General features: G+C 41.1%; 2 protein-coding genes across 5 annotated transcripts in view; one reads left to right on the forward strand and one right to left on the reverse strand.

Moving 5' to 3' along the window:
• Nucleotides 1-28,925: 28,925 nt before the first annotated feature.
• On the reverse strand, nucleotides 28,926-60,091 carry copz2 (COPI coat complex subunit zeta 2). 4 transcript variants are annotated; one of them, XM_079565369.1, is made up of 10 exons: nucleotides 59,957-60,091; nucleotides 51,578-51,646; nucleotides 50,227-50,311; nucleotides 44,803-44,894; nucleotides 44,635-44,690; nucleotides 40,876-40,953; nucleotides 38,747-38,798; nucleotides 32,440-32,478; nucleotides 31,087-31,119; nucleotides 28,926-29,608 (listed from the first exon to the last, which is right to left on the reverse strand). In XM_079565369.1, exons 1-10 carry the CDS (start codon nucleotides 59,972-59,974, stop codon nucleotides 29,561-29,563), a joined length of 570 nt encoding a protein of 189 aa, XP_079421495.1. In that variant the 5' UTR covers nucleotides 59,975-60,091; the 3' UTR covers nucleotides 28,926-29,560. The 4 variants fall into 4 exon arrangements, 2 of the variants coding, with proteins under 2 accessions (XP_079421495.1, XP_079421496.1); XR_013793338.1 differs by lacking the exon at nucleotides 31,087-31,119 and adding an exon at nucleotides 37,982-38,145 and having other exon boundaries at nucleotides 29,558-29,608; XM_079565370.1 differs by lacking the exon at nucleotides 31,087-31,119.
• A 4,833-nt stretch (nucleotides 60,092-64,924) lies between these two features.
• The window catches only part of praf2 (PRA1 domain family, member 2), a 10,207-nt gene continuing 7,128 nt past the window's right edge, over nucleotides 64,925-68,003 (forward strand). The window contains exon 1 of the mRNA XM_079565371.1: nucleotides 64,925-65,132. Coding sequence (XP_079421497.1) covers nucleotides 64,954-65,132 — 179 coding nt within the window. The 5' untranslated portion in view covers nucleotides 64,925-64,953. The remainder of the gene's footprint in view (nucleotides 65,133-68,003) is intronic.

Here is a 68,003-nt window from a genome sequence, read left to right on the forward strand (position 1 = left end):
TCAGTCATTGTGCCGTCACTGCGCCGCCTTTATCCTGGGGTGTGAGGGGGGGGGGCGATCAAAGGGAGGACAGACCGCTGCCATGGCGACAGCGCAGACGTGTAATCGGATTTTTTTTGACCAACCGCACTGACAGGGGAGACACATTTTTGATCCGCGCTGGGACGTCCTGTCGAGACATGAGAAGAATAAGTCCTGTCTTTTCACTTTGATTTCATCAGCGGAGCAAGTTTCTCTTTTGACTCAATTGTCAAAACAACCCATTTCTTTATCGGTTTATCGAGAGTGACTTGCCCGCCTTATGGGTCTCTGGCACTGCTCTAACCTGGTTCAAGTCCTACCTCGAGGACAGGACCTACTTTGTCGAGATTTGCAACTACCTCAGACAAAATTGCCATGACCCTAGGAGTCCCCCAGGGGTCAATCTTGGGACCCCTCTTATTCAACTTGTACATGCTTCCATTGGGTCAGCTAACAAACAGCAACAATGTGTCGTCCCACAACTATGCAGATGACACTCAGATCTACGTGTCACTGATACTCTCTGTCACTGCATCCAACAGATCAGCTTGTGGAGGCAAAACAACTTTCTTCAACTAAACTCAGACAAAACTGAGATCATTGTTTTTGGAGAACAGACACAAAGACTATGGGCCAGATCTTGTGACTGGTGCAGTCCGTGCGCAACTCTAAACGCAACGTGGTACTCGCGCGATCTTGCATGTGGCGCAGGTTTTGCGCTAAAGGATGCGCTGCTAGGGAGAGGGCGTTATTTAAGAAAAAGAGGCCGACTGAGGCGTGGTTCATTACAAGCAGCACTACTCTTCTATAGCAACCTTCACATCATGTTCCTCTTTACATCCCACTGCCTTGTCTTCTTCCTTAGAATCGATGTCAAATTGAAAACAAAAGCGCAATTGCCTTGAAAAGTCTGTTCGGGCGTAGGATACACACGGCTTACTTTCTACAGTAAATCAACACCACAACACAACACCAAAACAACAGTTTTCCATAAATAAACCACACATGCCTTCAAGTGCCATAACACCAGGTCTGATCTGAGTTTTAAGGAGACATTTCCATCGTGTGTCAGTGTTTACCTCCTGATGATGCTCCGTGTGTAGCCACAGCTCAGGGCGCATAGCAACTTTTTTTTTCTTTTCCAATTCAGCCGCTCCAAGAATCCTGCTGCTGTAGCGCAAATGTACCAATACGCTACAGTTTTCTTGCAACTACTGCATAACTCTGCAACTCCTCCGCAGCCGATATGACAGTTTCTGATCAGTTAAATCCTGTACATTTCGTAACTTTGCACATTCGAACGGTGTCCAGGCGAGGCCTCTCTGTCCCGCCCGCTCATCTTGGATCTGCAGCGAGTGGCTGCAGCAGCGGAGGGACAGTTTTATTTCTTTTATCTTTACTAAACATTGCGCGTTGCATCACGCATGTTACGCATGTACAAGAGAACCCCCCCCCGCTACCCACCGCCTTCCGCAGGTCTGGGGAAAGCATGGGGAGGGGGCGGCACCGCAACATCGCAATGCGAGTCTGTCCCCCCCTCCTGTCCTGCCCACTTTTTGCGCCAGGTATGACACTGAAGATTGCAAGGAGCGCCACCCGTCTGCGTATTCGTCTGCTCTACAGCCTGCGCTGTGAACCACAAGATCTGGCCCTAAGTGTTGTCAGTCACTTTGAGTGTCTCTCTCTGAAAGCAAAAAATCAGGTTAGAAATCTAGGAGTGATCATGGACTCAGACCTGAACTTAAACAGCCACATCAAAGCAATAACATCAGCAGCTTTTTACCATCTGAAAAACATTGCTAAGATCAGAGGAATAGTGTCAAAACCAGACTTAGAGAGACTTATCCATGCATTTGTCTCCAGCAGGTTAGATACTGTAACGGCTGTTCACTGTCAGAGCTGCAGAACATCCAGAACCAGGAAATACGACCATATTAGTCCAGTGCACTGACTTCCTGTCACTCAGACTTTAAAACAGCTCTGCTTGTTACAAGTCTTTTCATGGTTTAGCGCTGAAGTCCATCTCTGACATGTTACATGAACCATCTCGGGCCCTGAGAACTACAGGGAGGGGTCTCCTGGTGGTTCCCAGAGTCAAAAATAAACAGTTTCATGCAGCTAAAAATCTGGAACAGTCTTCATGAGGACGTGAGACAGGCCTCAACTCTGACAATGTTCAAATCCAGGCTGAAAACAGTTTGACTGAAAATATTTTATCTGCACTCTTGCCTTTATAGTAATTCATTCATTTTTATGTTGATGTTTTTATTGATTTGATCTGTTTTCTTGTAATTTTATGCAGCTGTGAAGCACTGTGAGTTGCCTTGTGTATGAATTGTGCTCTACCTTGCCTCATGTAGAAATGATTATACAGACATTTTCCAATGATTTACAGCGAGTTTTTGTTTCAGTGGTTTATTTCAACATTTCTAGATTATTTTCTAAATCTGTGGTTCCCAAAGTAGGGTGATTATCTGACTTTTTTTTTCATTTTTTACTTATCTGACATTGTATCTGATGTGTTTTTGATTGTAAACCGCATATTTTACTGAAATGAGGACAAATATAAAAACACTTGACGGTATCAAGTTCGTGTCAAGTCAGCGGTTTGTGGGCGACTTCCTCACGTGAATTTGTTTGTTTACGGTGGATTCTTTTTGTGTTTTTTATTGTTCCACTTTGCTACGGCACAAAAGCACTTGAACACGATGCACTCGCAATTTACAGTTCACAACTGGACAGGATCATCTCAACTTCAAGAGCACTTGAAGGCACTGGTAACACAGTGTCTATGTTGATTTGGTCAGGGAAATGAGATAACTGGAGTATAATAATCATAAAATCCAATAATCAGATCTGAGGTGTGAAAATACTCTGGGTTTAACATGTGCCAGTCCATTTGTGGATGTTTGTGGTGACGGTTCTCAAGTGGTTTGACTTCAGGACCCACCGTTACCCTGGGATGACAAGTAAATACTGACAAATAAAACTGTCATTTTCATACACCTTTTATAATATTTTCCACAGAGGTTTTTATTGAACAAGCGGTAGATGTGGTTTTAAGACTGACATTATGACCAAAACAATCAATCAATCAAACTTTATTTATAAAGCGATTTTCATACCGAAAGGTATCACAAAGTGCTTTACAGATTACAACATTTAAAACAATGCGCCTGCACAACCTCCCATATACAGTATATACATTTTATACAATAGGATTAAATAAATAGATTAGTCAGTTAAAGGCTAAGCTAAAAAGGTGGGTCTTGAGCTGCTCTTAAAAACATTTTCGTTCTCTGCAGCCCTGAGCTCCTCCTCAGCCCTGAGCTCCTCCTCAGCCCTGAGCTCCTCCTCAGCCCTGAGCTCCTCCTCAGCCCTGAGCTCCTCCTCAGCCCTGAGCTCCTCCTCAGCCCTGAGCTCCTCCTCAGGTCTGAGCTCCTCCTCAGGTCTGAGCTCCTCCTCAGGTGGTTCCAGAGGCGAGGGCGTAATATTGGAAAGACGCCTCACCGTGAGTCTTTTTGTTGACTTTAGGAATAACTAGGAGACCCCTGAGGAGGAGCGAAGGGGCCGTGAAGGTTCATAAGGTAAAAGCAGTTCTGAAAGATAAGAAGGACCAAGACCATTAAGACATTTAAAACCATTAAAAGAACTTTAAAATCGATCCTGAAACACACGGGGAGCCAATGCAGCGATTCTAAAACCGCTGTAATGTGGTCCCGCCTCCTGGTCTTCGTCAGGACACGAGCTGCTGTAAACCTGAGATCCTCTTTTTGTGAAGACCAGAAAGCAGGGCATTACAGCAGTGGATACGACTGGTGATAAAAGCATGCATGAGCGTCTCCGTGTTGGCCCGAGAGAGAATGGGGCGGACTCTGGCTCTGTTCTTTAGATGGTCAAAACAAACCCAAAACATTTTGCATGTTCTCCCCGTGCCTGTGTAGGTTTCCTCCGTGTGCTCCCGATTCCCCTACCGCTAAAAACATGTACAATAGGCGAGAATGAATAAGAGTGTGAGTGAGTAGTTGGCGGTGTAGGAAGGAAACACAGGCTGGTAAAGTGCAAATACAAGTGTGAGTCATTATCATGAGGCGGTGCACGCTCGTGGTGACCGGACTGACCGCCCACTTCCACACGAGTGGACGCGGAACAATCACGTGACGAGAAGCCGGACTTTAACACAAGGAGAGCGTGAAGTGACGAGGAAACATCAGCGGCAGTTTGGAGGGAAGAAATGTGTCAAAGCGATCAAGTGGACTGTAAAAACTAAATTCACTGTGTGGGACAGACTCTTTTGGCTCAGTGTTTGCTGGGCTTGTGCGCCCTCTTGTGGACAAACCTGGTCTGTCGGCTACAGTGGGACCACGGCACAGTTTATTTACTCTACATGCTGGGACTGACTTACCTGTGAGGGATTCTTTTGTAAACAGTGAATAAGAAACACTGCAGAACAATGATGCAGTTATTAGTCCTGCAGCTACTGCAATACAATCAGTACTTTTACTAGTCTGGTTACTCCACTTCAGTTATATAGCACATTTAAACAGCAAAACTGTTTCCAAAGTACTGCACATAAGATCACTAATGCAAACATTCATACTGTTACTGTTGCTGCTGCTACTACTACTACTACTATACTACTACTACTACTACTACTACTACTACTACTGCTGCTGAAAGAAGTAAAACCACTCTTACCAGGCTTTAATAGTTTAGCACGCTGACCGACTTTAGGACTGTGACAGTGTCCCTCTCTCTTCCCTTTTCTCCTGTCTTGTTTTCTTCCTCTCTCTCTTTTTCACTCTAGTCTCCCTCTCTCTCTCTCTCTCTCTCTCTCTCTCTCTCTCTCTCTCTCACTCTCTCTCGTGTCTCTCTAACTTGTTTCTCCCCCTTTCTCCTGTTTCTCATTTTCATTATTTCTCTCTCTTCTCTTTCCTCTCTCATCCCACCCTGTCTCTCGTCCCCTTTCTCCTGTCTCTCTCTTCTTTCTTTCTTTCTTTCTTTCTTTCTTTCTTTCTTTCTTTCTTTCTTTCTTTCTTTCTTTCTTTCTTTCTTTCTTTCTTTCTTTCTTTCTTTCTTTCTTTCTTTCTTTCTTTCTTTCTTTCTCCCTCTCTCTGGTCCCTCTCTCACCCCCCCCCCCTTTATCTTGTTTTCATTCTCTGTCTCCTTCTCTCTCTTCTCTCTTTCTCTCTCTGGTCTCTCTCTTCTCTCTCTCTCTCCCTCTCTCTCTCTCTCTGGTCTCTCTCTCTCTCTCTTCTTTCTTTCTCTCTCTCGCTCTCTCTGGTCTCTCTCTCTTCTTTCTTTCTCTCTCTCGCTCTCTCTGGTCTCTCTCTTCTGAGACAGAAGTCAGGTCAGTGCTGAGGTGCTGTTTGTAAAGATGGTGCAGGCTCGGCTCCTGCTGGAGTTTGGGGTCGCCCAAATGTCCATGAGGCTGGAGGAGTTCGGGGACAGTTGGGGGCTGGGGGGGGGGGGGGGGGGGGTTCTAGCCTCAGTCAGGGCAGGACAGCTTTGTTTTGAACCTTTTTTTTAAATAACTTTGTGTGCACTCTGTATTTGTTGTAAATTTTTGTAATTAGCACGAGGTGGGAATGTGAACATGGAAGCTGTTAATAAAGGTTTGGTTAAAAATCAAAATCTCTCGCTCTCTCTGGTCTCTCTCTCTCTCTTCTTTCTCCCTCATCTCTCTTCTCTCTCTCTCTCTCTCTCTCTCTGGTCTCTCTCTTCTTTCTCCCTCTCTCTAGTCTCTCTCTCTTCTTTCTCCCTCTCTCTCTCTCTGGTCTCTCTCTTCTTTCTCCCTCTCCCTCCCTCTCTCTCTGGTCTCTCTTCTTTCTCCCTCTCTCTCTCTCTGTTCTCTCTCTCTCTCTCTCTTCTTTCTCCCTCTCTCTCTCTCTCTGGTCTCTCTCTTCTTTCTCCCTCTCTCTAGTCTCTCTCTCTTCTTTCTCCCTCCCTCTCTCTCTGGTCTCTCTCTTCTTTCTCCCTCTCTCTCTCTCTCTGGTCTCTCTCTTCTTTCTCCCTCTCTCTCTCTCTCTGGTCTCTCTCTTCTTTCTCCCTCTCTCTAGTCTCTCTCTCTTCTTTCTCCCTCTCTCTCTCTCTGGTCTCTCTTCTTTCTCCCTCTCTCTCTCTCTGTTCTCTCTCTCTCTCTCTCTTCTTTCTCCCTCTCTCTCTCTCTGGTCTCTCTTCTTTCTCCCTCTCTCTCTCTCTGTTCTCTCTCTCTCTCTCTCTTCTTTCTCCCTCTCTCTCTCTCTCTGGTCTCTCTCTTCTTTCTCCCTCCCTCTCTCTCTAGTCTCTCTCTCTTCTTTCTCCCTCCCTCTCTCTCTGTTCTCTCTCTCTCTCTCTCTTCTTTCTCCCTCTCTCTCTCTCTCTGGTCCCTCCCTCTCTAGTCTCCCTCGTCTGAGTCAGATGAATGTTTGGCCGCCCGCTAATTGCCGCTCTGTGCTCTGTTTCGTGCTGTAATCAGACTGTGCCGCGGTGTGGTTTGTTTTCTCAGACCGCGCACTCATTTATAACCTTCCCCTCTCTCTCTCTCTCTCTCTCTCCCTCTCTCTCTCTCTCCCTGTCTCTCTCTCTCTCTCCCTCTCTCTCTTGGGCCTCGCTCTCCCCTGCCCACGGCCCGTTGTGAAGACTTATTGCCCGGCTTCAGAATGGGCCCACAGTCTTACACTGGCAGGAATTCAACAGAGAAGTGTAAGTTACTTTGGCTTATTATGTTGTGGAAACACTAAAAAAAAAAAAAAAATTCTGACAAAGTTTTTCCTTTCGAACACATGTCTGAGTAGTCTGTCTCCAAATATCATGTTTCACTTAATGATGTCACGATGTGCTGCTCCACTAAATAAAGTTACACAACCTCATGACTGGAGTATTTGAATCAGAAAGAACTTTTGCATCACATTTCTTTTATAGAGAGATTCCATTTGAGCGGTTTCTCACAGCAGAGTCCTGTCTGAGTGAGTAAAAAGCGAGAGGGGCTGAAAAAAGAAATGCATTTGTGACCAATGTAGGACCGAGCACCCGAGCTGGAGTCAGGGGTACCTGCAGAGTGAAGCGGTGCAGAACTGCTCTCAGCGAAAGGGACACACTTATGGAACTCTTTGCCACTGGAGCTAAAGTCTCAAATGGACTAAAACTGTGGCTAAAGAACAAACAAAAGTGTGAGACTGAGCTGTATGGGATGTGAAGAGGTCACGTATGCCTTTCCTTTTTTTGTTGTATTGCATGATGCTTTTTTTTCCCACTAATTTGTTGTTTTATATTCCTAGAAAAGCCAAACCAGGGACGGGGGCTACAAATTAGCTTATGGCTAGATGCCTTATATACAGAACATCGGCCACTAAGTTGGCACTGTTTTCTTGAACTGTCCATCCATCCATTTTCTTCCGCTTTATCCGGGGCCGGGTCGCGGGGGCAGCAGTCTCAGCAGAGATGCCCAGACTTCCCGGTCCACACACACCTCCTCCAGCTGTTCTGGGGGGACCCCGAGGCGACACCAGGCCAGCTCGGAGACATAGTCCCACAGTCTCTTGAACTGTCCCTGTCAAATATACTCATAAATAAATAAATGCTTGCCTGCTGAATAAATGACTGTGTGGACCTTGGTCTATCAAAGGCCCACTATATTGTTTTTTTTTTTAAATGTATTTATTATTGCTGTATGTTGTTGAATGTCTTTTTTATCGGGCCTGTACTGGCACTTCTCCTGCAAATGAAGTTCCTAACGGATAAATAAAGTGAATTTGAAAATAAATAAATTAATATTGCGACTACTCAGATGAGCATTTTAAGATTGTTACAGTTATGAAAGGGACAGACCTGCTGCTGTGCTCTGCATCATAAAGGTGGAATCACTAAATTTAGTACAATGTAACGTGCTCTGTAACAAAGTGTAATAAGTTGTACCTGTGGGTTAGATACACAATAGAATAATATGTATTTATAGTTTGTAGGTACATCATGTAATAAGACATAATTCTAACCTTAAGGCGAGACACTGCAGGTGAATTGGGAAACATGTATATTTACAGATATCAATTTGAAACTGTTGCTGTCGATCACTGGCATGAATGTAAGAAAAAAACACTTTGCAAGTTTTCTGTCATTTTATCTTTTCATATAAGAACAAGGTGTTTTATGCCTAAAAATGCCCCAAATTTCCCATCTTTTCGGCGACGAAATCTGAATAATGGATAGAGCTACATTCAAATTTATGGTTTCATTTTATTGATAAATGAGTTACCAAGACTTTCTCAGAGGGGATTTTGGATTTCTTGTTTAGTTTTAAAATAAGCTGTTTTTTAGTGGAAAAATTTGTAAAAATTTAATTTTCGCCTTTTTTTTGACATTCAAAACTCAATAAATGGGGCTTAAGGGGTTAAATAATAAAAAATCCCTCCGAAAAAATCTTCCAAATATTGTTCAGTCCAAGGCTGGAAAATGTGAAGTTTTTAGATCCGACTGACGTGGACATAGTGTCGCCACAATGACAGAAAAATGTGTTTTGAGAAAAAGGCCCTTGAAATTGTGTTCTCCCATATAAGTCTATGGGGGAACATTGAATCAACGCAATATTTAAACATGTTATTGTGAAGATTAGGCATATTTTCTGTTTCAGGGTGAAAGCTTGTATGTTCAGAGACCAATTTGGCCCAAAACCTGAAAACTGAAAAAAATGAGTTTTGCTTGTAGTGTCTCCCCTTAAGCCCCAACCCTAAGAGTCTTGTGTCATTATGTACATTACCTACAAAGTACGAAGACAAGTTACTGTATCTAATGTGTATCTAACCTACAGGTAAGTTATTACAGATTGTTACAAAGCTCATTACATTGTACTAAATTTAGTTAGGTACAATGTATCACGAGAAGTGTAAAATGAAGTGATACCCAAAAGTTTTTTTTTTTTTTTCTGCACATGTATCCATTAACTAAAAAATAATAGCAGATGGACTCAACTTAAATAGCGCTTTTACCCAAAGCACTTTACATCAAGAAACCACTCACCCACTCACTCTCTCATTCATACACTGATGTACAGATACTGGAGGAAAGGCGGGTAACGTGTCTCTCCCAGGCACAGGCAGCTCACACTTGTCTCTAAAGTAAATGTCTGCATAAATTTGTCTAGTCAGCTCTTGGAGGATCCTTAACCAGGAGGTGTACTCACTTGTTCCACTCTGTCCTGTGAATGTTTACATGTTATGGCCAGTAAAAATATGATAACATGTAATTGTTTGGGTGGTATTAGTTTACGCAGACACTGTTTTCTCATTTTTGTGATTTTTAATAAAGATCAGGCCACATTTTCAATTTCAATTTATGCAGAAATGTGAGATATTCCAAAGGGTTCACTTACTTTTTCTTCCCACTGTTTTGTATTGTATTGTAGTGTATTGTATTGGCTGTTAGTATTTATTTCAAAAGTGGTACAGCTAAAGGCAAGGCCACTTAATTTATGCCAAATTCTTAAACTGCGGGGTCCTGGAAAAACTGGAAACAATTTGACCCCGTTTTGTGGGAAAAAGCCAAACAAAACAAAAATGTAAGTCTGGAAGTAGCACCAACGCGAAAACCATTGTAAAAGGGTAAAATTGCTCTTTCTACTTCGAATACTTCTTGTTTTCTACCCTAAATACTTTAGTAATTTCACTTTTGGACCAGTAGTATCTACATCATTTCTCAAGTTACGAAGTACTTTGATGAGAACACATCATGTAAACAATAGGAGTCCCGCAGGTCTGCACTTCGCCCTCCCTATTATTCTACAACACACACCGTTTTCTGAAAGGTTGGCTCTTACTTCGGCCCCTGCTGCCGGCCCCTGCTGTCAACGTGTGGTCGCGTGACTCTTGGCTGCTGGAGGCCCCGGCGTGAGAGGTGCAGATGGATCAGAACATGCAGGTGTCCAGCTGGAGCGCCGAGACATAATCAAATATAATGAGCGCTAATCTCATTGGCGTGACAGCTCACAGGCGCCACAGGCCGCTCCAGCCGCCGATCCAAGACTGGGCACCGCGGGACACAGCGGAACGCAGGGTGGTTCACAAACACCGCACGGAGGTTTAGCATTCATGAAGCATTTATTGTATTTACACGGCACTTGTTCATGTGAGGTAAGTGAAAAGACTGCATGAATGTAGGATGACAGGTTTTACATGATTTAATATTGTAAGGCAAATACATGGAAAGAACCAGGTTTAAGTTGGAAAAAAACTCATAATTAATACCATTTTGTGGCGTTAAAATCTCAATAAACAATCCTACAAGTTGAAAAAAAATGAAATAACTATTCCACGACTGGAAAATTTGGTGTGTGCTATTTTAGGTGGACTTGGAGACGATACTTGGATTGTAGTTCATAAAGGCTGACAGTGAAGATGATGAACTTTATGACTCTGTTTGTGTAGCACCACGGGTTTCTCAGCAGCTCACCGCCTTAATTTTCAACTATTGTCTGTTTACAAAGTGGTGATGTCACGTGAACACAACCTATTGCTGTAATTTTACTACTGCTACTATTACTATTAACAACAGCCTAGTTTTAGCAGTATTTCAAATACTTCAGTCACTCTCAGTAGTAGCTGTATACTATTACTGTTTAAGTTTAAGTTGAATGGTTTTGTATAGCCCAATATCACAACAGAAGTCGCCTCACAGCTGCACCAAACATTAAGGCAATAAAACAGAGCAATAAATATGACAATTAAAAGTTCAGGTGAATCCAGGCAAATATAATGTCCAATAGGAGGTGGCGACGAGCGGCGTGGGCGTCCCCCGTCCTTAGACTCTCCAGCACGGCAAGGAAACACTCAAAAACCCGGCAGGAGAAAAGAGAAACCTTGGGGAGAACCACAGAAGGAGAGATCCACTCCCATGGACGGACAGGCTATAGAGACCCAGGGCCGAAGGATCCCTCAGCAGACGGGCCAAGATCACAGACTGTCCAGTCCTCAGATTCCAGAATGCAGGGTTCCTCCGTTCACCCAGGTTCCTCCGTTCGATCTAGACAGAGGGGGAGTGGGACAGGAGACACCATGTAAATATGAACAGACTACAAATGAATTAAATATTGTATCACAATAAGACAAAGTCTGCAGTAAGAAGAAGAGGACAGCGCTCAGTGGACCGTACTTCCCACAGCAGTGTAGCACTGTAGCCACTGCCGACTTGGGGCAGAGTGACGGAAGCCAAACTCCATAAACTAGTATTGAATATTTGCTTCACAGATACAGACAGCAGCGTCTCTGGTATTGCCTCTACATGGTCATGTTTGAAGCAACCAGAGGGAAAACAAAGAGGGGGGAAATCTAAACTCTCTCTCTGATTTCTCCTCCAGTAGTTTAAAGGGACTATATGGAGTTTAAAAATGTTAAAATTAGGTATTTTCCTCCCCCTTCATGTTCCAGCCATGTCCTAATGTGTAGAACCACAGCTGCCTCTAAAATCCTGCACTGTCACGAGCTTAGTATAGAGACTGCAGTTAAAAGTAAGACCTGAGGTGGCAGTAGTGAGTACAAAATGGCCAACATCTAGTCTCTTTAACAAATGCTGAATTATGAATAGATTTTCTACTGAACAAAGATACAAAGACATGGAGAGAAGTGGTTCAACAATCAATAAATACATAAATAACGGAGAATGCTAACCACAACCCTAATGTTAGCTTCATGCTACATGCTAACACTAGCTCCAAGTGCCGTTTTTTTCAGATTCTAAGAAAAAATTTGCTGCGAAAAACATCCACTTGGACCCAATTTAGACTTGACTTTATTTGTGTTGTTCATAGTCCGCCAGAAAACGTCTGAGTGAGTGAAAAATGCTGATTCCCAAAATATCCCTCCTTCCTCCTTGTGTGACGTGTTGTATCTATATGTCAGAGTAAATGTCAAAGTAAAAAGGAATTATTTAACTCTTTCAGAATGCTAGCTTAATGCTTCTAGCTATACGGCTAGTGCTTCTACTATCACCTTAGCATATTCAGCGTATTTATTAGGCTAGCACGTTTTATGGATTTATCATAACAGACTTAGAGCGGTGCGAGACACACTGTTGTTTTTTATGTCCGCATAGAAATGACAAATACATTCAATCTTAAATCTACTACTGCTACTTCGAATGCTACTAGACGTTGTCTCTATATGTCAGAGTAAATGTCAAAAATGTCAAAGTAAAAAGGAATTATTTAACTCTTTCCAAATGCTAGCTTACTGCTTCTAGCTATACGGCTAATCCTGCTGCTATCACCTTAGCATGTTCAGCGTATTTATTAGGCTAGCACATTTTATGGATTTATCATAACAGGCTTAGAGCGGCGCGGGAAACACTATTTTGTTTTTTATGTCCGCATAGAAATGACAAAAATCTTAAATCTACTACTGCTGCTGCGAATGCTACAAGGCGTTGTATCTATTTGTCAGAGTAAATGTCAAAAATGTCAAAGTAAAAAGGAATTATTTAACTCTTTCCAAATGCTAGCTTACTGCTTCTAGCTATACGGCTAATGCTGCTGCTATCACCTTAGCATATTCAGCGTATTTATTAGGCTAGCGCGGTTTATGGATTTATCCTAACAGATTTAGAGCGGCGCGGGAAACACTATGTTGTTTTTTATGTGCGCATAGAAATGACAAATACATTCAGTCTTAAATCTACTACCACTGCTGCGAATGCTACTAGACGTTGTATCTACAGTGGGGGAAAAAAGGATTTGGTCAGTTTCACATAGTCATTCTATTGGATTTTGGCCAAATACTTTTTTCCCCCATTGTATTTGTCAGAGTAAATGTCAAAAATGTCAAAGTAAAAAGGAATTATTCAACTCTTTCCAAATGCTAGCTTACTGCTTCTAGCTATACGGCTAATGCTGCTGCTATCACCTTAGCATATTCAGCGTATTTATTAGGCTAGCGCGGTTTATGGATTTATCATAACAGATTTAGAGCGTCGCGGGAAACACTATTTTGTTTTTTATGTCCGCATAGAAATGACAAATACATTCAGTCTTAAATCTACTACTACTTCTGCGAAAGCTACTAGAACCGAAAGACGCTCAAGCTCCAGCCCGTGTTCCTGCGTAATCCGAGGAACGCAGTGAGTGCGTGTGTGTGTTTTTATTCATGTTCCTGACGCTCTGCAGACTCCCTTTGGTTTCCTTCTTTCAACAAAGTCCGTCATTTTTCACCCAAAAGTCAAGCAAACACTGGCCGCACTGTAACACTAGCACTTTATTTACCCTGCTCTCCGGTCTCTCCCACTTCCCTCCCGTTTTCACCCCCCCCCTCCCCAGTCTCTCTCCGGCAAGGTCGATTCAAAAACCTGACATAATGAGGAAGTGTATTTATTGCATGTGTGAAAATGAGCTGTTTTAAATGTGAGGAATGACCAAAAGTGCCTATACGGTATAAACTCATTTGCATATTTATATCAGTAATCTTCCGAAACTTAATAATAATAATAATAATAATAATAATAATATTTTTTTTTACCTATTCATCTGCAGGGTCTCGCCTTACATAATGAAACACCCCTTATTTGGACGTTCTAGCACTTTATTCTTGTCCCGCAGTCTCTCCCCATCTCTAGATTTCCCACTTAAGCCCCTCCCCCCTCTCTCTCTCTCCGCCTTTAAGCCCCTCCTCCCTCCCTCTCTCTCTCTCTCCCCCGGTTTCCTCGCTCGCCCCGCTGACGTCGCACATAAATCCGCCAATCGACGCCGAGGCCCATCCGTCACTGTCAGGGCCTGGCCCAATCGGGGAGCGCATGCTAATTCCTCTGGGCCAATGAGAGCGCAGCCCGTCACAGGATGGGGGTATATATACGGGAGCGAGGCAGGGGCAGAGGAGCCTCCAGAAGGTCCTCTGACCAAAGCAAAGATGGAGAGGAGCTCTGACAGACAGAAACACAACGATATATGTGTGAATTGTAATGTTGTGTCTTGGAAACAGAACCCTTTAAAGCTACACTGTGTAACATTTCACACATTAAATACAACAGTGAATAAAAAAGCTCCTGTTCTCTCATTTGATGTCCCACAGAAATGAACCAATAGCTTAAGATTTTGGTAAAGGACAACGAGAAAAAGTGATGTGACTGGAGCAGGTTAGAAAATATTACATGGGACGTGTGGATGTTTTTGTCTTGAAGCTAACGCGGCTAACACAAAATGAAAAATAAAACTAGCGCAAAGTTTTGAACGAGCCCGCGCAAAAAAGAGTCGTCCTGTTAGTAGTTAAAATAATGTTTACTTGTTTCCATGTTATATTATCATTTTTCAACACTAGCCTTTAGCTCTAAGATAAAAGCTCCGCCCCTCACGACAGCTGGCGTTTCCTTTGGGGCAGGATTCACAGTGAACATGATGTTTGTAATACGTTTCTGTGACTCCATCAGTAACTCGTTGTCCTTAACCAGATCCTGAGCTTCTCTATATTTGTGTGGGAACCTGCTAGTTGTGAATGTAAACGACCGCTGACAGGAAGTCCAGCGTCTGGCTGACTGTCCAGGAAGACGTCACGTGGGGAAACTGTGCATACAGCCTATTATATATTTACTATTACTATTACTACTTGCGGTATGTTCCCCCGTTTTGTTTGCTTACCCCTCTGAAGTTAAACCTTATTTAATCTCTTTAAAATGTTGCCTTTCTTTGGAGTTCTTTTAGTAGTAGTAGTAGTAGTAGTAGTAGTAGTAGTAGTAGTAGTAGTAGTAGCAGTAGTAGTCACATAGGTGGTAGTAGTAGCCTTACTAATGAAGTCGTTTCTTTTGCCTAGTAGAAGTATACCCAAATGACTACATACAGTGGGAACCGGATGTTTACATACACCTTATAAAAAGACACATTTGCATTTTTTTCTCACTGTCTGATATGAAACTAGAATTTACTTTTTACTTGTTTAGGTCAATTAGAATTTTAAAAATTATTTCTATTTGTCAAATGCCAGAAGAAATAGAGATAGAATTTTCTACACATGTTTTATTACTTTTTACAAACCCAAAAGTTTACATACATTTCATTTAGCACTTTGAGGTTTCGCTGAAATGTAAAGTGCAATATAAAATTTTTTTATTATTATTATTATTAATATTTGGTAGAATTGCCTTTTAAACTGTATATTTCGGGTCAAAGGTTTTGGATTTCCTTCCACAAGCTTCTCACTATTGCTGGGAGGAGTTTTGGTCCATTCATCCAAACAGAACTGTTAACGGAGACACATTTGTAGACCACCTTGCGTGCCCATGCCTTTTCAGCTCAGCCCATACATTTTGGGCCACATTGTAACCAGTATTGACCATATGCTTTGGGTCATTGTCCATTTGGACCCATCTGTGCCCAAGCTTTAACTTCCTGGCTGATGTCTTGAGATGTTGCTCCAATATTCCCACATAGTTTTCTTTCTTCATGATGTCATCTATTTTGTGAAGTGCACCACTCCCTCCCACAGCAAAACAGCCCCACAGCATGATGCTGCCACCCCCGTATTTCACAGTTGGGAAGGTGTTCTCAGGCTTTTTCCTCCAAACGTGACCATGGTCATTATGGACAAAATGTTTTTATTTTTCCATCAGACCACAGGATATGTCTTTATCCTTTTTTTTATTTGCAAACTCCAATCTGTCTTTTTTTATGTTTTTTTGGAGTCAGAGCTTCTTCCTGACAGAGTTCCCTCTCAGCCCATGTCGGTGCAGGACTTGTTTCACTCTGGGTAATGACAAACTCTTACCAGGTTCAGCATCTCCACCAGGTCTTTTGTGTTTGTTCTTGGGTTGATCTTCACATTTCAGACACATTCTCATCTCTGGGACACAGAACCCGCCTTCTCTCTGATCCGTATGATGACTGAACCAATGAACCTGAACCTTCAGATGTCGTGAAATTGCACTCAAGGATGAACCAGACTTGTGCTTCCAAGGACATGGGACGTCCACATCGTCATCTGGGCTTTCCCAAACTGTTTAACGGTAAAGTAATCTTAGTGTATGTAAACTTCTGAAAAATCTATCTCTCATTCTTCTGGCATTTAGCAAATAGAAACAATTTTGAAAATTGTAATTGACCCGAAAGAGGAAGTTCATTCTGGTTTCATGTCAGACAGTGAGAAAAAAAATGCATGTACATCTGGTTCCCACTGTATGACTGTGCCTCGTAATGTAATCAGCAGTGGGTGAACTCAGTTTCTCTGTGTCCTGTCCCGAGTGTATGAGGACATGATAACCCCCTGCATGTATCCAGACTCCAGACCGGGACGTCACCGTGCACAGTCATTGTTTTGAACAGATTAGGTGTCAAAGCAGAGACGGCCCAACTGTGATAAAGTCCAACCAATGAATCCGCAGAGTGTAATCTGTGCTAATGAAGAATGTAATAATCTTATGGGTTTGGAATAATATAAGAAGTCATATCGTTTACAACATGCAACGTTTGCTTTAGCACCGAAGTCGCCGTCCCTTCATCTGGTGAGTGTCCGTCTATTTACAACAACAGCAGTGTTTATTGTGTGTGCAGCCGGAGACACTGGGATGTCCGGTAAAGTGTTGGCAGAGCTGGCACAGCGCTCGGTCTGACTTTATCTGAGATCTCAACGCTAATGATTTAGTGTTTAAAGCCACACCGCGGAACATTTTCACCCAATAAATAGGATAGAATCAAAGCTATGAGCTCCCCTCGGGCTGGCTTTTACTCGGAGCGGGACGTCTGCAGCTCGTCGCCATGGAGATGTCGACTAAAGGCAGCCACATGTGAGATTAAAGCAGCAAATGAATGAAGAAATGTTGGGCAAAAAAGTTCTTTTTATTTGAATTTTTAAACTGCTGACAGGAAGTGACATAGGTCGAGGTAAAGTTCCAGAGCAGTTTTAGCAAAGCAAAAATGGTGTCTAATGTGTCAAATTCTACATTAAACTGTAATTTTTATTGAACATTTTGAAGTATTTTATCGCACAGTACTTTTGGCCTGAGAAATGTTACCATAGAGTAGAACAGTTACTCTTTCCACTGGGGGTCTTGTTAGTGAGTGACAGAAGCGTCATGTGACAGATGAAAATGAATGTTTATTTAATGAAAATGCATTTTCACATTACTTTTTGTTTTGTGTACTCCTTCACTTTTACTTGAAGAGGCTACTTTTCACTTCAATTTGAATAAAATCATTTTAAAGATTACTCTCATGACTAGAAAAAAATGCTTTCTTACCAAAAATGACTTAAAAGTGTTAGAATCTTATTTCCAATGGAACAAGAATGATTTTTCTTGCCTTTGACTTTTTTTTGTCTTATTTTAAATGTCTCTTATTTTAAGCAAGTGCTTGTCCCGTTGGCAGTCTTTGTTTCAAAACAGTCCAGACCTACTCAGCATTAACTGTCTTAATTCAATCACATTTCAAGCCATTTGTCTGAGACAAGATGACATTTTTTCTACCCTCCTCTGGAGATAACACACTTAAAGGGATGTTTCAGGATTTTTGACGTCGGGCCTCATTTCCTAGTTATGCAGAGTGTTTCTGATTTCTGGAGATAGTTTTTTGTAATTTATGCAGTTCTTATATTTGAAAAGTTTCGTGGTGCTAGGCTAGTGCAAGGCTAATGCTAGGCTAGCGCATTTCTACCCGCTCCACAGAGCACCTGAGGCAAATCACTTATAACACCAGACTAACCATATAAATGTCTGTGTCCATAGAATAATTTTAACCATTTTGCATTTAAAATAACTTATATTTGAGCAGCATCAGCTTCGTGGTTGTAAGCTACATGGCGGCGGAGTGATCTGCTAGAAAATAGCCCCTCAAAATGCGATCATTCATGTGATGCAGGTCAGTTATATTCCAAAAATTAATCTATCGACACAGACATTTATATGGTTAGTCTGGCGTTATAAGTGATTTGCCTCAGGTGCTCTGTGGAGCGGGTCACACTGTTTTTTATGCAGGCTAGCTGATGCCATAGAAATGCACTAGCCTTGCACTAGCCTAGCGCCACGAAACCCTATGTCAAAAATCCTGAACTATCCCTTTAATATATTGACGTAAAGCGCCATGGAAGAAAGCCTGGGGGAGACCGGGGCTGGTTGTCACACTGGTCTGTTGTCACATTGCTTTGTCCAGCGGCACTAGGGGGCGCTGTGACTTGACATTATTATTGAACATCAAGTTTAACATCCTGATAAGTCATTCATGAATTCATCCTGATGATTTTGAAACGGTATTATTAGTTTGTGAAAAGTGTAAACCTCTTGACCCCCACCTTAACTGAGCGTTCTTGCCCTCACTTTTTTTGTCACTTCTTTTTTGTCAGGTCAGATGGTCAGTTGGGACTGGTTGTCACGCGGGCTAATACTGGCCTTTATATTTGATCATGTTTTATTTAACCACTTGCATTTGTTGAGTACTTTCCTGCACTTTGGCGCTCAGTACATGACATTATCTTTGTCCTGCCCCACAGACCGTGCACAGATATGGACACTTCGCTGCCTGCTCTGACCCTGCTCCTGAGCCTCCGCCTGGGCCTCGCGCTCCTCACACAGGCCTACGACCAGCTGGACTACTGCACACCGCCCAGAATCTGCCCAAACTTCACCCGCATTTCCACAAGCCAGGTTTGATTCTTCATGTTTTATCACTTCGACTTTTTCTCTGTCAAAGTCTCCAGAAAAGAACTGGACTCTTACATCTGGTTGAACAGTGACGTCTTGTGGACAAACTATGTTACTGCGCCTTTTCACACACACGAATAAAGGCACAGGAGGAAATCGAGCGCGTAGAGATTATTTTTAATAGGCTCTATGTGCGCAAATGACTTGGCTTGTGCAAAATCTTGATTCTATATAGTTCCCCTTTTTATCCGCTAAGAAAATCGACATGTTTTATTTTGTGTAACTAAACTTGGATCGTGTAACTACTCACGTAACCGTATTTAAATAGGGGAAACGTGGAAGAGCTTGGTTCCTATAAAGTTAGGGCAGGGTCAGGGTTCCTACGAAAAAATAAAAAATAAATACTTGCGGGATACCTCAACCTCACTAACGTCAAAACATGATAAAATAAGCATTGTTTGCCGTACGTTTTGTCATTTTTATACCCTGACATGAAAATTAAGATGTTAAGGGAGGAAACTCACAAAAAAATCTCCATTTCGACCACTGCGTGAAAAATCCATACTCAATACTCACAAAGGGCATAACACAAGGCCACCAGGGGGAGCTATTTCCCTGATAATGATCATTGACAGGGAGTAGCAGTCGATAAACTAGCTCTTATATTTTTCCATACAAAATCAAATAGCTCCCTATCATGGGCGCCGATTCATGTTCTTCCCAGTGGGTGCCCAGTCAGGATCCATCTGACAAACTGGTGGTTGCGAACCCGGCGCTCTACCTAAAGAGCTAAACAAGCAGAGCAATGGACCGCCACCGCGTGTATAATGTATATTAACCTCTTAACTCTCGCCTGAACCGAGAGGATCTTTTTCCTCACGTCATCAGATTTTTTTTTTCCATCATTTTTTTGTTGGGAATTCAACACATTTTTGTAACTTTATTTGTCATTTTTTTTGTCATTTTTTGTTACATTTTGACATTTTTTCGTCCATTTTTTATCACATTTTTGTCACATTTTGTCACATTTTTGTCATTTTTTTGTTGTCATTTTTTTGTTGTCATTTTTTTGTTGTCATTTTTTGTCAGATTTTTGTCATTTTTTTGTCCATTTTTTATGAAATTTTTGTAATTTTGTTGTTACATTTTGGTATTTTTTTTGTAATTTTTTTTATCACATTTTTGTCATATTTTTGTCACAATTTGTACAATTTTTGTCACATTTTGTCACATTTTTTGTCATTTTTTGGTCATTTTTTTGGTCATTTTTTCATCAATTTTTTATCACATTTTTGTCAAATTTTTTGTCATTTTTTGGTCATTTTTTGTCCAATTTTTATCACATTTTTGTAATTTTTTTGTCTATTTTTTTAATTTTTATTAATTTTTTTGTCACATTTTTGTCATTTTTTCGTCAATTTTTTATCACATTTTTGTCATTTTTTTTGTTACATTTTGGTCATTTTTTGTCACATTTTTTGTATTTTTTTGTCAAATTTTTATCACATTTTTGTCATATTTTTGTCACATTTTGTAACATTTTGGTAATTTTTTGTCAATTTCTTGTGACATTTTTGTGACATTTTTGCCTCTTTTTCATCAATTTTTCGTCACTTTTTTGTCACATTTCCATCATTGTTTTCGTCTCAGTTTTGTTGCTTTTTCACAGCTTTTTTCCAGAAGCTTTTGGACTGGGGTAAAGCCAAACTGGAGAAAAAGGTGCTCGGTTCAGGTGGGAGTTAAGAGGTTAATGTTATGGACCGCCCCGTGCTCGTAAGTTCGTGAGTCCTTTTGTAATGAGGGCATATTCGCCTGGGTGCCCAAAAGACAGAGTTTTTATTTGAAACCTGATTATTTTACAATCGACCAAAGATGCAGCTCTGAAGTTCACACACTCTCTCTTGTGTTTGACCGTTCAGAAGTACGAGGAGCGCCTGTATGAGCCGTCTGTGTGGATGTGCACTGCAGAGGAGGGCACTGACTCGAGGGCACTGGTCAGGGCCTCCATTCGCCTCATCGACTTCAGGAACTACCACAGCTGGACCGGAGGTAACGCCATAACATGCCCCACAAAAAACGGTGTTCATTTGGGTCTGAAGTGCCGTCATACACGAGCTTAATATAAAACCTGCAGTTACGCAAAAGCCCTGAGGTGGCAGTAGTGAGTATAAAAATGACCAACTTGCTTATAGTCCCTTTAAACCAGTATGTAACCTACATTCTTTGTCATTGCTAGATGTTGTTTTTTATGTGATAGTGCAGGAGACAAGTAGAAAATATATAAACAAGCATGAAATCTGGTCCAAGTGTCACTAAAACCCTCTCGTTCCAAATTATTATGCAAATGCTGACATCACAGCCTTGTTGGGATGTTGTGGCCATTCAACAACTATCCATCATCATCATCATCATCATCATCATCATCATCATCATCATCATCATCATCATCATCATCAGTGAACAAGACTGTTTGAAAATGAGTCTTCATGTATTTCTGAGCCACTGCAGCCGTTTCTGTTCATCAGCTTCAATTAACCGTTTAGGGGAGGCCCGGATAGAAGGTTTATGCACAACTGCAGCCTCTGGAGGGTCCTACACCTTCTCCAGAGGCACCAGCAGCTTCAAATACCTGCATGCTGCTTTGTAGCAGCTGTTCTATTCATCTGATGTGTTTGTCTGGCAGAAACCGTCCATATTGTGCCTTTATCTGCACAAACCCGAGTGTGTCTGAATCATCCACAAATCTCTTATCAGTTTGATGATTATGCTTAATCTTTCATGAAATATCAAAGGTTTTCATACCTAGACCAAGGCATTCAACTGTTTCACACTTTTCATCAGCAGAGAGATCCTTTTTCTTTCCCATATTGCTTGAAAATGATGATCTGCTTAATAAAGTGGAACATCCTTTTTCAGTAGTTTTTCCCTTTACTGGGCTTAACCTGAAAACTAATCATCCCAGGTCTCTGAGATTAATGTCAGTGATTCAAAAAGTCCTGAGGCACGGTACCATCCATGAGTTTCATTGAGTTATTTTTTTTACTTTTTTGACACTGAAATACGATTTGCATAATAATTTGGAACGCGGTGTAGGTTCAGTTATTCTCCGCCTCACCTGATCATTCATCCAGAGCCATTTAAGGCCCATGTGATCTGTGCACCATCCGGGTAAGAGCGCTTTGCCGCACTGGCACACCCTCACCTCAGTCTAACTAGATCTTAGAACTATTTTCGACCAACTAATTGATATGTGGCTTTAATATAAGACAGCATTTGGGACACTAAACTAAACTAAGCTAGTACTAGTCTACTCTTCTGCAGAAAGTAAAGCTCAGTAAAGATCAGCTGACACTGAAGCCCACGCTGAGTGAAGTGTGCCCTGTTTGTGCAGTGACGTTCACTCTTTAAAGTATATGTATATGCATACCCGCCGCTATGATGCTTGTGCCCACAGATGTGACCAGTGGTGTAGTCTACGTGATACGCAGGTATACACGTATACCACTAGAAGGCCTGCAGAATTACAGTATAACCACTACGAATAGGGCAAAGATAGGCATCACTCATTTGCGTAGTGTTGTTTTTGTGCTTTCTGCCCGATTAGAGACCAGCCCAAACTCCACAACAAGTCACTATTTCCTCCCCTGAAACCAAGAGAGGGGACCGGCTTTTCATCCCTCTTCCTCTTTCTTCTCTACAGACACAGTTCCCTCTAAGCTGCGCTCGTGTGCAAATGTGCACGGCCACCGAGTTGCTTGGGCACAAAATAAAATAAAGCTGATAATGATAGAGCCGTATGAACGATCCTCATGGCGCTGGAGGAGTCAGCTCAGCGTCTCCTGTCATAGACACTCTCCCTGTTCTTCCTCCACGATATCGGCCTCTTTATGCATCTCCGTCCCTCTGCAGCGGCTTGTGAGAGCGGCCAGGGGAACGTGGAAGAGCTAGGTTCTAACTTCACCCATGTTTGGATCCATAGTTGAGAGGAGGAGAGGCTAAACGCTAACGCCGTCTGTGCTCGGCAGTGACAGTGTGGGCTAGTCTGTATTTTCCTACAGCGCTGAAGACCCGTGTTCGAAGTGTGCGTTTTACACTCAGAAACTGGAGCTTTCGCTGAAGGCTTGAAAGACACTGAAAAGTGGAAGCGCCCACAGCACTGACCGAGCCATGCACTGTCCTGTTTATTCAAAACATGGTCCAAAAGCGGTAAGGAAGGATGTGATGATGAGGAGGTTCAGCTCGGAGAAACGCCTGTAGGCCTACTGACATTTCCACCGCGAGGACTGATGTCACAGCTGTAGTCGGTCTGGTCGTATTTGCTGTTGATTATGTTTAATGTAATGATTAGTTTGTGCCAGGGCTACACGAATACCATATGAAAAATATGTACTTATACTAAGAGTAATTGTGCCACCTCGTGGATTTCATATTCCCCCCTTTAGACTAACATCCGACGACGGGACTGCATATATGTAATTATACATGTATTAAAGCAGTACTAAGTAACGTGTTTACCTTAATAAATCCTTTCCGTAGTCCCTGTGCGGGTAATACAAGTGTTTATGGGATGATTGGAGGGTCTTTCATCTCCCCCTGGTGTCTCTGGACAGAAAACCATGTTTGCAACTTGACTGCCACCGGACCGGAGCCACCAATACACACTAATGGAATCACGAAGAAGAAGCTACAGCCAAGTTTGAGTGAAAAAAAATAAATTCTCTTGTATAACTGGATGTACAATATCCCTCTCTCCCTTCGCCTTTCCTGTCAGCGTAGTATTTACTCTCCAAGACAATTAATAAGCTAAAAAATCGTAACTTGCTACGACACCTGCAGTTGCGCTTATGGCCTCTAGGGGCAAGAGTTACTTAGTACTGCTTTAAAGCACCAGCTGAATGGTGCAGGCATGTGTAGCCTGATAGTTTCAGACAAACTAAAAACTATTACATTCAATAAACTGTGCCGACTGAATCCTAGAACACATTTTTAAGGTTTGTGAGGGCCGTGTTGTGCTTTTCACCTTTGCTTGACTCTCTTAAATCTGTCAAGCCAAAGCAAATGCATGAACTAATAATAGGAGACACGCGAAACCAATGATAAAAACTGGAAATACATTTTTAGTGGACACCCAGTCGTTGTTTTTTTATTTCCCATCAAAAAGGAGGCCGTGATGTCCCAGTGGAAGGGCTGATCGAGTCATTCATAACCGTTCTGTGTGGAGATACATTTCGGTCAAACATTGTGACAGAGAGAAGAACATGTACAGTAGAAAAGCATTTGTTTCTCGCAGACTGATCTCATTTTTGCGTGTCCCAGGCGTGCAGATGAACACTCACACCGGGCCCAGCCTCGTGTCGGTGAACATCGCGGGGAGCAGGCTGGAGTTGAACCTCTGCTGGATGGTTCCCCCGGGAGTGACCGTCTCCGACTATCGCCGAGTGACGGTGAAGACCCTCCCCAGGGCGGCCATGTTCGTCAGGTCAGGAGGAGTCACGAAACGGCTCAAAACGAGACACAGCAAACACGACAGACACTAAAGAGCAAGGGCGGACTGGCCATATGTCCGTTCTGGAAGAGCACAGCAGGGCCACTGGCTTTAGGGCCACCGGTCCCGCCTCAACCGAGCTTTACCCAAATCTAAAAGCTAAAAGAAAAGCATCAAAATAGCGAGAAAAAGAGGATGAAAAGTCAACAAAAACATGAGAAAAACACGGAGAAAAAACCCCTACAAAAACGTGAGAAAAACAAAATGATTGAAAAAATGATTAAAAAAACAACAAAAATGTGGCGACGTGACGAAAAGTTTCCATCACTTTTGTAGGTCTTAGCTTTCAAATGAGGCGTTGCATTGTTGCTCTCCAGTCGAGAAGCTTTTAGATTTGGGTAAAGCCCAGTATAAAAGAAACATGAATCTAAAAGGAATTCTGTGGAGTATGGTGTGCCACAAGGTTCAGTTTTGGGACCAATATTATTCATTATTTATATGAATGATTTTGCTTCTGTTTCTACGACCGCCTTTCCCGTTCTTTTTGCTGATGATCCCAATCAAAAAAATAATAATAAAAAGCCGATCTGGGGAAAATGCACTCGTTAATGTTTAGGCGGGTGGTAAGAGGTTAAAATATGTATTTGTGGAAGTGCACAACTACGCTATTTTGGGCCAGGCTGGTCAGAGTCCAGGGCTGTTTTTCAGTCCCAGTCCGCCCCTGCTAAAGAGCATGAATCCAATCACAAAGGGCTGCGTCGAGTCCAACTGTTGAGCGGTGGAGTAAAATAATAACACCCTCGTGTGTGTGCAGGTCGTTTAAAGGCGTCCCGACCTTCGAGAGCAGCGGATCCAACGCCCTGAAGCTGATGGAGGACCTGCTCTCTGACGGAAAGCAATTCAACCGGACTGTTTTTTTCGGTGCCGGCTATGTCAGCCTTGTCGGCCTTGTCTCTTTCAGACAAAACGAAATCTGGATCCCCAAGGCGTAGATCCAAGGCTTCAATACTCAAATGTGTTGCTTAAAGGAGCAGGCCACTGTTTTTCAATACTGAGATATGTTCTTACCTGAGCTGAGACGAGTTGATAAGTACCTGTCTGGTCTTTGTGCCTCTGGAAGCGTGGTAGCTTCTAACTTCCCCCCGTTTGGAGCTATAGGAATACATTGGGAGAGGCCAAATGCTGACAACATCTTTGGTCGTTTTGCGTGACTGAGCGCACACACAGAGACCAGACAGGTATGCATCAACTCGTCTAAGCCCAGGTAAGAACTTATCTCAGTGTGGAAAAACGGTGGCCTGTTCCTTTAACCTCTCACCACCCGCCTAAACCGAATGCATTCTGTCCTCTTTTGGCTGTGTAACACCTCATTTGAAAGCTAAGACCCACTAAACTGACCTTTTTCCTCGCGTTGTTGCTGTGTTGTGTCACCTTTTGTGTGTTTTTTTTTTTCATTTTTTTTTTTTCATTTTTGTCACTTTTTATTGAATTTTTGTCACATTTTTGTTGAGTTTTTGTCACATTTTTGTTGATTTTTTTGTCACATTTTTGTTGAGTTTTATTCACATTTTTGTTGATTTTTTGTCACATTTTTGTCACATTTTTGTTGAGTTTTTGTCACATTTTTGTTGAATTTTTGTCACATTTTTGTTGATTTTTTGTCACATTTTTGTTGATTTTTTGTCACATTTTTGGTAGAGTTTTTGTCACATTTTTGTTGATTTTTTGTCACATTTTTGTTGAATTTTTGTCACATTTTTGTTGCATTTTTGTCACATTTTTGTTGAATTTTTGTCACATTTTTGTTGATTTTTTGTCACATTTTTGTCACATTTTTGTTGAGTTTTTGTCACATTTTTGTTGAATTTTTGTCACATTTTTGTTGATTTTTTGTCACATTTTTGTTGAGTTTTTGTCACATTTTTGTTGATTTTTTTGTCACATTTTTGTTGAGTTTTATTCACATTTTTGTTGATTTTTTGTCACATTTTTGTCACATTTTTGTTGAGTTTTTGTCACATTTTTGTTGAATTTTTGTCACATTTTTGTTGATTTTTTGTCACATTTTTGTTGATTTTTTGTCACATTTTTGGTAGAGTTTTTGTCACATTTTTGTTGATTTTTTGTCACATTTTTGTTGAATTTTTGTCACATTTTTGTTGCATTTTTGTCACATTTTTGTTGAATTTTTGTCACATTTTTGTTGATTTTTTGTCACATTTTTGTCACATTTTTGTTGAGTTTTTGTCACATTTTTGTTGAATTTTTGTCACATTTTTGTTGATTTTTTGTCACATTTTTGTTGATTTTTTGTCACATTTTTGGTAGAGTTTTTGTCACATTTTTGTTGATTTTTTGTCACATTTTTGTTGAATTTTTGTCACATTTTTGTTGCATTTTTGTCACATTTTTGTTGCATTTTTGTCACATTTTTGTTGCGTTCACATCCTTGTTTTCTTCTCATTTTTTTGTGGCTATTTTGGTGCTTTTTCCCCAAGAAGCTTTTTGATTAGGGTAAAGCCAAACCGGAGAAAATGGGATCCGTTCAGGTGGGAGTTAAGAGGTTAATGATGCATTTGACTCCAATATTGCAATTTTAATCATTTACACTGATTCAAATAATAAATGTCTTCTAATTGTATAGTTATTGTAGTAACTTCCTGTTGATTGTCTGTGCTAACCGCTCTTTTTGTCCTACAGCGCCATCTAGTGCAGTTTCCCTGGGTTGAGGATGTGCTTTTAGGTTTTTACTTGTGCACATTTCAGACAAAAAAGCAACTCACTGTCCTTTACAACAACCACAAATACAACATTACACAAAAAAATGAGTTTTTTAGAGCTGTGAGACAAAATCATTTTATATGTTCATACAAAAACATTGCTCTTCTTGGCTTGTGTACAAATGAGCTGCTCCTCTGGAATGAAGGCTGTGGGAGCCTTCAGGACATGCATGTTTATACAAGTGTTAAATCCTCCTGCTGTCCCCACTGTCCACCAGCAGAGGGCAGCAGATTATTTGAATTAATAATAAAAGTACTTTCATGTCTATTTGCAATCCCAACCTTTTTTTTTTTCTTTTTTTTTTTAAAGAACGTTTTATAGGAATAACTTTTGATCCAATGCAGCTAGTTGTATTGACTTATAAGGCCTAATATCATCTTTTTAACCCCTTAACTCCCACCTGAACCAAGCACATTTTCTCCAGTTTGGCTTTACCCCAATCCAAAAGCTTCTGGAAAAAAGCTGTGAAAATAGCAACAAAACTGAGATGAAAACAATGATGGAAATGTGACAAAAAAGTGAGAAAACATTGACAAGAAAGTGACGAAAAATGGATGAAAAAGTGGCAAAAATGGGACAAAAATGTCACAAGAAATTGACAAAAAATGGGCGAAAAAATGACTAAAATGTGACAAAAATGTTATAAAAATATGACAAAAAAATTACCAAAAATGTGGCAAAAATATGACAAAAAAATTACCAAAAAAATACAAGAATGTGACAAAAATGTGATAAAAATATGACAAAAATGTGGGAAAGATTTGATTAAAATTTGACAGAAAAATGACAAAAATGTGACAGAAAAATGACAAAAATGTGACAAAAAATGGCAAAAAAATGTGATTAAAATTTGACAAAAAATGAAAAAAATAAAATAAAAAAAAGACAAAAATGTGAGAAAAAAATGAAAAAAAAAAGTGACAAAAATGAGTTGAATACCCAACAAAAAAATGATGGAAAAAAAATCTGATGACGTGAGGAAAATGATCCCCTCGGTTCAGGCGGGAGTTAAGAGGTTAATCAATTTAGGAGCTGTGGACTATTCAACCATTTCACAACAATTATTTTTTTTACTTTTCTTTTTTAAATCTATTACTATTGTTTAATAGAAATGGATCCACATAGGAGTATATGGAATACTAAATACATGAATAATCCATCCTGGAAGTATTCCGGGAGTTTCAATACAGTACGGATCAATAGAGCGGTGACGGGGCGTTCAAAGGGTGTTAAAAATCAATCAAACTAACAAACGGTGCCAAAATTCAGGCCTAAAATGTCGTTAAAAAGCATTACATTTAATTCCAGCTGGTTTTTTAGGACTATCTTTATTATTATTGTTATTTTGTATTTATTTGCCGATGTATTGATTTGCTGAAGCCTCAAATCTAGGCCAACGCCAGGCCTGTTCCCGGGCCTTGCACGAGCTGCGCGTGGGCTGACCAATCACAATAAAGGAAGACAAACGCAGAACGAACGATAGGCTGAGGCAGAGTGGTCACGGGACTGCGAAGGGGCTTGACCAACCAGCTTCGAGCTCCCCTCTGATTGGCCGGGAGGCGGAGCTTCAGAATAAGCACGCAGGAAACGAGCAAAAAACGTAGGCCTGACGCACAGAACTGGCCTGACTTTGTTTTCCTTCATTTACTGTCAAATGTTTTTTCAGAAAATACTCGAAATAGCTCAGGATAGAAGCGTTTTATATGATTTATTTTCAAAAGTAAAAACATTAAAAATACATTGTAGAGTGTATAGATGTTTAGAGAATATATTCATAATAATGAGCATATGAGGATACAAACTTTATAAATCACTTAGATTTTTTTTTTTTATAGCTACTAAAAATGGTGATATGCCTAATAAAAATAAAAATGAAAATAAAGAAACGTGGTGAACCAGGATAAATATCCCTTTATTTCGCGTTTACAGTCAAAATTGCAATTAAAAACCACACATTGCAAACACATTCGGCTCTTTGGCTTTAGAAAATAGGCTATTCAATAATAGAACGCGACACTTTGTTATCATTTATAATATATAGCCATCATTCATCCAATTCATCCAAATTATACCTACATGTAGGCTATACAAAATATCTTTAGCTTTGTTTAGCTAAGCTATAGAAAATAGGCCAATTCACAACAGCACAAGTAACTTTTCATAACAGGCCACTTTAGGCTATGGACAAAACAAGCTAGCAACTAAAAGACCATGATTCAAACGTATCAACACAAGACAAACACATGGTAGTCTTTGGTGCTTTTAGAAAATAGCCGCGTTAGCATCTTCTAGCCAAGCTTCATCTCTTGCTAGGCTAGCTGTGTACACGAAGTAGCCACAGCTAACCTAGCAAGCTACAAATAAAGTGCAAAAACTGCCATTACATTCAAAAAGACTGCTTTCCATTATTAACTAACCCTCAAAACGTTCAGAATTTTCACAAAATAAATACGTTTTTCCAACAATTTCAGTGCACACATTAGCTTGTTTTATTTTTGGGTTGAGATCTGTAAATTGTAGTAAAAAAAAAAGAAAAAAGGAAAGCAAATTGTAACGGCACAAATTCCCTTGTCATTAATATAAATATATCTACAGAAAAAATATTAGAAAGTTACAAATGACGTAACAATATTTCTTCATTTTGTAACGTTACAAAACAACACACGTGTCAACATTTTAAAAAAATGAAACGGACGAAGATCATTTCAGTATGGACCATTTGATTTGCTCCTTGGCTGACTGCAAAACCTGCAGAAAAAGAAATGGAATACATGGATTTTTAGTGAAAGCGACACAAGAAATAACAAAAACATTACTGACTCTAGTTCAAACATGAGCATGTTTATGGTTGAGGAATTAAAGCTATCCTGGATGAGAAAGTTATAACAATGCCTGCATCCAGCCAGCAGGGGTCATGTGTGAGCCATGCTTAGTAAGGAAAACCCTTATCTGTATTCTGTGTAGTTTTTTTGTGTGGTTTTTTTAGATATTGCGCCTATATATCGGCCTATATATCTGAACTTGTTTCCAAGAGTTCTATAAAGCAAGAAACGGAAAGTGCCATAGAGAAAACTGAAAGTATGCAATGTCCAGATCTTTTTAAGTGTAATAAATGAATCAAATGGACTCTGCAGATACAATAACTACAATTCAAAACGATTTAGAAAAATATTTGTATTTGCAAATTAACTCTCTACATTTGAGTAAATCAAAAGCGCATTACTCTCATGATGCAACAAACAAACAAACAAACAAACAAACAAACAAACACACAAACACACAAACAAACAAACAAACAAAAGCCGACATAGAGAGCAACATAAAAAACAAATTGACACAATAGTGGACCAAATAGGGAGATAAATAACTTTTTGCTTTAGCCTCCGAGTGACTGTGCTTTTCTGTTGTAGTCAAGGCCGGATTTATGCAGGGGCTTACAGGGGCTAAGCCCAGGGGCCCAGCAGGTTGAAGGGCCCATGGGCATAAGGAGAAAAGGGGAGAGATCCCTCTCTCTTTGCAGACTCCCTCACATGTAAGGCTTAATCAGGTGACTTTGCACCCGAGACTAAACCAGGTCTAAACCAGGTTTGTGCCATTTTCATTGAGGACCCCAAGGCCCCCTTTTAAATATGTCCCCCCTCCCAGTCTGGCAGTAGCAAAGGTTCTTCCACGAGGGCCATGGAGCTCAAATTGGGGTCATTATGTTAAACTGTTTCTTCACGAATTTGTCATTTTTTAAACTAGTTCTAGTACTACTTCTGCATGTTAAAAAGACAGTATATGGGGGACCCTGGAAGAACTTTAGCCCCGGAGCCCATTTTACTTAAATCCGGCCCTGGTTGGAGTACTATCTATGTTAAAAGTCGAAAATATCTTATTAGACTGTGCTGTTGTTCGTAAAGCTGTCAGCAGGTGGCGCCAGAGTCCATGATATCGGTAAAGCGACTTCACTGCACTTTCAGACCTCTGACCTATCTGATCTAATATGTCAGCAAGTAAAGAAGTGAAATGTTGTACTATGTCGTATTCCACATTACAACACAGCAGAGTAATGGGGTGGAAACTAAAAGTGTAAAACTAAAGGAGCAGAAAACATATAATCTAATAAAAACTGTAATAATAATGGAAACAAAATGTGTTATCCCTTTGAAATCTCACCCCATGGCATAACTTTTGCTACCATGTAACTTTTGCTACCTTGTAACTTTTTCTACTATGTGACTTACATTGGAGGTGAGGGCCAGCTTCTCTGTTATGTGCTGTGGGTTAGACACCAGGAGGAAAGGGTTAGTGCAAAACAAGGCATTAGGCAAGCAGCGTCCAAGCAGTCAGTCAACAGCGCACGAGGCTACTGACACTGAGCAAGAAGAGGAGCTGCAAAATGTTGTGCACAGAGGGAGTCATTTATCCAGACAGAACGGTCAGAGCAAGAAAAAAGAGAGTCAGAACTGCGCAAATGACTTCAGCACGTTCTACTCGTTTTAAACACCAGCGAACACTTGGTAAATGACCCTCAATGCTGTACAGTTATAATGATGTTCCCTTCAGTGTTTATTTCTTTCTTTCATTCATGTAAATGCATGTTAATGCCAACATTATTCCACAGCTAAGCAGTACATTAGCATTAAAAGTATGCACCAGAACTCCTGAAACATCCCTAAAGCAGTGGACAGGCCGGAACAAGCAGCTAATGCAGAGCACACACGCTGCAGTCACAGAGAAAGAGTTAGTCTCAGCCAATATACAACTTACTATTTTACTAAATAAATCATGATCATTTAACATTTTGAAGAAAGTGTAGTTGAGAGTACTTTAATAACACATAGCCTACTTTTACGTCTATGTGAGAGCCATTATTTTAAAGAAGTAAAGGCATGTTGTCGCACTGCATTGTCTCTTTTGCATTGCATGTCAAATTGTTTTTTATGATCATATTTTACTCTAATCTATTTTATGCATGCCCCTATAGTTTATTATTTATCTCAAACCAGGTTTTATATTTCATGTTGCACGATTGCACTGAACAAAATTCCTTGTTTGTGAATCTGGTCACTGACAATGGCAATAAAACCAAGTCTGATTCTGATTTTTGTCTTAAAGAAGTGAAACGGGAGTGTTGTGAGTCTTCAGTCCTACTGAAACACAACTAGACTGACACACAAACAGTCGTAGTGCTGTGTGTAGTACTCTCACCAAATACCTCTCTCCTCTTGTGTAATAACTTTGTGGGCAGGGCGGGGTGTGTGAGAAACTAAATGCAATACATCTGAGCAGATTCATCTTAAGTACTCTTACCAAAACAAGGCAAGAGTGAAAGAAAACTAGGAAAATCATGACCAGAGCAGTTAAGTTTCCATGCGTTTTTGTTTTAGGTACATCTTGTCAGAATAATCTAATGCGTTGCTATTTGGATATTGTGAATAATTGACATATAATTTTCACTTTCAGAGTAATTTGATTCTTGATTGAGGGCATATTTGAGTGAAGTGATGCAAATCCTGAGCTCTGCATGAGGAAATACAAGACTATCTGGCTGTTTTTGGACATTTTGCGATATCTTAGGGAGTTTTTTTTTTTACCTGTGCCACGCTCTGTTCCGATAATGGGCTGTCGTCCGCCTGCAAAGACACAATTCAGAGTATTCTATTTTATTTCACTGCAAAAAACAGAAACAATCGCATGCAAATCGCTTATGCAAAAAGCACCACAGATCAAATTACAATGTGTTTGGAGCCGGCTCTGCAAACAGATCACACTGCCGATGCCTTAGGGGTTAAGTGCACCCATGTAGTAAGTACTTCACATTAGTACACCAAGACATGGAAACAAACTATGGTACGATTCTGTGGAGCTGAACTTATCCGGTCCCTCTCGCTCGAATAGACCAACACACATAGTTTAACCCGGACATGACTGACTCTGACCCGGATAGACTAACCCGGACATGACTGACTCTGACCCGGATAGACTAACCCGGACATGACTGACTCTGACCCGGATAGACTAACCCAGACATGAGTGACTCTAACCCGGATAGACTAACCCGGACATGACTGACTCTGACCCGGATAGACTAACCCGGACATGACTGACTCTAACCCGGATAGACTAACTCAGACATGAGTGACTCTAACCCGGATAGACTAACCCAGACATGAGTGACTCTAACCCGGATAGACTAACCCAGACATGAGTGACTCTAACCCGGATAGACTAACCCAGACATGAGTGACTCTAACCCGGATAGACGAACCCAGACATGAGTGACTCTGACCCGGATAGACTAACCCAGACATGAGTGACTCTAACCCGGACAGACTAACCCAGACATGAGTGACTCTGACCCGGACAGACTAACCCAGACATGAGTGACTCTAACCTGGATAGACTAATCACAGACATGAGTGACTCTAACCCGGATAGACTAACCCAGACATGAGTGACTCTGACCCGGATAGACTAACCCGGACATGACTGACTCTGACCCGGACAGACTAACCCAGACATGAGTGACTCTAACCTGGATAGACTAACCCAGACATGAGTGACTCTAACCCGGATAGAACAACCCAGACATGAGTGACTCTGACCCGGACAGACTAACCCAGACATGAGTGACTCTAACCTGGATAGACTAACCCAGACATGAGTGAATCTGACCCGGATAGACTAACCCAGACATGAGTGACTCTGACCCGGATAGACTAACCCAGACATGAGTGACTCTAACCCGGATAGACTAACCCAGACATGACTGACTCTAACCCGGATAGACTAACCCAGACATGACTGACTCTAACCCGGATAGACTAACCCAGACATGACTGACTCTAACCCGGATAGACTAACCCAGACATGACTGACTCTTGCCCGGATAGACTAACCCAGACATGACTGACTCTGACCCGGATAGACTAACCCGGACATGAGTGACTCTTACCCGGATAGACTAACCCAGACATGAGTGACTCTAACCCGGATAGACTAATCCAGACATGACTGACTCTTACCCGGATAGACTAACCCAGACATGAGTGACTCTTACCCGGATAGACTAACCCGGACATGAGTGACTCTAACCCGGATAGACTAACCCGGACATGAGTGACTCTTACCCGGATAGACTAACCCAGACATGAGTGACTCTTACCCGGATAGACTAACCCGGACATGAGTGACTCTAACCCGGATAGACTAACCCGGACATGACTGACTCTTACCCGGATAGACTAACCCAGACATGAGTGACTCTTACCCGGACAGACTAACCCAGACATGAGTGACTCTGACCCGGATAGACTAACCCGGACATGACTGACTCTTACCCGGACAGACTAACCCGGACATGACTGACTCTGACCCGGATAGACTAACCCAGACATGAGTGACTCTGACCCGGACAGACTAACCCGGACATGACTGACTCTGACCCGGACAGACTAACCCAGACATGAGTGACTCTAACCTGGAGAGACTAACCCAGACATGAGTGACTCTAACCCGGATAGACTAACCCAGACATGAGTGACTCTGACCCGGATAGACTAACCCAGACATGAGTGACTCTAACCCGGATAGACTAACCCAGACATGAGTGACTCTAACCTGGATAGACTAATCACAGACATGAGTGACTCTGACCCGGATAGACTAACCCAGACATGAGTGACTCTGACCCGGACAGACTAACCCAGACATGAGTGACTCTAACCCGGACAGACTAACCCAGACATGAGTGACTCTAACCTGGATAGACTAATCACAGACATGAGTGACTCTGACCCGGATAGACTAACCCAGACATGAGTGACTCTGACCCGGATAGACTAACCCAGACATGAGTGACTCTAACCCGGACAGACTAACCCAGACATGAGTGACTCTAACCTGGATAGACTAACCCAGACATGAGTGACTCTGACCCGGACAGACTAACCCAGACATGAGTGACTCTAACCTGGATAGACTAATCACAGACATGAGTGACTCTAACCCGGATAGACTAACCCAGACATGAGTGACTCTGACCCGGATAGACTAACCCGGACATGACTGACTCTGACCCGGACAGACTAACCCAGACATGAGTGACTCTAACCTGGATAGACTAACCCAGACATGAGTGACTCTGACCCGGATAGACGAACCCAGACATGAGTGACTCTGACCCGGATAGACTAACCCAGACATGAGTGACTCTAACCCGGATAGACGAACCCAGACATGAGTGACTCTGACCCGGATAGACTAACACAGACATGAGTGACTCTAACCCGGATAGACCAACCCAGACATGAGTGACTCTAACCCGGATAGACTAACACAGACATGAGTGACTCTAACCCGGATAGACGAACCCAGACATGAGTGACTCTAACCTGGATAGACTAACCCAGACATGAGTGACTCTGACCCGGATAGACAAACCCAGACATGAGTGACTCTGACCCGGGTAGACGAACCCAGACATGAGTGACTCTAACCCGGATAGACTAACACAGCCATGAGTGACTCTGACCCGGATAGACGAACCCAGACATGAGTGACTCTAACCTGGACAGACTAACCCAGACATGAGTGACTCCAACCTGGATAGACTAACCCAGACATGAGTGACTCTGACCCGGATAGACTAACCCGGACATGAGTGACTCTCACCCGGATAGACTAACCCGGACATGAGGGACTCTAACCCGGATAGACTAACCCAGACATGAGTGACTCTAACCTGGATAGACTAACCCAGACATGAGTGACTCTAACCCGGATAGAACAACCCAGACATGAGTGACTCTAACCCGGATAGACTAACACAGACATGAGTGACTCTAACCCGGATAGACGAACCCAGACATGAGTGACTCTAACCTGGATAGACTAACCCAGACATGAGTGACTCTGACCCGGATAGACGAACCCAGACATGAGTGACTCTGACCCGGGTAGACGAACCCAGACATGAGTGACTCTAACCCGGATAGACTAACACAGCCATGAGTGACTCTGACCCGGATAGACGAACCCAGACATGAGTGACTCTGACCTGGACAGACTAACCCAGACATGAGTGACTCTAACCTGGATAGACTAACCCAGACATGAGTGACTCTGACCCGGATAGACTAACCCAGACATGAGTGACTCTAACCTGGATAGACTAACCCAGACATGAGTGTCTCTGACCCGGATAGACTAACCCAGACATGAGTGACTCTAACCTGGATAGACTAACCCAGACATGAGTGACTCTGACCCGGATAGACTAACCCAGACATGAGTGACTCTAACCTGGATAGACTAACCCAGACATGAGTGTCTCTGACCCGGATAGACTAACCCAGACATGAGTGACTCTAACCTGGATAGACTAACCCAGACATGAGTGTCTCTAACCCGGATAGACTAACCCAGACATGAGTGTATCTGGATTGGCATCTCTTACCCAATTACACTAAAGTCAGTGTTAATAAAATAATCACTGTCATGGCAAAGACACCATGGAGTCAGTTAATTTGAATATCCAGGATAAACCATCTAAAGCACAAATCCAGGCACAAACTGACGGGTCAAAGAGTCTTCTTGTCTTCACTTAAAAGGTTGAGTAATCTGGGCTTGTTTCTGTAGAGATTTACCCAGAAAGTGAAAGAAACTAAAGTGATCCAGTTTTAAGGCCCTGTAGTATTACAAAGCTGGATTAGTGGGTTAGTGAGGTAACTTTGGGGTTAACACTGGTTTGCAGTACTATAAAGCTGGATATTCATGAAGACCTAAGTGCATGGAGATCAACTGTCTCTGGAATCGCCCATAAATGGTCATGTTCGAAGCCGCCAGAGTGGGAAAACTAAGAGGTAAAGAACTACTCTTTCACCCATGACTCCAAAACTACTTTATGTTGAATTATGAATATATTTTTCCATGAAATAAAGATGTGGAGACATTGAAAGGATTAAAGTGATCCACCAGCTCATAAATACAAAGGTAACAGAGAACGCTAACCATAATGTGAACATTAGCTTCATGCTACACACAAGCTTCGAGAGCCGTTTTTTCGCTTCTACTGGACACATTGACGTGTCGATACATCCATATGGATTCCATTTTGACTGGACTTTATTAATGTGGGATGAATAGGTTTATAGTTTATAATTTATAGCCAGAAAACGGCTAGAAATGGTGAGAAATTGTAATTCGACATGGTAGCGCAGCGGTTAGCACTCCTGCCTCACAGCAAGAAGTTCGATCCCAGTCTGTGTGGAGTTTGCAAGTTCTCCCCGTGTCTGCATAGGTTTCCGTTGGGTACTCCGGTTTCCCCTGCCACTAAAAATATGTACAATAGGTTCCCCTATGGGGCCAGGACTCCCCTGGAAATTTGATTCTTAATCTCAGAGGGACTAAACAAGCTTCTTTCCCCCTCGGCTTAGCAAGATCACCCAACGTTAAAGTATGGAGCTAGAAAGTCCGGTCTGGAAGGGAAAATCCCATAGACTTTAAGAAATTAAAATACAAAGAGTTAAAAGGTCCCGTCTGCTGAGGGATCCTTCGGCCCTGGGTCTCTATAGCCTGTCTGTCCATGGGAGTGGATCTCTCCTTCTGTGGTTCTCCCCAAGGTTTCTCTTTTCTCCTGCCGGGTTTTTGAGTGTTTCCTTGCCGTGCGGGAGAGTCTAAGGACGGGGGACGCCCACGCCGCTTGTCGCCACCTCCTATTGGACATTATATTTGCCTGGATTCACCTGAACTTTTAATTGTCATATTTATTGCTCTGTTTTATTGCCTTAATGTTTGGTGCAGCTGTGAGGCTACAAAACCATTAACCTTAAACTTAAAAGGCATGAAAGACTAACTGCTGACCATAGCATTGTGATTAATTGTTTTCTTGAAGCCCATGGAGATTTTGAATGGGATTTTCCAGCCCCACCAGTTAAGCAGCACCGGTGAACTCCATAGAGCTGTCCTTTAACCCCAACGTTAAAGCTACACTGCACAACATTTTGTTTTTTAGCAGCCTTTAACTCATTATCCAGCTTCGTAGTACAGGAAAGCAACTAAGCTTTCAATGGAACCCACGGCAAGCTCCTGCAAAGTAAGTCCACTCCAGGGTTAGTCCGAGTGTCCATGCGTTACCTGTGTGCCCTCACCCTGTCTCTCTACATGTCCCTAATGTCCCGTCCCCCCCCCCCTGCCCCCGCCTCTGTCCACTACGCCAGCTGGCTCCTCTCCACTTGTCCGTCCACGGTCCCGGTGATGTAGTCAAACAGCACGAAGCCATAGGCCGCCTCCGTTACATGCTGAGAGAGGGAGGGAGGGATAAGGGGAAGAAAGAGAGGAAGAGAGGGAAAGAGGGAGAGGAAATGGATGGGGAAAAGAGGAGAAAGTGCGTAGGGAAAGAGGAGAACGGGAGAGACATTGGGGAAGGGGAGGTCGAAGAGGGAAAGAGGGAGAGCAGAGGGTAATGAGAAGGAGAGGTGTAGAAGAAGACGAGACGGAACAGAATTAAAGCTGCTACTAAAAGCAACCGGAACCAGGAAGCGCTCCTTTAGTGTTATGGGAAGTCCACACTCTCGCTTGCTTTGTTAACATCATGTCGCTAAATGAGCTGTGCTGCTTTTTGCATTTTCCACATGACAGTGTTGACCACATGACCGTGTTTGGTGATGTGTTGAGAATGTTCTTTTGCTGATAGGGGCGTTTTCTGCATTCGACCCGTTGACCAATGGCCTGAGGACCTCATTCTGATCTAGGGGTATAGCAATTTACAAGGATTACGAGTGTTGCCTGTCCTATATCCCTACAGAGCTAGCCGTTGATGATGCCCTACTCTGGCCAACAGGAGGAGGTGGTCATATGTAACAAATAAGACACTAAAACAATAGAGAGTGAAGTTCTTACTCTGTAGTTGACCTTCTGTAGAACTTGCTGAGGATCGCACTCTAGAATGACCCTGCAGTGACAAAACACAGTGATAATCAGAAACGAGAAAAAGATGTTGTTACACCGAACTTTGGAAAGTACCAAGGAAAGACAAATTTCACTTTGTGCCGAATTCAGCAGAAATTCCTCCGGTGGTACTACAGGTCATCTGCAGGTTTAGACTTCACTCACTTTCATTAGAGATGATGTTATTTATCTCTAATCTCAGAGCTCTACCCATTTGTGAATAGCATTGAGTCTGTGTGAGTGTAGGTGTGAGTGTATACAGTATGCATGTGTATGATAGAAAAAGTTTTACACAAATGTTGTATTAAAGGGGGGGTATTATGCAAAATTGACTTTTTCAAGCTTTACATCATGTTATTATGTCATTCCCTCATTAAAAACATGGCTGAAGTGTTGCCTTGGCACATTCACGTATTTTTGAGTAATCTGTAAAAACTCTGATGGCGGCCATTTTAGGGATAGGTTTGCCTGAGTCCTCCTAGGAACGCCCCCACCTCCTGGAGACGCCTCCGAGCTTTCGTCACCAGCCGAGTAACCAACCACTGCTCCTCAGCAGAACCCCCTCCCCACTGATGCCACAGACAGCGTGTGGAGGGGGCGTGTCTGAAAGGCTCAGAGGTTCTTAAAGAGACAGAGGCCTATTTCAAGACATTCACTACAGCCATTTTGAGAGAGACATTTTATACAAGGCAGTTATTCTAATTTACTGCATTTACAGACCAACAGAAGGTTTGGTCATCATTGTAGTGTGATATAGACTGGTGCTATGTGACTGAAAAAAGCATTATACCCCCTCTTTAATGTATTTTATTATTTTAAATTGTGTAGAAAGGCCCAACCAGGGACATGAGCTGCGAACTAGCACTAAAGCGAAAAGCTCTTTATGCGTCGCATCAGCTGCAACCGTAATTGTAACTTGATTGTCCCTGATAAATGAATAAATAAATAAATAAAATGAGTTTAGTCCTGTTTGATCTTGATCCAGGCCTGGTGGAACTTAGGTCTCATATTGTACGAGGTAGTACTTGGTGTGAGGGTGTCAGTGTGAGCGACTCACTGCTCGTTACATGTGTGATCTGTCCTGGTCTGTGACGGTGTCGGGCTCCACAAAAGAAACAGCTTGAACCTGAGACCACCATTTGTCTTTGAAAATAACGAACAACACAAGGCCCTTGGGCAGCATTTATGCCACATTTTGCTTTAGGATAAAAAATGAACAATTATTGGATTGGATTAAGCCCGTTTAAGGCTATTTAATGCCCAAATACAATATTTTTAATGTCACAAACACAATTTTCCTACGCATTTGTAATTCATTAAGATTAACAAACAATAGATTAAAGAGATATTTCAGGATTTTTGACATAGGGCCTCATTTCCTAGTTATCCAGAGTGTTGCTGATTTGAAGAGTTTCGTGGCGCTAGGCTAGTGCTAGGCTAGTGCATTTCTATGGTATCAGCTAGCCTGCATTAAAAACAGTGTGACCCGCTCCACAGTGCACCTCAGGCAAATCACTTATAACACCAGACTAACCATATAAATGTCTGTGTCAATAATAATATTTTTTGGAATATAACTGACCTGCATCACATGAATGATCGCAATTTGAGGGACTATTTTCTAGCAGATCACTCCGCCGCTGCATAGCTTATACAACCACGAAGCTGATGCTGCTCAAATATAAGGTATTTTAAATGCAAAATGGTTAAAATTATTCTATGGACACAGACATTTATATGGTTAGTCTGGTGTTATAAGTGATTTGCCTCAGGTGCTCTGTGGAGCGGGTCAGACTGTTTTTAATGCAGGCTAGCTGATATCATAGGAATGCGCTAGCCTTGCATTAGCCTAGCGCCACGAAACTCTTCAAACATAAGAACTGCATGAATTACAAGAAAAAATATCTCCAGAAATCAGCAACACTCTGGATAACTAGGAAATGAGGCCCTATGTCAAAAATCCTGAAATATCCCTTTAAGGAGGGAATTGGGTCAACAAATGTAACGCTTTTTAATTATATTCAAAGCTTTCATATTTTGCACAGTTCAATTACTAACTTTTAATGCTTTTGGAAACTCACCCTCCGTCGATGATTTCGTCCACCACCAGGAAGACGCCGTCCATGTTGTCCAGTAAACATCTCCGCTCCACGTTCTTCCTGAAAGACATATGCTAACGTTAGCATTCTTTATCGCGCTGGGGAATGGCACAGCATAACTGGCAGTTTTCATCTGAGGTCGAGTCATCAAAACTGACAACTTGGTGCCCGAACATCAGCAGTTTGTTTTTGCACAAAGGAAAACGTTTGGTGCCTGGAGATTTTACGCTGCAGTACCTCAGCGCGGCCACTAGTCAAGCTAGCAGAAGGTCAGAGAGAGCGCTACACTAGCAGTAAGGGTTAGCTTTAAACCTCCATGAGTGTGAGCATGCATCGCTAGCAACCACAACCACACATGATCTCAATGAAAAAATCAAATGTACTGAAAAATGAAAAGTTCTTGCTAGTTCCGCTAACTTCAGATTAGCTTAACTAGCTTAGCCACATTGTGCAACAACAGGATGCTGAAATGAGACACATAAAAATATATACACATTGCTATTTCCCCATTTCCCCTCACAAATGCCGCAATATTTTTGTTCAATCTGTTTTTTTGCTGCAATATTATGAGAACTCAGTATTATTCTATATTTTTACCTCCGTTTTTACACCATTCACGGCTTATGTTGTGACTGAAGCCCCTAATATAGCGCACCGGATTATTATTGAACATTTCCTTGATTCATTTGCATTATAAAAAGGCCATTGTAGCACTCGCTGGATCTGTCGCCTCTCTCATAATCCGAGCCCACATGAGGAGATCATCATTTGCATACGCCACGGTGAAACTTAAATCTGCCCCTGAGCCACGCTGCTGCGAACAAAAATCATCCGTCTCCCCCTTGCTTCGAGGACCGCATCCGTTGCCGTGGCGACCGCATCCGCCGCTGTGAGCATCCGTACACAAGCGCAGCGGCGGTAATTTGGACGCGCTGAGAAGACGGATATCGGAAAACACGAGTGGCTGAGAGGATTTGGACGCCTTTGCGATTTAGTGCAGGAGCTCTTTCGTGGCTACAGTCCGGCGTGGCGCGTTTACAGGCGTGAGTCCGATGTGCGTGTTCAGTAACATGCACCAAATCAACAAGCAAATAAAAGTTCAGAAAAGGGTTTCGTATCTATTGACAAATGACTAAAGCGCATGTACATGAGAAGTCATCGCAGTATTAGCAAATCATTTATTCAGATACGGAATGGTCGAAAACAAATATTTTAAGGCGAGACACTGCAGGTGAATAGGGAAAACATGTATATTTACAGATATCAATTTGAAACTGTTGCTGTCGATCACTGGCATAAATGTGAGAAAAAAAGACATTGCAAGTTTTCTGTCATTTTATCTTTTCATATTCACCTTATTCCGCCCCGCCCACTTTTGCCACTTTTTGCGTTGTCTCGGCGCCTCTTTTTCCTGACACTTCCGGTCGGGCGCGAAGCCTGTTCATTTTAACGGAGAACGAGGGAAAATATTCTCCGCTCAAATCTGATGTTTAGTCGATTGATTTGTGTAAAATGTCCGATGTTCATTTGCACCAACATGTCAACACTGCACCGTTTCTCCGTGCGGCCTGAAAACGGCTTTGTTTTCGTGTAGTGACTGATTTTATGCGGACTTCTCAAGCCCCATGTTAACACATAGGAGAAAAGGGGCGGGCACAATTCATGGCGGCGCCCACGCGAACGTCCGGAATAAGGTGAATAAGAACAAGGTGTTTTATGCCTAAAAATGCCCCAAATTACCCATCTTTACAACGAAATCTGAATAATGGATAGAGCTACATTCAAATTTATGGTTTCATTTTATTGATGAATGAGTTACCAAGACTTTTTCAGAGGGGATTTTGGATTTCTTGTTTAGTTTTAAAATAAGCTGTTTTTTAGTGGAATTATTATTATTTTTTGACATTCAAAACTCAATAAATGGGGCTAGGGATTAGATAAAAAAATCTTCCAAATATTGTTCAGTCCAAGGCTGGAAAATTTGAAGTTTTTAGGTCCGACTGACGTGGACATAGTGTCGCCACAATGACAGAAAAATGTGTTTTGAGAAAAAGGCCCTTGAAATTGCATTCTCCCATATAAGTCTATGGGGGAACATTGAATCAGCGCAATATTTAAACATGTTATTGTGAAGATTAGGCATATTTTTTCTTTCCGGGTGAAAGATTGTATGTTCAGAGACCAATTTGGCCCAAAACCTGAAAACTGAAAAAAAATGAGTTTTGCCTGTAGTGTCTCCCCTTAAAAAAGCATAAAAAGTTAACACTTAAGTAAGACTTTATCCACACGAAGACAAAACCCTTATATTTTCAGAAACTTTGTAAGCTCGAAGCCAGTTTAATAAATGTGTGCGTCCACATCGGTTGACTCAGGTCTGTGAAAACGGCGCGATTCATCTTCCAGGCCTGTGTGAGGCGCTGTGACGCTAACACAGATAATAGAACAAGATGTAGAGGTGCATGTGCAGTAAACTTTTGTGGAATGTAAACAGTGAAAATAAAACTGATTCAAGGATTTATGATCTACAGAAGAAACGAGGAGGAGAGTTTATTCTTCAGACGTAACAGGACAAAAGCAGAAAAAACCTGTCAGTGACTTTTACTGTCCAAAAACACAGACTGACTCAGTGTTTTTCTACTTGTCACCTGTGCCTTGTGGACTGCTGTGATGACACGTCGTAACAATGTTGCCACGTAAACGGAGTTTTGAGATCTTTCCACTCTGGGACCTAGTTTGGAAAATGTTCATTTACAGACCCCCAAAACACCGGACTCGTAAGGACGATGCACTGGATTGATCAAATATCTTTGCGTTTGGTCCTCAGCTTAACTTTGTATGGACACGGCCTAAAGCTCACAAAAGATTATATCCACAAGAAGACAAAACGCTTATCATTTCATAAACTTTCTCTGTAAACACAGAGCCAGCTGAGTAAATGTGCACGTCCACACGAAGCCCGCTGCGATTCATCCACCAGGCCTGTGTGAGGCGCTGTGACGCCATCACAGATAATAGAACAAGATAGAGATACTGTAGCGCATGTGCAGTAAACTTTTGTAAACAGTGAAATTGAAACAGATTCATGGATTTATGATGTACAGAACAGGTGAGGAGGAGAGTTAATTCTTCAGACGTAACTGGATTAAAGCAGAAAAACTGACGGACTTTTACTGTCAGTCCAAAAACACAGACTGAATGGAGGCAAACTCTGACTTCAGTGTGTGCAGAGGGTTGGGAACCACTGACTTAACTAATGCATTGTGTTATCATGTGTTAATTCATCATCTGTTAAAGCTAAATAAAGATTTTTATTTATTTATAAAGTGTTACGAAAGATAAAAAATATGTTTATCGACACCATATTGGCTCGTGCTTCACTTCTAGAAGGTCCGGGTTCGATTCCCACCAGGGACGGGGCCTTTCTGTGTGGAGTTTGCATGTTCTCTGCGTAGGTTTCCTCCGGGTACTCCGGTTTCCCCTACCACTAAAAACATGTACAATAGGCCAGGATGTTTGAGAGTGTGTTTGAGAGTGCGCATGGGGGACGACGGATGGAAATTCGCCCAAAGCTACAATCCGGTGTGGCTTGTTCATTAACTTGTACTGTCCCGACCAAACTAAAATAAAAATGACTGAAAGAGGCAAAAACGTTCTGGAGCCGGACGCCATTTCCTTGCGATTTCAGGAAGAAGACACAATAATTTGACAGTCTATGCTTCGGACAAAGGCAGCGGCACAAACCTGAGGATCTGACTGAGGGAGTCGAACAGACAGTTGAGCACCGACATCAGCATCAACTACAAGAAAGCACCCAAAGAGAACAAATATTTAGACAGAAAAAAAGAGTACATTTCAGATTCATGTGAGTGCGTTTACTTGCTAGATTTGGCAGCATTGAGCTAACCGTACCTCGTTCTCCTGCGCGCTGCCCACCACGTAGAAGAAGATGTCTATGCTGCTCTTGTACACGATGGTCATCCCCTCCAGGAACGCAATCTCATCTGGAAGACAAACACCCCCCGTTAAGACTGTGGTCTCAAAGTACCGGGAAATTTGGATATTGTCTTCCAAAAGGGCCTTTACAGCCGCAGACAAAGAAGCTAACAGGCTAACGGGCAAAGCTAACCGCGGGCTAGCACCACTTAAACAGTATTTACAGCCAAATGTTGGTGAAAAAAATGATCTCCATTGCGTAACTGGATGAACAATATCCCTCTGTCCCTTTGTCTTTTCTGTCAGCGTAGTATTTACTCTCACGGACAATTAATGAGTAAAAAACTGCAACGTGCTACAACACCTGCAGTGGTGCTTATGGCCTCTGGGGGCACGAGCTACTTAGATTAAAGAAAAGCACTTTGAATACAGCCAGGACTTCTGTTCACGAAAAATGTACACAATTTTTCCTTGTCGGCTTTTGAATATACAAATTTAGCTTTTCCTGTAGGCGAGACACTGCAGGTGAATAGGGAAAAAATTTAAATTTAAAGATATCAATTTGAAACTGTTGCTGTCGATCACTGGCATAAATGTGAGAAAAAAAATACATGGCAAGTTTTCTGTCATTTTATCTTTTCATATAAGAACAAGGTGTTTTATGCTTAAAAATGCCCCAAATTTCCCATCTTTTCGGCGACGAAATCTGAATAATGGATAGAGCTACATTCAAATGTATGGTTTCATTTTATTGATGAATGAGTTACCAAGACTTTTTAAGAGGGGATTCAGGATTTCTTGTTTAGTTTTAAAATAATCAGTTTTTAAGTGGAAAAATTTGTAAAAATGTAATTTTCGTCTCATTTTTTGCCATTTAAAACTCAATAAATGGGGCTTAGAGATTAAATAATAAAAAATCCCTCTGAAAAAATCTTCCAAATATTGTTCAGTCCAAGGCTGGAAAATGTGAAGTCTTTAGGTCCGACTGACGTGGACATAGTGTCGCCACAATGACAGAAAAATGTGTTTTGAGAAAAAGGCCCTTGAAATTGTGTTCTCCCATATAAGTCTATGGGGGAACATTGAATCAGCGCAATATTTAAACATGTTATTGTGAAGATTAGGCATATTTTCTGTTTTCGGGTGAAAGCTTGTATGTTCAGAGACCAATTTGGGCCAAAACCTGAAAACTGAAAAAATTTAGTTTTGCCTGTAGTGTCTCCCCTTAATAAAAGGGAAACATGTCTTTAGAAATCATGAGTGCATAGATATTTGTGCATTTGTGGCATGATTAATGTTGTGTTTAGACATTAAAGTGACAGTGAAAGGCAAGACGTTGCAGGTGAATATTGGATTATCAAAGATGTTAATTGGGAAAGTTTTGCTGTAAGAAAAATATTGCTGTCATTTAAAGTGACAGTCTGTAAGTTTGAATGTTTTACTAATTTAATAGGTACCGTATAACTGAGTGCATGGACCTGTAATTTGATGCAGCATGCAGCAAGTAATATTAAAGTTCCTCCCTTTTCCTGATCTCAGACACTAATCAGAATCCCCGGTGCCACCACTTTGACCAATGAGACGAGCTGTCCCGGGAGGGGGAGGAGCTTAATCGTTTACTTTTGACATTTGATGGGGCGACAGTGGTAGAGCGGGTCGTCTCATGATTGGAAGGTCAGGGGTTTTCGAATCCCACCTCCTGAAAGTGCACACTGTCGTTGTGTCTTTGGGCAAGACACTTCACCCACATTACCCCCAGTGTCTGTATACATTTTGGAGTATGAATGGGTGAGTGGATCCTTGCTTTGAAGCGCTTTGAGTGCCTAATGTTGGTGGAAAAGCGCTGTATAAGTTGAGACCATTAGGAGTGGTTTTCAGGGCCAATGAGGAGAGAGATTTTGCATATATCATATAAAAATATTGTAAATGCAAGACTGAAGAGGTGTCTGTAGTTGAAGTGAAGTGTAATTACCTTGTAAGGTCTATGAAATGCATGCATATCCCCGCAGACTTTGCCGGCTGAGGCCTACACTACGAAGCTGGTTGAATTTAACCTGGATTTGTTCCTCTCACCCGGGTCGACAAACCCTGACATGGAGCTTTTGGAAAAGTGCTTCAAAGCACGTTATCAGTCGGTTTACCCTGAGTTTCTCTAGGATGTGTGAGGCGTTCATGCCTACAGGGACTGGACAACTATAACTGAAGTTCCAACAGGGACGAGACGTGCTTCTGCAGTCTTGGCACGTCTGCTGAGGGACTCCCATGAGCCCTGGGTCTATAGCCTGTCAGTCCATGGGAGTGGATCTCTCCTGTGGTTCTCCCAGAGGTTTCTCTTTTCTAACACTGGGTTTTGGAGTTTTTCCTTGCTGTGTCGGAGAGCCCCTCCTGGAACCGCCATCTTAACGTGGTGGAGGGGTTTGAGCGCCCGAATGATCCTGAGGGCTCTGTTATCGGGGGCTTCGTGCCCCTGGTAGGGTCTCCCATGACAAACAGGTCTTAGGTGACGGGTCAGACAAAAAGCTCCTTATGAGAGACCAACAGGCCCGGTTTGAATCGTGAGGCCGTCCTTCTGTGGACCCACCACCTGCAGGAGGAGCCATAAGGGGCTGGTGCAATGTGATTTGGGCAGCTCCAACAGCTGCCCCCACGACCCGGCAATGGACAAGTGGAAGAAAATGGATGGATGGATGTGTCGGAGAGTCTAAAGACGGGGAACACCATCAACATCTGCTTCCGAAGCTTATTTGGACCATTGACAGTCCGTCAATGATTTGGATACTTCATTTGCCTGAACTTTACATTGTTTTGTTTATTGTCTTGTTTCATTGTCTTCATGTCTGTGCAGTCCTGTGAGGCAACTCCTGTGGTGATTTTGAAACAAGCAGCGCAAAAGGAGAATGTTCACATTAGTCTTTATTACAACTAAAACGCCACACTCGTACTATTTTGAGAACGAGAGAGTAAAAATCTGTAGTAAAAGTTAGAACATGATGTTGCGACTTTATAAAATCCATGCACACTTTGATATAAAGGGTGTCTGTCACCGCTGCTCAAGGTGCTTCCTCCTCTTTCCCTCTCAGCTCCTCACTCCCTCTCTAAACCACAGCGGAGTCTCTCCTCTGATTGGCCAAAGAGCCGTCTTTTTTCATCTCAGCTGGAAACTAAACCTGGTCCAGAGCAGGTTTTGCGCTATGGGCATGTTTCCATGGAGATCTTCCCTGATAGAAAGTGCTCCAGCTTTGTAGGTGAACACTAAACTTACCACACTAACCCTCTAACGCAGCTTCGCAGTATATCCCTCTGGTGTCTACAAAGAATATGCCCATATTTGGATTACAGATTGTTGTCGGGGGGATTCTGCGCATCACATGGAAACACGTCAGTATTTGTGAATGGATAGGTGTGGTTGGAGTTTGGTAAATGACTTTCCCGTCCTTTGGTCGGGCCGCATGCGCTGAAGTCTGATTGGTTGATCCTTGCCCGTTGGCCCGTAGGAGAAATCAAAATGACCCGACGCGCCCAGATGCATATGGTTACAGCTCGCCGGCGGAGACAATGGAAAGGTGAGCAGGTGGGTTAGGGCGCGGGACTGTGGGGCAGGGATAGAGTATGTGCGCGGACAAAGGAAGGATGGGCCCGGGACGGATACAGTGACAGAAAGGAAAGGGGACGAGGCGGGAGGAGCCTACAGGACAAAAGGAGACGTGATAAGGAGACTCGGATGTCAGAACAATCGGGACGACTACCGCGCGCTCCAGAAATCACAATATATGGTGGAATTGTAATATTGTAGTCGCTAGATGGGCTGTTGCAAGAGTTTTCAATTCTGTGGCTCTGTTTCAACTTTGTGTGTGTTTTTTTTACTGTAGCAAAGTCATTCCAGATTCATTTTACTGTAGCAAAAAATGCACTACATACTCATAATTGACTGTTTTTGCCACATTAATTCCAAGGGTGTAAAATTCCGCCTCCTGGGTACAAACCATTTTGGTGGCCCCATACCGCAAGTTTTCTGAACATGGCTTTTGAGGGCCCCTCCACGCCCTGGGCCCTGGACCAGCCCTGTCCGATGCCCCCGAGATCACGGCTCAACATACACACTGCAAAAAGTGGATTCTAAGCAAGTATAAAATGTCTTACTTTAAGAAATAAGTTCTTATTTTTTCCCTAAAAAGTAACAATGTCTTCCCTAGCAAAGTTTTCTTGAGAAAAAATTCTTATTTTAGGAAATAAAATCTAGCCATTTCTTGTTCATATATATTTGCTAAAAGACATGCTAATTTTTCTTGTCACAAGAAAGAACATCTTTTTGAATCTTCTTCAGCTTTAGACAAAGAATTGTTTTCTTATTTTAAGAAAAAACAAGATCACAGCAACTGTTGATTTAAGAACTGTTCTCCCAGATAGATAATACATTCCATTCTTTCATATTTTCCTTAAATATTAGTATTTATTAAGAACATTTTGCTCAATAATGTGTGTAATTTAGAACATTTTGCTTAAATCAAGCAACATTTAAGTAAAATATCCCACACTAAATAAGAATGTTTTCCTTAAATTACTCCATTTTCTGAGGGAATTTTGCTTAATTCTGGCTATTTATTTGCTTAAATTTAGTGTTTCTTTCTTGTTCAATGATAAGAAAAATATTCTAGAAAAAAGAATTCTTAGCAAGAAAAAAATGCTGACCCCATTGGCAGATTTTTTTCCTTAAAACAAAACAAAAAGTCTTATTTTAAGATTTTTTTCCTTGTTTTTAGTCGGGCACTTTTTGCAGTGCAAGTCAACAATGAGATGTTTGAGCTCGGTTCAAATGAAAGTGTTAAATGTCTTAAAAGTTTATTTAATTTGTTTGTATAATGCACAGTTGAGTTGCTTATATTGGTATTGTTGAGGTGTAACTGCAATTTCCTACTCAAATAGTGCCTTAAACACCACTTAGATGCAATTGCCTACATTTTTGGAAACTAAATCTGAATGAAGGATAGAGCTAGATTCAAATGTATGGATTCCCTGTCTAGTTTTTCAAAAAAATGAAATATGCAATAATCAAAAATACATAATAAATGTGATACTTAAGTAGAAGACTGGAGAGTTTAATTGTAGGTGCTGCTAATGCGGAGATGTTCATTTAGAGAAAAGGGCTTCATAACTTTGTCATGTAATGTGCAATTGGAATCGTCCAGAAAAGAAATGACGATATCTGGATTACACAGCTTTGCATGTTCAACTGTTTTAAAGATAAAAGTATAAACTGGATGTAGTTCTTTGAAGACTGCTGCTCCCTGAACAGTGGTGTGAGTAGGGCGTAGGGCGTAGGGCGTAGGGCGTAGGGCGCTTGCCGCGGGGCCAGTGGAGATCTGAAGTGTCCGCTGACACGTGAGCCCTGTGTGAACCTACTGTCTGCTTTGTGGGTCTTGTTGAAAACGTTCTTCTCGAAGTTCTTCTGCTCCTTCATGGAGGGGTACATCTCCGGGTCGTAGTACTGAAACGCAAATACACGCACTTCAGTGTTTGTTTATTGTTTAAAGCTTTTACTTTCAGCTAGTGGCATGTTTGCAAATTGATGATCCAAAGCACAGAACGGATGAGGCGAAGGCTAGGGCTGGTACCGTATAAAAAAATTGTTTTGTATTTTAAAGGGGGGGTATTATGCAAAATGGACTTTTTCAAGCTTTACATCATGTTATTATGTCATTCCCTCATTAAAAACATGCCTGAAGTGTTGCCTTGGCACATTCACGTATTTCTGAGTAATCTGTAAAAACTCTGATGGCGGCCATTTTAGGGATAGGTTTGCCTGAGTCCTCCTAGGAACGCCCCCACCTCCTGGAGACGCCTCCGAGCTTTCGTCACCAGCCGAGTAACCAACCACTGCTCCTCAGCAGAACCCCCTCCCCACTGATGCCACAGACAGCGTGTGGAGGGGGCGTGTCTAAAGGCTCAGAGGTTCTTAAAGAGACAGAGGCCTATTTCAAGACATTCACTACAGCCATTTTGAGAGAGACATTTTATACAAGGCAGTTATTCTAATTTACTGCATTTACAGACCAACAGAAGGTTTGGTCATCATTGTAGTGTGATATAGACTGGTGCTATGGGACTGAAAAAAGCATAATACCCCCTCTTTAACAAAACTTTTCAATAACGACACCTGAACAATACTTTTTCCGATACCGATACTAAAATACTTGTCATCTAGTACTAGAAAACAGAACGATAATGTGTGGAAGATCTGCAGATTTACAATATCGGGTTCATCTCCAATGTCAAGAAATGTGCAAAAAATGTGGAATATTTTGGAAATTGTGGTAATAGGTAGGAATAATTGGAAAACTAGTCCAGCGATTCAGGGAAATCGGGAAAATAATACTTCAAAAAATGATAAAAAACGAGGGAAATAATTGGGAAAACACATGTATTTACACTTTTTTTTTTTTTTTTGTATGGCTTTCGACACTTTTTCCTGATACCGGTAGTACCAAAACCTTTTTTCCAATACCAGACTGGTATATTTAACGGCACTAGTTGTGGCTCAAACCCATTCTCAACTTTCCAAACTCATTTCTAGCATCAATATCATTGAAATGTACAACTTTCAGGGAGAAACACGGTCATGCTAATGCAAACAACAATTAGCTGCAAGTCCACAAACTATAAAATGTTTGATTTTACAATAGACTGAAGGACATATAGAATATTCAGGTCTTCTGAGTATAACCTCCCTGACAGTTGTGGGGTTGGACAGTACCTTCGACAGGAGGCGGTTCCCATCGTTGTCCAGGATGAAAATGGCCTTCACCGTGTACAGAGAAGGTTCCTGAAACACACAAACACAACACAACACAGTTTAACACACACGACTCGAGGGTTGTAGAGGAGTGGAGGTGAACATGTGCTTTTGTTTGGGTCGCAATTACAGCGGGACCGGCTCGGCACGGACAGTGTTTAACCTCTTAACTCTCACCTCAACGGATCCCATTTTCTCCAGTTTGGCTTTACCTTAATTAAAAAGCTTCTTGGGAAAAACTCAACAAAAATGTGACAAAAACTCAACAAAAAAATGTCAAAAATTCGACAAAAATGTGACAAAAACTCAACAAAAATGTGACAAAAACTCAACAAAAATGTGACAAAAACTCAACAAAAATGTCACAAAAATGTCACAAAAATGTCACAAAAATTCAACAAAAATTCAACAAAAATGTGACAAAAATTCAACAAAAATGTGACAAAAACTCTACAAAAAATGTGACAAAAAAATCAACAAAAATTCAACAAAAATTCAACAAAAATGTGACAAAAAATCCACAAAATATGTGACAAAAAATCAACAAAAAATGACAAAAAATCAACAAAAATGTGACAAAAAATCAACAAAAAATGACAAAAAATCAACAAAAATTCAACCAAAAGTGACAAAAAATCAACAAAAATGTTACAAAAAAATCAACAAAAAATGACAAAAACTCAACAAAAATGTGACAAAAAGAAAAAAAACACACAAAAGGTGACACAACACAGCAACAACGCGAGGAAAGATCAGTTTTGTGGGTCTTAGCTTTCAAATGAGGTGTTTCACAGCGGCGGGTGGTAAGAGGTTAACTCGCAGTGGGATAAATAATGTATTTTAGTTTGACCGATAGACCATATAAAAGCCTATAATGCAAAAGGAAGAATGTGATCAAACATAAGCTTGTAATCACCACGCCTCAGTCGACCTCTTTTTTGTATAAGCGACGCCCTCTCGCCAGTGAAATGTTGATATTTATGCTACGTAGCCGCGTGTAGGAAGTCGACAGCTTTATGTGAACAGAAGCGGCGCGAGAGAGACCGTCATATCACACAGTCCTACGTTGAACTGGATCAACTGGAGAAAGAAAATCTCAAGAGTTTTCAAAGTCAGATAAAGTGAGGGCCCCGTGGCTGAACACCCCTCCCCCTCACACAGATTCAGTTTGGCCCCTGGGACTCTGGGACTTTCACACACCCGAAACACCCCCTTCCACACACACTCACCAACCAACGCCAACACGTCGGACCGGTTCTGAGTGACCCAGGGCTGAAACCTAAACCAGGCTCTTCCACACAGTGAATCCACTGATGTGACTCAGCAGCATTAATGTGGGACGAGGATCCAGAGCTGAAACCCATGTGTTGGTTTTTAGGGAGAAAGGTGACACAGTGAACGTATATCCGTTTATTTAGGTTGCTCTGGACTTTTATTCATTTTTATTTCAGTGAATCAGCAATTCTAATGAAGAAATGTTAGAAGAAGTTATTTTAATTTGATTTTTGAAGCTACAGGAAATGACATAGGGGTGAAGTTTCACAGCAGTTTGACTCATGTCCCATTGACATAACATGGTCGGCACGTTTAAAATTGTTTGCCTGTATCTATGTCTCTTCCTGTCAGTGTCCAATAAGAATAGACATCATAAAACTGGTCAAACTAAAGAAAACTAGGTCATTTCGTGAGCAACATTTAAAACCTCTTACCACCCGCCTGAACCAAATGCATTCTGTCCTCTTTGGCTGTTATATAGGCCTGTGTAACACCTCATTTGAAAGCTAAGACCCACAAAACTGATCTTTTTCCTCGCGTTGTTGCTGTGTTGTGTAACCTTTTTTATTATTTTTTTTGCCACATTTTTTTGTTGAGTTTTTGTCACATTTTTAACTCTCTTTTTTGTCACTTTTTGGTTTAATTTTTGTCACATTTTTGTTGAATTTTGGTCACATTTTTGTTGAGTTTTTGTCTTTTTTTCTCTCTTTTTTGTCACTTTTTGGTTGAATTTTTGTTGAATTTTTGTCTTTTTTTTCTCTCTTTTTGTCACTTTTTGGTTGAATTGTTGTTGAATTTTTGTCTTTTTTTTCTCTCTTTTTGTCACTTTTTGGTTGAATTTTGGTCACATTTTTATTGAGTTTTTGCCACATTTTTTTGTTGAGTTTTTGTCACATTTTTTACTCTCTTTTTTGTCACTTTTTGGTTTAATTTTTGTCACATTTTTGTTGAATTTTGGTCACATTTTTGTTGAGTCTTTGTCTTTTTTTCTCTCTTTTTTGTCACTTTTTGGTTGAATTTTTGTTGAATTTTTGTCTTTTTTTTCTCTCTTTTTTGTCACTTTTTGGTTGAATTTTTGTTGAATTTTTGTCTTTTTTTTCTCTCTTTTTGTCACTTTTTGGTTGAATTTTGGTCACATTTTTGTTGAGTTTTTGCCACATTTTTTTGTTGAGTTTTTGTCACATTTTTTACTCTCTTTTTTGTCACTTTTTGGTTTAATTTTTGTCACATTTTTGTTGAATTTTGGTCACATTTTTGTTGAGTTTTTGTCTTTTTTTTCTCTCTTTTTGTCACTTTTTGGTTGAATTTTGGTCACATTATTGTTGAGTTTTTGCCATTTTTTTGGTTGCGTTTTTGTCACATTTTTGTTGAATTTATGTCTTTTTTTTACTCTCTTTTTTGTCACTTTTTTGTTGAATTTTTGTCACATTTTTGTTGAATTTTTGTCTTTTTTGTTGCGTTTACATCCTTGTTTTCTTCTCATTTTTTGTGGCTGTTTTGCTGCTTTTTTTCCCCAAGAAGCTTTTTGATTAGGGTAAAGCCAAACTGGAGAAAATGGGATCCGTTCAGGTGGGAGTTAAGAGGTTAAATATAATTGTGTTAACTCTGTTTTAGCTAGGTGTGGGGCATGGTGTACGCTCATTTGTCCCGGTTCATAGACGTTGATGCATGTGTCCTATTGTTGTGGAGTTTTCCCATATTTTGCATTTAAAGTTGCATAAAACACTGCAAAGGGAGGGACTGACTATCGGAACAATCGAACAACAAAGTGGATGACGATCTGGAGGATTCGATTTCACGGACACAGGAGCGTCGTGGCTTCAGCGTTCGGTCATATTTACGCCAAGAATTGACAAACTGTTTTGTGAGCGGTAGAGGGGATGGTCTGAACGTGCAGGAACCGGACCAAAGTCCAGACCGGAGACCAAAGATGAGAGCCGAGGCCCGGGGCAAAGTTCTGTTATGCACTGACTCGCTTAGACCCACAGTCAGAGTGTATCACAGAACTTAGACCAGGACCCGAACCGTGACTTTACAGCAGACCATGGACTGACTCTGGGACTCACCAGAGACTGAACCAGGACCAGATCCAGACTCTTAAAGCGTTCAGACCTGCTATTATCCAGCTGTGCCACTTTCTAAAATGCGAATCCCACAGACGGACTATTGGAAAATATGATAAACATTTCCTCATAATGAGAGAGTGGGCTGGGCGGTCAAGAGGCCGGTCACAGATTTATAACTACAGTGATTTACATGTCTGGGTTCTGGAATCCTAATCATAAATCAGAGTGTTTTATGCCTTTTATATGAAGCCTATTGGCTGTAAAACAAACAAACAGGATTATCCAAAGGGAACTCCGGGGAACCACAAGATTCGATACAAGAAGCATAACTCATGATCACATTAAGACTGTTGCGAACACTGGGAAATGGTTTGGAAATCACAATCTAAACTTTGCTCAATCTCAATTATGATCCTGACACTTTGTAATTGTTGACAGCCAATACTTTGGGAGTATAGTGCTCAAGACAGAGCGAAATAGTGCTCAAGACAGAGCAAAATAGAGCTCAAGACAGAGCGAAATAGTGCTCAAGACAAAGCGAGTCCAAACAAGGCTTAAAAATAGAGCTTAAGACAGAGCGAAATAGAGCTTAAGACAGAGCGAAATAGTGCTCAAGACAGAGCGAAATAGTGCTCAAGACAGAGCGAAATAGTGCTCAAGACAGAGCGAAATAGTGCTCAAAACAGACCGAAATAGTGCTCAAGACAGACCGAAATAGTGCTTAAGACAGAGTGAGTCCAAACAAGACTTAAAAATAGGGCTCAAGACAGACCGAAATAGTGCTTAAGACAGAGTGAGTCCAAACAAGACTTAAAAATAGGGCTCAAGACAGAGTGAAATAGTACTCAAGACAGAGCGAGTCAAAACAAGACTTAAAAATAGTGCTCAAGAGTGAACTTGAGCGACTTAAAAATGCATATAACTGAAAGTATTTTATCTACTCTCTTGCCTCTTACTGTAATTGATTAATTCTATGTTGATGTTTTTATTGATTGTATTTGTTTTCTTATATTTATGCAACTGTGAAGCACTTTGAATTACCTTGTGTATGAATTGTGCTCTACAAATAAACTTGCCTTGCCTTGCCTTGTCATTTCTTTGTTTCTTTGTCTTTCAGGAAGACAGGTAAAGTGTATTGCTGCACTTCTACCGTCTTGGCAGTATTCTTGACCGTTCTTGACCCTCTTATGTTTGTTTAGTATTTCGGACTTCTCTCGACTTTTAGCTCATGATGCTGGGTATTTGGGACACTTGATGACCGAGGCACTGAGATCCAAAAGAAAATAAGCCTATGAGAAAAGGAACGGGGAGCGCTTCATCGATCCTCAGGTTATAAAGTCACAGGCACTTAATAATCTAACCATATTATCTTTTGTTCGTTGGTTACACTTCTTTGGCAATGCACATTTTTCCGAAACTGGGAGAAGGTATTTGATGTTGAACCCCCCCCCTCCTCCGCACTGGTTCTTGTTGGTTGAGTCCAATGCACTTGGCTCTGCTTTCCACACAGGAGTGAAAAAATGTACCGCCGAAAGGGGCCTGGTTAAGGCGAAACACGGCAAGTGGATACATCGATTTTTGTCAAACTGTTAAATTGCCAAAGTGAAAATAGACCAAACTCACCCTTTGCAAAGATTATTTTAACATGTTTTGACGATTTGTGCTTTCGGATTTTGTCAGGTTCCCACGACGTATTCGTTCACAAAACTATAGCGTCCTTGGTACTGTTGTAAACTGTACTCTCGACCTCCTAAACAATGATACGTACTCAGAATATTGTCATTTCCAACCACTAAAGTCCACGAGGGGGGAGGGGGTTGGTGGTAATGGTTCAATAAAATGACATCTGAGTTCGGTTCAACTATTTGGAGAGCATGGTTCGTTTCCCCCTCCAACAATTTCAGGAGATTTATCTGTACTATTAGATCATTTCTTCAAACGATTTCCTCGTCTTTCAAAGTTTATTAAGTATAAAACCACGTTTTTGCGCAGAGATTGACACAGCAGATCATTAGAGCAGTGACGGGGACAGTGGTCAGCGCGCAATGACTGCAGCGCATGTGTCAGACGCAGCTGAAGTTTACCTGAGGATCCGGGAGGATGACAGTTCCGTGACAGTTCCGTGCATGGCTGGAAACAGACGCGTGTTTTTCCACAGATGAGTAAATAGCGGCGTGCCTGAGGGCTTAAGTTTTACTGTCAAAATAAGTTCGCTTGAGCGGTTCTTTGCGATGTCCTGGCGGAGATCTTCACGTCGGCTTCGACTCCGCGTAGCTCCAGAAAGTCCAAATTCGCATTGAGAAGTGTTTAAATACTTTGGATAGTTATAAAATGGATTTGTATAATCACTGGCGCCGCTCAAAAGGCAACTCTGATGAATAGTTCACCAAAATATGCCCAAGGAGAAGTCCGTCACTCAATAGCGTCAGTGTGAAACGTGTCACACATCGGTTTCTGATGCACCGAAAAGGTTCCCATATGGACCCAACCAACCGTGCTGAGCCGAAACGGTTCAATACTTTGCGTGGACCATTACACCCCTACGCACATAACAGAACTTGAAAGCCCTTTTCTCAAAATGACTTTTTCATTATACTCTATAACAGGGGTGGCCAACCCGCGGCTCTCGAGCCGCATGCGGCTCTTGGCCAATCAGAGTGCGGCTCTTTGCATGATTGGAGATGTTTAATACAATGCGGCTCTTTGCAAAATAATTGGTAAATATTTCCCATAAACTGTAACAGTCTTTGACCAAAAATCCAACCATAGTCCTACAGACCCTGTTTCCATCTCTACATGAATGAGAGTCTGTATCTCCCTCCTTTTCGAGGCGGCGTGTAAAAGGTGCCCGTGCAGCCTCACACAAAGCGTGATGTAGGTTAAACAACAGGCAGGCAGATCGTGGCACTAGGATTAGCTTCTGTGCTTTTCAGGTTTCTGATCAGCCTACTCTTTATTTGATGTAATTTGGCCTCATATTCACAAAAAAAGATCTAAATTAGGAAATGGAAAAAAGCGGAGCTCTTATGTAGCATATGATGCGGAGCGCGGCATCGTAACGCGGAAATACGCAAAGTCATGACTTTTCTTTCACATGTGACAGTAGCTGTAACAGATGCAACTTAAAACAGACTCTCAGACGTCCTCCAGAGGCTCCTGGTTAAAGTTCATGAACTTTATGCAGCCTAGAGTGCGTTCTCTGCACAGTCCAGTCAGGACAAAGCTGCAGGCACTGAGCGCTCAGGCCAGGGGCGAATCAGAGAAGGGGGCTCAGTGGGCATGGCCCCACATACAAACACACCCCAGCATTAAAAAAATAAAAATAATAATAATAATCTAATTCTGTCTCAGTCAGAACAGGAAACACAAAATGTCATTTAATATACATGTATTTCAATCTTGTTGAGGAGTAAAACCATTAAATCTAACACAATTATTAAAAAAAGAAAGAAAAAGGCATAAAGTTATAGTTTATTGTGATTAAATAAAACGGTCACATTCTATTTAATCACAATAAACTACCGCCCCGGAATCTCGCTAATGGTCGGTGCCTTTGTGGCTCTTCACAGGATCAAGGTTGAAAATTTCGGCTCTTGGTCTCTGACTGGTTGGCCACCCCTGCTCTATAAGCAACACCTCTGGTTTAGTCGAAACTGCAGATAAGAAAGTTTACAGTCTTGTACATAACAATATTTTCAAGATAAGAGGGATTTTTCCATTTCTAATTCCCACGTCATTTATTGAGCTTTGAAACCAAAAAATCTATAAAGTCATAAATTAAAACCTGGTCATATTTGGTCGTCATTTTTACTCCTACAATACCTTACGTTTAAATGAGAAACATAAAATGACAGAAATCTTGCCATACATTTTTTTCGGTGCCTGACTGCTGCATTTCCCCCCACTAAAGCACCGCCCCTGCCCTAATTATTTATGTACATATTTGCTTTGAGTCGTTTTTCTTTTTCTTTTTATATCGAACCAAAACTGCATTGCACAAAACTCTTTTGCACTAAACATTCAATCAACTTTCGCACTTGCCCCTCCACTCCAATCTTGTCTTTCTCTGAAGTCGTAAATCACAGCTGTCACAATTTCAAACTATGACTCAAAATCGACATATCGCCTATTTGAAATGTTTGAAAAGCGTGTCGATGGTTGTGATCGTGTAGCTTGTTGAAAAAAGCCACGTTAAAGTCATAAGGGAGAACGTACAATGCGAAGCCTGTGCGCAGCGCTGTGCAAAACGGGCAGCCAGCGACAGAACGGTGGACGTGGCACCTAGTCGACTCAACACGTCAACCGCGCTTCCATATGTTGCCAATTCCGAGCGCGTAAAACCCCCCCAAAAAACCCGAACCAAAGAGAGTCATTACGCGCGGACACCTGCGCTCAATCCAAACCTTACGCGGCCGCCACGTCGCTAATCTTTACTCAAAGCTGCGAGTTGACTTTTCCCCAGATTCGCCTTTTTGGCATTCTGTCCTGTTGCGCGCGCGTCCGTCCGTGCGTGCCTGCGTGGTAACAGCTGTGTCTCTCAAACCGACGCATTGTCTACGAGTTAACTCTTCCAACTACGCGTGCAAACCGGCGCGACCTTTTTTCCCCCTTCTCTCTCCACTTCGTGCGTGAAGAAAGAAAAAAGAAAAGAAAAAAAAAAGTAGTTGTTTGAGGATAAACTGCCCGTGTAAAGAATTTGGTGCTAAGGCCTGTGCGTAAAGAAGGCATCCTAGGACGTTTGCGAGTGCGTAAAACTGCGAAGAATGTGCCGGTTTTGGAGGCGGAATACGCAGCGTTTTTGCACATCGCCGGTGGCTTTCCATAGCAGCGGCCCACGGAGTCAGCCTCAATGCAAAAAGTAAGCCGATTAACAGCGCGCTAACACTTAACTCTTCCAAACTGCTAAGCTGCACGGAGACCTTTGGATGAGAAAAGGCACCGTTGTCACGCGTCAAGTGGCCGATCGTGGCGCGCCGAGGCCGTGTCGAGGAGCGCTTACCGGGGACGTGGAGTCCATGGCTGCGGCCGCTCAGTGTGTTGACGTGGACAGGTCTGAGCTGTCACAGGGAGAGCACGGAGGTTTTTTTTCCCCTCCTCCTCCCTTCCCTTTCTCCCAGAGCCGCTAGGGGCGCGCTGCTGACGTCGACGTGTCCGTGAAGAGGACGGAGGTGGCGAGCGAGAGGGAAATCCGCCGAAGCGCTTTCAGAATAAGAGGGAAGTTTGGAAAAAGAAATGGAGAACACAATTGCCTCACTTAAATCTCTTACCACCCGCCTAAAGCAAATGCATTCTGTCCTCTTTGGCTATTATGTAGGCCTGCACCTCATTTGAAAGCTAAGACCCACAAAACTGATCTTTTTCCTCGCGTTGTTGCTGTGTTGTGTCACCTTTTGCACTTTTTTTTTCTTTTTTTCCATTTTTGTCACATTTTTGTTGAGTTTTTGTCATTTTTTTGTTGAGTTTTTGTGACATTTTTATTGAATTTTTGTGACATTTTTGTTGATTTTTTGTCATTTTTTTGTTGAATTTTTGTTGAATTTTTGTCACTTTTTTTTGGAAGTTTTGTCACATTTTTGTAGATTTTTTGTCACATTTTGTTGAATTTTTGTCACATTTTGTTGATTTTTTGTCACATTTTGTTGATTTTTTTGTTACATTTTGTTTAATTTTTGTCACATTTTGTTGAATTTTTGTCACATTTTTGTTGATTTTTTTGTCACATTTTGTTGAATTTTTGTCACATTTTTGTTGAAGTTTTGTCACATTTTTGTTGATTTTTTGTCACATTTTGTTGAATTTTTGTCACTCTTTGGTTGAGTTTTTGTCACATTTTTGTTGCGTTTACATCCTTGTTTTCTTCTCATTTTGTGTGGCTATTTTGGTGCTTTTTTCTCCAAGAAGCTTTTTGATTGGGGTAAAGCCAAACTGGAGATAATGGGATCCGTTCAGGTGGGAGTTAAGAGGTTAAATCTCTTAACCCCGCCTTAAAGGAACAGGCACAGTCTTTCTTCTTACCTGAGCTTAGACGAGTTGATACGTACCTGTCTGGTCTTGGAAGGGCGTGGTCGCTTCCAACTTCACCCCCGTTTGGAGCTATAGGAATACATTGGGAGAGGCCAAATGCTAGCAACATCTTTGGTCGTTTTGCGTGATCGAGCGCACGCACAAAGACCAGACAGGTACACATCAACTCGTCTAAGCTCAGGCAAGAACATATCTCAGTATGTAAAAAACGGTGGCCTGTTCATTTAAACAAGCACATTTTCTCTAGTTCAGCTTTACCCAAATCTAAAAGCTTCTTGACTGGAGTTTAGAGCCTCATTTGAAAGCTATGGTCAACAAAGCTGATCTAACATTTGTGTTGTCGTCACTTTTTTGTCGAACTTTTGACACTTTTTCTGGTCACGTTGTTGATGACTATTTTTAGTTTTCTGCTGTTTTCATCCTCATTTACGTCTCGTTTTTGTCACGTTTTTGTCACCTGTTTTTTTGTCATTTTTTCATCACTTTTTTGTTCCTTTTTGTAGCTCCTTTGATACTGATTTACGTCTCGTTTTTGTTGATTTTTTGCATTTTTGTCGTTGTTAGCAGCATTTTTTGTCACCAGCTGTCTTGTTTTTGTCGCCTTTCCATTGGGGTAAAGCTGAACTGGAGAAAATGTGCTCGGTTAAGGTGAAGGGTTATAGGTTAAACTGTTTTAAAAACGAATTTCGAATTTATTATTATCCTCCTTGAATATTGTAAAAAAAAAAATCCAATCAAACTGTGGAAACAAATTGCCATGCTGCTGCAATGTTTTTGATCCGTACACATTTTTTTTTTTTTGTGATAATAATGCCTTATTATTCCTTAATTTAGTTTTCAAAGTCAAATTTGTTCTGCTGCCTGTCTTGTAACATTAAAAAGGATGTTCGGTTAAGTGTTTGGTGTTGGTTGTCACATTTGTCCTCATTTATTAAAGGTGCTAGATGCAAGTTAGTCATTTTACACTCACTACTGCCACCAAAGGTCATACACGTAACTGCACCTTCTATATTAAAGGAACAGGCCACCGTTTTTCCATACTGATCTACAGTGCCTCTCGAAAGTATTCATACACCTTGAACTTTTGCACATTTTGTCATGTTTACAAACCTAAACATAAAGATTTAATTTTGATTTTTTTACTGAACGTTCACACACAAGTAACAGACAACTGTGAAGTGAAAGCAAAAATGATTCATGATTCTGTTTTTTTTTTTAAAATAGAAAAGTGAAAAGTGGGGCGTGCATAAGTATTCATACAGCATGCATGAATACTTTGTGGAACCCCCTTTTACTGTAATAACAGCAGAAAGTCTTTTGGGATATGACTGTACAAGATTAGCACATGTAGAGACTGACATTTTAGCCCATTCCTCTTTACAAAACAACTCCAGCTCTGTCAGATTAGAAGGAGAGTGTTTGTGAATAGCAGTTTTCAGATCTTTCCACAGATTTTCAATAGGATTTAGGTCAGGACTTTGACTGGGCCATTCTAACACATTAATATGTTTTTATTGAAACCATTCCATTGTAGATTTATCTTTGTGTTTAGGGTCATTGACCTGCTGAAGGTGAATCTCCGCCCCAGCCTCAGTTCTCTTGCTGACTCCCGCAGGTTTTCCTCCAAAATGTCCCCATATTTGGCTCCATCCATGTTCCCAACTATTCTCACAATCTCCCCAGTCCCCGCTGAGGAAAAGCAGCCCCACAGCATGATGCTCCCCCCTGTATATTTGACACTGGGGATGGTGCACTCAGGACGATGAGCAGTGTCAGATTTGCTCCATACAAAACGTTTTGCATTTGGGCCAAAAAGTTCAATTTTTCTCTCATCTGACCAAAGCTCCTTCTTCCACATGGAGCTGTGTCCTCCATATGACTTCTAGCAAACTGCACTCAGAAAATGCTGTATGAATACTTATGCACGCCCCACTTTTCACTTTTCTATTTTTTGAAAAATAACGGAATCATGTATCATTTTGCTTTCACTTCACAGTTGTCTGTTACTTGTGTGTGAACGTTCAGTAAAAAAAATCAAAATAAAATCTTTATGTTTAGGGTTGTAAACATGACAAAATGTGCAAAAGTCCAAGGTGTATGAATACTTTCGAGAGGCACTGTATGTTCTTACCTGAGCTTAGATGAGCTGATACGTACCTGAAAATACATTATTTTTATGCTCGTTCAGAGTTGAATGTCTTTACAATCACACAATGGAAATAGAAACGCCAATACATTGAAAGCGTTTGCAAACATTTGACTGTTTGCCTAATGTAACCACCAGTAAAAGTAAAAAAGTACTCTGAGAAGATGTTGCCTGAGTACTGTGAGCGAGTAACTGTTTGAGCAAAAAAGGCAATGACGTCCTAAACTGTGTGAAACAAAACATACAATAATGAGGAAATCGAAATACATGTCCTTTATATGTCAAAATGAACCATTTGCTAAAAATGTACTACTACTACTACTACTACTACTACTACTACTCACAGTGGAAAAAGTAACATTTTAACCTCTTAAGTTTGGCATCACCCCCCCCAAAAAAAGCATCAAAAACGTGACAAAAATGAAAGGAAAACGAGGACGAAAACGCCAAAAAAAAAGTGTCAAAAAAGCAATGAAATAAGTGAATAAGTGTCAAAAATGTGGGTAAAATGTGCTTAAAAATGACAAAAATGTTGACAAAAATTCAATAAAAAAGCCACAATAAAGCGACAAAAAGGGCTGAAAACACAGTAATAAGAGGCACCAAAAGAGCAACAAAAGAGTGACAAAAAGAAGCAATGATGAAGTGGCAAAGATCCGAAGACAGCACGGCAACAATGCAAGTAAAAAGATCCATTTAGATCAGTTTAGTAGGTCTTAGCTTTCAAATGAGGCGCTAGGCCTATAGGTTGTAAGCTTTTAGATCTGGTTAAAAGTGAACTGGAGAAAATGCACAAAGTTAAGTAGATGTAGTTAACCTCTTAACTCGCGCCTGAACCGAGAGCATTTTCTCCAGTTCAGCTTTACCCAAATCCTGTAGGCCAGTGTGACACCTCATTTGAAAGCTAAGATCTACAAAACTCATTTAAATGGAAAAATTTTTGATGACGAACATTTTTTTTTATCAATTTTTGTTCATTTTTATTTGTCTTTTTTTGTCACATTTTCTGTCATTTTTTTTTCTTCTGTTTTTGTCATTTTTTGGTCATTTTTTTTCTTTTTTTGTCATTTTTTTGTCACATTTTTTTCCTTCTTTTTTGTCACATTTTCTGTCATTTTTTTTTCTTCTGTTTTTGTCATTTTTTGGTCATTTTTTTTCTTTTTTTGTCATTTTTTTGTCACATTTTTTTCCTTCTTTTTTGTCACATTTTTTGTCATTTTATTTATCTTTTTTTTTGTCATTTTTTTGTCACATATTTGTCATTTTTTCGTCAATTTTTCGTCAAAGTTTTCTCACTTTTTTGTCACATCTTCATCATTGTTTTCGTCTCAGTTCTGTCGCTATTTTCACACCTTTTTTCCAGAAGCTTTTGGATTGGGGTAAAGCCAAGCTGGAGAAAATGTGCTCGGTTCAGGTGGGAGTTAAGGGGTTAAGATGTAAGAGATTCATTTTACTCAAGTAGAAGTAAAAAGTACTGCATGATAAAACCACTCTGAGAAGTACAATTTCTTCAACAAAGTTACTCCAGTGCATGTACTTGAGTAAATAACTGAGTTCCCGCCTCTGCTAGCATCACAAGCTACTGACTGGTCACAAAATAATGAGAAAAGCAGGCAAAGCTAATGCTAACGTCCACAAAGTAACCTCACAGATGTTGTAACGTTTGTTTGAAAAACTGAACAAACTTGACATCCGCGCACGCGCTCTTCCCCCCCCCCTCTCACGGCCTCGCGCTCTCTCCTCCCCGCCCCGCAACGGCGCTTGAGCCCACGTGCCTCCGCGCGGTGCACTGCGGGAAGGCGAGTTTCCCCGGCGCGCGGAAAAAGATGGCAGACGTGCGGCCGCCACCCCTGCGGACTCTGGACGACTTCGCGCTCGGCTCGGCTCGGTTCGCGGTCCCCAACGTGCGGGACGCGGACCGCTGGAACAACCGCGTGGTCAACAACCTGCTGTACTACCAGAGCAACTACCTGGCGTGCGCGCTGGCCTGGCTGCTGCTCGTGGGGTGAGTGCGTCCCGGAGGATGTGGAGCCTGACGTGGGCACAGCCGCTGCCTCTGGCTCCGGCTCTGGCTCCGCTCTCCCGCGCGTGGATCATTGAACGAGTGTTTTCAAACTGGCCCTTTCTTCCAAGTAAAAGTAGGATAGTTGATGAAATAGGAAAGAGAGTAAAAGTATTTGGTGAAAATACTTTGCTACTTAACCTCTTACGCCTTATCCGAGCATTTTCTGCGGTTCGGCTTTATCCAAATCAAAAAGCTTGGGGAAAATGTGACAAAAATTGCACAAAAATGTGACAATAATTCAACAAAAATGCGACAAAAATGTAACAAAAATGCGACAAAAATGTGACAAAAATGCGACAAAAATGTGACAAAAATGTGACAAAAATGCGACAAAAATGTAACAAAAATGCAACAAAAATGCAACAAAAATGCAACAAAAATGCAACAAAAATGTGACAAAAATGTGACAAAAATGTGACAAAAATTAGACAAAAATTAGACAAAAATTTGACAAAAACTGAACAAAAATGTGACAAAAACTGAACAAAAATGTGACAAAAATGTGACAAAAAATCAACAAAAATGCAACAAAAATGCAACAAAAATGCAACAAAAATGTGACAAAAATGCAACAAAAATGCAACAAAAATTCAACAAAAATTAGACAAAAATGTGACAAAACTGAACAAAAATGTGACAAAAACTGAACAAAAATGTGACAAAAATGCAACAAAAATGTGACAAAAATTCAACAAAAATGTGACAAAAATGCAACAAAAATGTAACAATAACTCAACAAAAATGGTGAAAATACTTAGCTACTTAACCTCTTACGCCTTACCGAGCATTTTCTGTGGTTCGGCTTTATCCAAATAAAAAAACTTGGGGGAAAAAAAGCAGCAAAACAGCAACAAAAGTGAAAAAAATCAAGGATGTAAATGCAAAAAAAAAAAAGAAGAGAAAAACTCAGCAAAAAAGTGACAAACGCAACAAAAAAACTGGCAAAAATGTGAATAAAGCTACAACGCAAGGAAAAAGATCAGTTTTGTAGGTCTTAGCTTTCAAATGAGGCGTTACACTGGTGGCCTATCGGCAAAGAGGAGAGGATGCACTCGGTTTAGGCCGGTGGTGAGAGGTTAAAGGTCCTATACCTGAGTTTTTTTTAAATGACTAACTTTGAAAGAGGAAGCCACTGAATTAAACGTGTCATTTGCAGTACACGTATTCACAGCATCCCAATGCTTTACAGATGAGTTTATAGTTCACTTAAACAAATAGATAAAGGCTAAATTATATCATTCTTATTCATATTTCGAAATATAACTTGATACTTGGATTATAATAATAGGCTACGTTATAAAACTGATATTTGAAGTGCAGTTTCTTAAAAAGGGCTTGAAAATATATTTATTGAATACAAAAGGAAGGTCACACTTTATTTTACACTGCCTTGATACATTGTTACTAAATTATGTACTATTTACTAAATTTTACTAAATTTAGTACATTTTCAATTTAGTGCAATTTACAATTTACAATTTAATTTACAATTAGTAAATTGTAAATTGAGTAAATAACAGTAATTTAGTAAATAACAGTAATTTAGTAAATAACAGTAATAACAAGTACCTATGTAGTGGCAATGGCATAATGTCTACAAGTAGAGTAGAGTTTAGGGTCGTATGTCTTATTACATTATGTTCCTCCAAACTGTATATTATTTTTCTATTGTGTATATGTATCAAGGGTAAAATAATTGTAGTAAAAAATATATTGAATAGAATTTTTTTTTAAATTTATTTACATACGTTTTTAAAAAGTAAACTGAAAAGAATAATAATAATAATACATAAGTCATATATATCGCTTTTCGGGGGACACAAAGACGGTTTACAAATGAAATTAACTTATTTGTATCAGTCGTGTTTTTTCAAACTGTTGGGGGCCACAAATTTAAGAGTATGGTGGGCCAAAGATCCTGTTCAGTCAAACGTTCAAATTCCTCACACCATCACACCGTTATTTAAGCTTAGAACCTTAAAGCCAGCTCTGTATCACAGTAGAATATTAGTTTTAGAGGTTCTAATCATGTTGAATGGTTAAACGTGCAGTAAAAATGACCATCTCTGGGGTTGTGTGCAAAGTTAACAAGAACTCAAGAAGACTGTAAATCTCTCAAACCCACAGCACTCAAAAAAAACCTTTCAAACCTCTCTTACCTTTGATTTAAAGAGTTCAGGGGCTCAGGATCTGATGATTTTGGCAAAACAGTTTTTGCTCAAAGAGGATTCCTGTTTTTGGTTCTCGTCCTTTTTTGGTGAATAGAACATCTCCCGAGTTACTGAGAGGTACACCTGACCTGAGTATCACTTGACCTCCTTTTGCTGGTATTATTTGTTTCACAAAAGAACCGGCTCCAGCTGACAAAGGCGTGTGGACAAAAGATCGTCACAAGTCTCTGGTTTTCTGTGTCAGAGTATTAACATTTTGATTTATGGGTAAAATCGAAATTTCCGAAGTCCAACAACGTTATTGAGACCAGCGGTGGTCAAAGCACTTGATTTCATTTGACTTGAGTGCGGTATTTCCGGACTATATTGCTCCGGAGTATAAGTCACACCAGACAAAAAATACAAAATGAAGAAGAAATAAACATAAGACGCTCCGGAGTATAAGTCGCACCAGCCTTGGCAACTACCTGGGCATGGAGGCGTAACTGCACCATTGACAAGCCTCTCCCGGCAGCACGTTGTTCAAGCACCCGTTTGCGAACTTCGAGCTTTGACCATCTAGCTTTAAGCCCGTGATTAACTTTTTTGTTTTCTTCATTGCGCTAAAAGTAACCTCCGCTTTTCGCCAGTCCCTCACAAG

The sequence above is a fragment of the Gobius niger genome, assembly GCF_951799975.1.
Source record: "Gobius niger genome assembly, chromosome: 10".
Classification (NCBI taxonomy): Eukaryota; Metazoa; Chordata; class Actinopteri; order Gobiiformes; family Gobiidae; genus Gobius; species Gobius niger.

Excerpts from the sequence above, each read along its gene's own strand:
- copz2 (XM_079565369.1), bottom strand. Across the intron at positions 50,312-51,577 it reads GGAACCGCCTCCTGTCGAAG|TACTACGACCCGGAGATGTA; the intron begins GTACTGTCCAAC and ends TTTGCGTTTCAG. Across the intron at positions 40,954-44,634 it reads TCCCTCAGTCAGATCCTCAG|GAAGAACGTGGAGCGGAGAT; the intron begins GTTTGTGCCGCT and ends TATGTCTTTCAG.